The sequence below is a fragment of the Zingiber officinale genome, chromosome 9B, assembly GCF_018446385.1.
Source record: "Zingiber officinale cultivar Zhangliang chromosome 9B, Zo_v1.1, whole genome shotgun sequence".
Classification (NCBI taxonomy): domain Eukaryota; kingdom Viridiplantae; phylum Streptophyta; class Magnoliopsida; order Zingiberales; family Zingiberaceae; genus Zingiber; species Zingiber officinale.
In genome coordinates, this window is record NC_056003.1 from 102640877 (window position 1) to 102712965 (window position 72089).

The following is a 72089-nucleotide window of genomic DNA, read 5'->3' on the forward strand; positions in this document are numbered from 1 at the left end:
AACAACAATAATAATGTAAAATACAATGGTAAACCTAAACCTAGATTTACCGAGATCCGCTGGTCCGGTCGACCGCACGCGGTCGACCGGAAACCATCCGATCAACCTTGCTTGGAGTTCACTCCTCCAAGACTTCTCGTTACCTAAGGCTATCTTCCCCTAGGTTTCTCACCACTTGGCTTCACTCACCAAGACTCAGTATTCGGCTACCCAGGGATCAGGTCCTCCAAACCTATCCACCTGGCTTCCACGATATACCGAGATTTTCTTTACCTTAGTATTCGGCTACCCAGGGATTAGGTCCTTTAGACCTATTCACCTGACTTCCACGATCTACCGAAATTTATCTTGCATGCCTAGCCTCCAACTAGAACTTTTCTTGCCTATCTTACAACTAGGACTTCCCTAGATCAAGCTTCATACTTAAACATACTTAAACATATTTGTCGGATATTAAAATCTTAGAGGTCGATTGCATCAACATATAGTTATAGTAAATTATGTGTTAAAATAAGAAAAAAAGATTTTATTGCGTTTTTTGAAATCCAACACGAGCTTAGTTTTTAAAAACGAGTACCATTGTATGTATTAGTTTTTGAAATTCAGTTCGTACTGATTTTTGAAATCTAACACGATTGTGATGCACCTTCAGTTGGTTCAAATAGATTTATAATACTAGTTTATTCGGTGTAATCGAATTAGAAATTTTAAAATTAAAATAGAACGAATTATTAAAATAATTAATATTTAAAAAAAATAAAATTTATGAAATAAGAATTGAATTTTTAAATTTGATTAATTTGGTAGGTTAATTTGGTTTAATTAAATTTTTACTCATCCGTCACAACTGCGTCGCTTGCATCCTCTAGATAAGGTTCTCATTTCCTTCTAATGTGGTACAACATAACTTAGAATTTTGAGACCATTTTGATCGGCGATCACGGATAAGTAAATTTTGAAAGACCATAACTTTTGATTTAGATTGAATCTTGAGACCAGTAATCAAATTGAAATTCATTCATATATAGATCTATTATTTATTATTGAGGTTTACCTTGTAACAATCAAATTTTAGGTTTAAAAAAATATCATTTAAAATATTTTTATAGACTTGTATTTTATAATTGAGATTATTTTTGAGTAGAGTTAGAGTTTTGAGACTATTTAAAATATTTATTTAGTTGATGTAGGATTAGTTTTTTTATCATCAACAATATTGTGTCTACATCCCTTTTCCGAAAATTACTAGTTCTAATTGTTTAATTCATGGTTGCAAAAGGCGAATACGCTCGTCCCCAACGCTCCCACCAATCTGTCCCAGGGTCAACACGGAGGAGGTAAATTATGGGTGGCTACTAGCCTTTGGAATAGTGACTAGCACATAAGGGAGACATTTACTCGGCTTTGCCAAGATTCGAACCCCAGACCTCATGGTGGTAACACCTCATGTGCTAGCCACTATACTCATCCAAGGGGACCTGGTTGCTTAATTCATGGTATTATGCCAAATTAATAGGTCTGGAAAATCAACTTGTCCTTCCTTCTTCTAGCCGTGTTGAGAGGTGAGGTGACATCGCTCTTTACCTAAAATTTGATGTATTAAATTTTCAGTATGGTATAAATTATACATCATTCATATCAAAAATTTTAGTATGGTATCGGTATAATATTGTCTATGTGGAAATTATATAGAGAGAGAGATTTGATATGCTGCTCACCTTACACCGCACACCTTGTTTACACCTAAATTTTTTTTTCAATTTGATTTTTTTTGCTTAATATTATAACTCAACCTCTAACTAACAATCTAATTGGGATAACCGAGAGCTTAAAAATAATAAACAAAAAATAAAAAAAAATCAATTACACTATGTACTCATGAGGTGTGTGTTGGACCATTGGAAACCAGCTAGAGGGGATGAATAATCTTGCAAAGTAAGTTTACAACTTTCTCTTATTTCTATCTTTAGCAAGGATACGATATTAGATAACAAAAATTAATAACAAAAGAAAAACTAAGAGACTCTAGATTTTACTTGGTTACAGCCAGGGAAGTTGTTAATCCAAGATGATAAAAAAACTCTATTAAAAACATCTCTTTCGTGAATGCGGAGTAGCCTCTTACAGACTTTGAAAGCTCAGAAACTGATTAGGAAATAATTACAATGATTGATGTTTAACTCCTAACTACATGGTGTTATTTATAACCTTTTGGAGAAAGTTACTGTTTGCTGAGATAACACCGGAGGTGCCTCCAATCCATCCAAGGGGCCTCCAGGTGGATAAAAACGTATCCTTGTCGAAATGCTAACTTGTTGTTACTGTTCACTCGAGGTGCTTGGGTATTGTTTATCTGAAGCGCCTCTAGTCCCAAAGTTAGCAAATGCTTTACTAGTGCTTGAGGTGCCTCTAATGACATTTAAGATGCCTTGAGCATTGTTCATCTGAATAGTTAATTATAGTATTGACTATTATTTTTCACGCGCTCGCTTGGATGATACTTCGGTTGTTCAGAGTTAGAGCTCACCCAAACTCAATTTCAACCTTCTCCTCGGACAAACTCCCTTCTCGATTTCTGTTCCTTCGCATGCGCCGCACATATCCTTCTCGCTCCACTGGTATATTTTTCCGTAGCTTCTCGTCTCTCGGATGCACCGAGTCCGTCGGGTCACTGCCCATGCTAATATTCTCGTTTGTTATATCTTCTACTCGACTTATTATGTTCATAAGTCTCTATATAATTAGATATAAGACATCAAATATACAGAGTTTAACTTAACTTGGTTGACATGTATAATAAGAAAACAAAAAATAACAAAATAATGAGTATGGATAGTAGTTATCTTCTTAATAATAAAAAAAAAAATATCACTTTAGATTCTAATCTCTAAATATATATTATGAGTAATTTATAAGAGAATTTGTTTTATATATATTTAAATATTAAAAAAATATTAACTCTCCTATCAATATCAATATTTATTAGATTTTTTTATATACGGTAAATATTGATATATTTGATATATGCCAATATATGCATTATCTTTTAATTTTTGATATTTTTCAGATCCCTATCTCATGTTTTTTAATCTTATAAAAGTGTTTATATTATAATTTTATAAAAGTGCCACTTGTACAAAGAATAAGACAATATGATAAATTTAATAATTTACTTGGTATAAATACTACTAGATTTCTAAAATCCTACTAGAGTAACAGCTGATATCAACTATTAAGGCCATGCGCCCCCGGCTCAATTTTATTGTGCCCATAATTTTTAATATTATTTTTAATGAAAATATTATTTTTTATTTAAATTATTTTAATTTTATTTATTGATAATTTTTTTATTATATTATTTTTTTTAAAACCTAATCAACGATTCCCTTTTCCATATTAATTCCTCCCAACTAAAGATGTGAATTCGATAGATCGGATCAAATTGGTTTCATATCAAGTTAAATTTTTTCCTTTAAATCCAATCTAAACCCGACCAAAATTTGAATTCAACTCAAAATCTTTAAATCCGAATTTAAACCTGATCAATCCGACCAATCCGAATCTGACCCAGATAACTTAAAAATCCGATTTAAAACCACTTTTTCTTAACTATTTTCCCTATAATTTTTTTTTTTACTTTTATCTTAATATTCTATCATTATCATACTAACATTGATACTAATATATATAAAATCATCTTAATTTTCAAAATAAAATTTAATTTAACCCCAAAAAATTTACTAAACTCTATATTTGAATTAACCCGAACTAATCCAAAATCTTAATTTTCAAAATAAAATTTAATTTAACCTCAAAAAATAATTACTAAACCCTATATTTGAATCAACCCGAACTAATCCAAAAATTTTCAATCCAAAAATACTCCAATCTAAACCTGACCTGAACTCGAAAATATCCGACCTAAATCTAATTTTCTTACAATCGACTCAAATTATATGATTAGATCGGATTTATTTTTAATACAACTATAATATCTTATCTTGTTCTTCTGGTTACTTGGCAAATATTTTTCTCTTTCATCCATTATTCCCTTCGTTAATAATTTTGCTTGCTCCCTCTTTCTTTCTACGGTGAATCTGAATCGCTAAAATTTAACCATCCAGGAAATAAATGTACCTAAGTAAAAATTAATTAAGCTAAGTTAAAAAATTATTTAAATATTATTAATAAAAATTAATTAGGTATTATTTTAAAAAATTAAATATGAAAATAGATTAAAAAAATATATTTGACTTATAAAATATAATATTATCCTAAAAATTAGATTTAATGACCCTACAAATTTTTAAAAAACTTATTCTAACTAGTTAGAATCTAGTTATTTAATATTGCCCTCTTTTTAAAACCTCGATAAGAATATATAAAAAAAATAAGGGTTTCATTCAACATTAACCTCAAATTGATATTTTTTTTCAGTTTTTACATAAATAAAAAACTGACGACTTTCAAATTTTTCATATTTTTTTAAATGAAAATTTTAGATTTTATATCTGACATGTTAATTTTCATAGATTTTTATTAATCGAAATATTTAATCTAACGTGATTTATTACAATTTTATCAATCCAAAAAAATTATTATCAATATAAAAATTTAATTAGTAAAAAAAATAAAATTTTATATAAAAATATTTTTTTTAAAAAAAAATATTATTTTTTATTTTTTTTAAAAAAATTATAAATCGACCAGTGAGGATGGATATTTATTTTTTTTAAAAACAATATTGAAGATATAAAATTGTTTTGTCCTAGGGCCTCATGCATAATTAACCCTTAGGTCTTCGTGTTCCTTGCTGTCGCCGCTTATCTTCCAAAAAAGGAATACCTTGCTGTCGCTTCTTCTCCCACGAAACTAAAGCGTCGCCGGAAATGGAGTACGTGGATTCGCTCACCGGATTCCGCTTAGACGGCCGTCGTCCGAATGATGTGCATCTTTCTTCACTTATGCTACTCTTTCAATTTATTTATCTATTTTCTTGAAACTTCCATTGGTTTCTCCCTTTGCAGATGAGGCAAATACGTGGAGAGATTGGGGTTGTCGCAAAAGCTGACGGGTATACAATCTTATTTTTCTTCTTAATTTCTTTGTCGCCAGTTCTCTAAACAAAGAAAGGAACTCGTTTCCTTCTTCAATATGCTCACTAGCTTATTTGTTCCACTTAATATCTGTAGGAATAGGTTAGCAGTAAAGTAAATGAAAGGGAAGAAATCATAGTTATAATTCACTTGTAAAATGATATGATTCTTACATATGAATCAGAAATGAAAAATCCATTCTATTCAATACCATATGTATCTTATTTTATATAATCCTAAAAATTAGAAATAAAATAAATTAAAAGTCAAATATAACCAACTAAAAGTAAATATAACCCATTAAGAAATTGATTAAATCTAATATAGTAGAAATTAAATCTAAATCATTATTAAAAATGAAGAATTTTATATTATGCAATAGAGACATAAAGGAGGAAGAAAGCCAAATATCAAATCCGATGATGGAATGAATAGAATTTTTAATCTACCTTAACAATGAATGAGGAGAACAAGTGTTACTTAAAATATCAATGAGGGAAGCGATGGTGGCTTATAAATATTGTAATAGCAAAGTCATCTTCCATTCTAGATGATTTTTTTTTCAAAAGCATTTGGCAACAATTCTCTATTGATGTTTCATTTCTATGCAATGAAATAAATAACAATTTGTACAGTAGCATGAATTTAAGATGAGAATCTGCATATTTTGTTTTGATCAAATTCAGCTTCTGCCTGTATTATTATGCTATTTAAGGGAATATTCCATTATTTTACATATTTTTGGATGTCAAAACTATTCCAAACATATATTATTTTTAAAAACATATTTTTAGTTTTTTATCTGAACTTTATGATTCATAACTCATAAGTTGATGCACTTCATGATTTGCAAATTTGCCAAAATAATTCATGATACAAAGCTCATTTCAACAACCATGGAATTCCTTGACTAAAAAGATCCAGAAAGTTCAAACAATATCTTATTTTGATGTTTTGTAACAAAATAGATAATTCTTGCATTATGCTTAGTATGGTATTTACCTGCAAAATTTCATGTGCTGCTCTGCCATGCTGTCCATGAAGCTAGAGATTCATTTATTCCTTGTGCCTTATAGTAAACATTAGTGAAAAAGTTGGTGCTTATGAAGTGAGAATGAAGAGCATGGTGATTATGAGGAACCCAATGATGTTTATGCTTATGGGTGATATTAATCAGTTAACCACTAAATATTGTGCCTAATATCTAGTGAAGAAATTTAGCTCTGATTTTAATTATGACCTGTTATGCACTTGCATACCACAAATATACCTTGTGAAAACTTATGGCATATCACTTGAATACCGAATATGTTTTCTGCTATTTTTTATTTGATTTGTCTCAGATCTGCCCTTTTTGAGATGGGAAACACCAAAGTCATTGCTGCTGTTTATGGACCAAGAGAGGTTAGATATTTATGTTTACTTGTTCAGGCTGTTACTTTGAAGGGGAGCCTTGGCGCAACGGTAAAGTTGTTGCTTTGTGACCAAAACGTCACGGGTTCGAATCCTGGAAACAACCTCTGCTTTTAGCAGGGTAAGGCTGCGTACAATGGATCCTTCCCCGGGACCCCGCATAGCGGGAGCTTCGTGCATCGGGTTGACCTTTTTTTTTTGTTCAGGCTGTTACTATATTCTCTTTGTTAAAACAGTTTTTTGGGCTCCAGTGACATTTTAGCTTCTTTGCTGATATTATTTCCAATGTCAAGACTTAATTTTGTATTCTGTAACATGATTTAGGTCCAAAATAAGGGCCAACAGATTAATAACCAAGCATTAGTGAGTTTACTGTCTCTTTCTGTTTCTGTTGTTGCGGCAATGTTTTACTAGTATATTTTCTTACATATTATGTTTCCTTGGGATATTTTTAGGTGCGATGTGAGTATAGCATGGCTAATTTCAGCACTGGGGATCGTACAAGAAGACCAAAGGGGGACAGGTAATTTTACCAACTCACTCGAGTGTTCCTTGCCTTTTACATTGAAAAATTGCTTTAATTTGCATGGTTACAAGAAAGATATTTTGTGCCTTCCAAGGCTATGGAATAATGACCTTGTACAGTGCTCATGTTCAAAGTCTTTTTTGTTTAAGAATTTTAATTTGAGTTTCAGCATACCCAATTATGGACTTATCTCTTTTTTTCCCTTATTAAATTGGATGAGATGCCAATAATATCTTGCTTATTTTTAATTCTCATATTGAAACTTGTTGGAACTACCACAATTTTTTTAGCTTTGTGCTAACATAAACAAAAACATTGCAAATCTTTAATGACAGACGCTCTACAGAAATATCTTTAGTAATTCGCCAGACAATGGAAGCATGTATTCTAGTACACTTGATGCCACGCTCCCAGGTTAACATTTGGAGTTCCATTTGCATATTCTTGGTTTCTTTAATTAATGTTTCCTTCATTTTTCTTATTGCAGATTGACATTTTTGTACAAGTTCTTCAAGCAGATGGAGGTAACATCTCTTTCAATTCATGTACTTAAAATCTTAAATGCATTTATGAGTATTTTAAATTGTACCTTTCTAATGTGTATTCACCTTTTCATCTGTAACCTGCCCATTATTTCCAATGTTCCATGATACTTTAGGAACTCGATCAGCTTGTATCAATGCTGCAACTTTAGCACTTGCTGATGCTGGCATTCCTATGCGTGATATTGTCACCTCCTGCAGTGCTGGATATCTTTCTTCCACACCCTTACTTGGTGCCACAATTTTCTTTGCTTCTGAACAACTTCCCTTTCCTCTTTGAAGTTTTATATTCTAGTCTCACTATCAATTTATTATTGTTGGCAGATCTAAACTATGTAGAGGATAGTGCAGGAGGTCCAGATGTCACTGTAGGGATTCTAGGAAAGATGGATAAAGTAACTCTTCTTCAGGTATCGTAGCAAACAGAGCATATCTAGATATGAGTTGCTGAGCATGCCATATTATCTCTGTTGTTTCTCAATTATATTAATCTTAGGAATTATTTATTGAAAAATGATATGCTCAAGGAAAGAATCTCAATGAAATGCTCAAGATAGACACATAAAATGATGGGGCATACAAAAAGTGAAATGGTGAGCCATTAATTTATGTGTCTATCCTTGAGCATTTCATTGAGATTTTTCCTTGAGTGTATCATAGCTCTTATTTATTTCATCTATTGAACAATTTGTATTAGCATTTCATGTTGAAAAGTAAATAAAACCATAGGTAACACATATAAGGTCCCATGTGGACATTAGATTTGTGAACAATAGGAATAAAATTCAGATTCGGTAAGAAATGTTTAGGCCTCACTCAACACAATCTATTGGACATGTCAAAGAACTTGAAGAGTTTGAGCTTTTGTCCAGCTCTACAACTGAGCTCTAACATAATAACATCAACAGCAACAAGCCATGTTAGTTTCCGAATATTATTTTATCCCAGCATTTGACTTATGCAATGATTATCACTAATAATGTTTAGATCATTTAAGGTACTTTTGTTTATATGATAACTTGAGTTTTATTTTTCATCTCCTTGATTCCCTTGAACCCCCACATCCTTTAACACTAGATGTTTTAATTTGTGTGACTATAGCATCTATTATCATCTTTGAATATGCCTATATCTTCTGTCCCTTTATCATTTATTAGAGCATGTGTAGTTGCTTTTGATAGTAAACGGTGAGATGAGGAAGAGCTGGTATGCTGGGCAGTAGATGGAGGGCTTGCACACTGAGCAGGTCTGTGGTGGATGGATATTGACAACCATGTGGGGAGGGTTTCTATGTTAGTCAGGAGATGGAGGCTTGCATGCTGAGCAGTCTGGAGTGATATTTACACCTATGGAGGAAAGTTGTCGGGATCGGAAGTGAGGTAAATGATAAACAAGTTTGGTGATGAGCGTTGTGAGACAAAATTTGTGACCAGTCTTGATACTGAACACAAAACTCTTGCTAATCTTAACTATAGCTATGCTCATACCCGTAAATAGCTCAAAACGCGCCCAATACAATTAGGTCCTTGTACAAGTTTACTGAACAAATACCAATGATTTTAGGGGAAAAAAGATTTAAGAGCTGGTTATGAGTTTGCTTAGTATGTACTTATGCTATAATGCTCATAAAAATCCTTAAAGTGCATATTGAAGAAGCATAATTTTCTTTTTAATCTAACAAAGCCGAAACAAGCATATGCATTATTTACAAGGGAGTTATGTTCAAAGTTCCAACATTTTAAAGCAGTGTTCAAATTAATTATGAATAATGTTTACATTTTCTTTTGATGAGGTTCCTAGAAGGGTGGAACCTTAATGAGAATTTACCTATGATTTGTATTTGGCTTATTTGAGTTTAGTCATTCCCAGTTGTTTGATTGGTATGCCTATCCAAAATGAAGAGTAATGCTTTACATTTGTTCGATACATTTTTTTTTTCAGTTTTTATATTTGGCTAATTCTCATTTTGGGAAAATTTCAGATGGATTCAAAACTACCTATCGATATTTTTGAAAATGTTATGCAACTTGCAATAGAAGGATGCAAAGCGATAGCTCAGTACATACGGGAAGTAAGAAATAATTCAATCAATTAGATGATTTCATGCATTCAAGATTTTGCTTCAAGTTAATTACTCAATGTGCATGCAATTTTATGTTGTTTTTTTTTTTAATGTTTTTGAAGATTCCTCGTAGAGTTTATTCATCTGGGTATTATTAATGCTTTAGGTAATATATGTAGCTTGGTGAGTTTTAAATTCCCATAGCATGAGAATTGTTGGCTATGTCGTAAAATTTATGTTTGTTGTACCTCTCTTTAATATGTTTAACCCCGCCCCTTAAATTCTAGTTAATGTTGTATGTCAATTATTCCTTATGTTTTATTCAATTTATGTTTAATGTGTGCACCTTTTTTTATGGGTTGCTTGGTTGCAGGTTTTATTAGAGAATACAAAGCTATTGGAGAGTCGCAAAGGTCTATGAGGAGGTACCATCAGTCAAAAGATTAATTTCCCCCTCTTTTCTTTCTCAGTTACAATTAATTATAGGGATTTCTCACGAGGCACCTCTTTCAATTATTCTCATAGGACACCCACACTTTGTTTCTGAACAATGGGCACTCCTTTTTTTTATCCTTTCTTTTCTCCCCTAAATGATTTAATTTTTTGATGGACAAAATAAACTCCAAATGAGAAATTTGCTTTCTTGAAAGCACTAGTGTAGGATGACCTTTTTACTCTCCTTTTCTCCCAGTTTGTATGTAATTCACTTTACATTTTTTATTAGTTGTACATTGCAACAGCCTCCATTCATCATTCTAAACTTTTTATGCCGAGTAAGTACTGAAGTTGTTTGTTGGCAATTTCTATTACCAGATTATCATTGGCGGCTCTCCCTTCTACGACGTATGGTCAAGCTGCAATTTGATTTACTAGACACGCAATGTGCTTCCAATTGCAGAAGGGTTTTCCATCTCAAACACTAATTTTGAGCAAGAAACTGAATTTGTAGCAAGTCCCTCCCATTGTGAATTAGTTTATCCACATGATTTGAAAGGTGGGAAAAACTACAAAACTATGTTTTTCCATACTTGAAACCTTTGAAGTAACAGTCTTCTTGCTATCACTCCCCTCTCCCGAATTTATGTGCTGTGTTACCTGGTATATGCTGTGCCATACTTCATATGCTACTGTAAGCAATGCAGACCCTGCCAAACTTAACTAACATGAATACCCTCGGTTTCAATATGGATCCATTTGACTATTACAGAGCCATCGTTTAATCATAAAGGAAAAAACAAGTCGCTATAGGCAAAAGAAACTAGAAGACAAGCCATCATGTAATGAATTCAATAACAAGAAAATAAATGATCATCTTTAACTAAATACCATTTGCCTATAAGCATATAGCTCCAAACAAGAACAAAGGAAAAACTTCCTCAGAATTGTTGACAAATGAGCTACACTATTCTATTTTCCTTTTCCGCACCCACTACTATCCTTAGACATTGTAGATGATCAGCAATCCCATACATGGCCATCATCTCACTACGATGAAGCTTGTATCCATCCAATGTTTGTGACCCTTGCAGTCACCAAATTCATCGCTTCTTATATATGCAAGGTTTCAACTCAGGCCATTCAATGCTTTTGACTTTGATACTTCTTTCCTGTAAATCAATATTGGCAACTCCAATCAAACCTATTATGAAATATGTAAATTCTTGGATACCTGACTAAGGCAACCGCGAGATGAAATCTTACCGTTTTCTTGAAGTAGAACATAACAAACATCTTATTAGAAAAATCCTGGAAACCAATTAATTTAGCATTAGCAACATAGCGGAAGGCGGGTTTCTCCTACTCATGAGAGCATTGGCAAGGATAACCATTCAGTTTGTCTAGTTAGATTGTGCTCGCTGCAAATAGAGAGCTTTAGATGGATGAATGAACTAACCTTTGAAAGCAAAGACAAACCAAGTTGTTCAATGGCTTCGCAAAACTCATCAGGATTAGCTCCACCATTGTTAGGATCAAACCTACTCCGCACTTCAGCTATTAGAAGCCAGCCACTGCACCATGGCATTGGTAGCTAATCTATTAAAATACATTTAGCAAAGAACATGAACACTGAATTAAGAACAAAATTGCATGGCTAACCTGGGCTTTAGAACTCGTTTAGCTTCCAGCAAATAGTTATGGTAGTTGGTTCCCATCAAAGACAAACAGAAAACTGCTACATCTATGGAGATTGACTCCAGTGGTGTCTGCCAATAAAAATGCCCACAGTTACTTGTTAGCCATGTTAATATCAGGTATGAATATCTACTATGGGTCATAATTGTGATCAAGAGCATCTAGAAGTCCGGGTGTCAACACTAATATTGGGAGCGTGGACCAAAGGGTGCAACTGCATATCTAGCTATTACTCACAGAAGTTTGATGATGATCTTATGCATTAAATGAAAAAAATATAGTAGAATGCATTGCAACTCATCTATCTGACATTAAGAGGGGTGGCAGTTACAGTCAGTATTTTACATGTAAATTTCAGAGGAATTAATTAAATGATCAACTGTACAACTATCAATGCAGAATAAACAAAGCAACAGAAATGATCTTGTGTATCCTTTGTAAATTTGCTTTGTTATTTGAAAAAGGCATAAAATGCATATTTTGACTGTGTGATATCTACTCAGGTCATGTTATTCATTATTATGATGGTTGTGGATATTTTCTAACGAATTGTCACCATGTACACGGAAGATCGCCCTCGTGACATTTGTCCACGAACATATGAACATATTGAGTCATTGACCCCCACTGCAGACTGCCACCATCTTAAGAGTTTGGCATCAATGGAAAGTTGGAGACAATATTATAGATTGAAAATTTCATTACCTCTTCCCTATTCCTCATCCGAATAATCAAGGTTTTATCCCTTATTTCTCCTCCTCTCCCTCCTTTTCGCCTCTCCTTTCTCTTCAATCTCCCTCTCTCCAAGTAAACATAGCCTAAGTCACAATAACAGAAGCATAAATCTCAAATCACCATAACAGAACCATGAATCTCTAGTCTGAATTCAGCCAACATTTTCAATCCCTTATTAGTCAGTGCTTACTTCACCAAGGAAGAGGTTCACACCATTAACTGATACAAATGAAAATATAAACAAAAATAATTAGAAAATAGCAATCTGGGTGGGAGCTGGCAACTGATCCTCATGTATAGGCGGGCAGGTTTAAACAGTTAATGATAGAATTTTTTTTACCAAAATTCCTATTCTTTTGTTTTTTTTTAAATAAAGGCTGAACTAGATCTGACCTGGGACTCATTTTGGGTAGAAACAAAAGAAACTAGTGATTTGATTTTGAAATACTGATTGTCGCTACTTTCATTTGAATTTGGAGTACTAGGAAGTAATTAACATCAAGACAAGTCATTTTAACATTATGTAACAGAAGCCAGTAATATATGAATATAGTTAATTAGAACTTATCAAGAACAATGGATCCGGTGTTTAAAGGACATATCAGAAGAAGAATAGCTAGAAAGAAATCAAAGAGGTAGTGCATACGTGAGCCATATCACAGGCAATTACTGATGGGTCATTGGAAACAAGGTCAATGGAGAAGACCTTATTCTTCACATTTCTTGCTAGTGTTGCATTCCCTAGAGCATGATTTAAATGATTAATGCAAATAAGGTTAATGTTGTCACTTGAATATAAAAATAATATTCAACCCAAAGTGAATTTCAAAGTATCCTCACCACAACCAAAATCAGCAACTGTCAAAGAAGAACTATGACTCTTTAGCCATTTAATGATCGTGTTAACTGGTTGTTGTGGCCAATGCAACATTTGCTCTTGGTATCCTGCATGATACTAACGAATGAAGCATAAGTCACAACAGAATATGTGATACTTCATGTCATAATCTAGTCCTGAAACGAATTTTTTGCTTGCTGATGTAATATAAAAGGGTAAATTTGATATGGAAGGAAAATAAAGATAAAGGAGGTAAATCATGCTCTCAAATCAACTAGGTTTATACTAAGGCTTCTTCCATATTCTGCTCATTAGTTAACTTTCTATTTCAAAACATCCAGACAAATTTCCTCAACGTTACTGGTTATGATAATGGGCATCGAAAATGCAGCAGTTTATAAGCAGCCTCAGCAAGTCTAATCAGACTGTCTTGGAGAGAGAAAAAACAAGACGTACAAATGGAAAAGTAGAATTACCACATTAAATAGTTGCGGATCATCCTTGAATAAGTTGAATGCCTCGGTACCATTGCAAGTCTATAATTTCTCATTTAACATTCTGAAATGGCCTCCTGATAACCTCATTCTCATCTACAGATCAGTTAGAACATTGTGGCTGTGAGGAAAAAAAATATATAACGACTTGAAATATAGAAACGAGAAGGCAAAGAGTCCGAAGGTTAAGAAAAAAAGATGGCCAAAAAAAGAATCTTGTGAAAAGAAAACACAGACCACGAAAGGAAGAAAATGGATCAAGGAACAAAGGTGCGATTTTTTGAAACCCTACACAAAATTCCTCGGTGCCAGAGAGTGATGCGCCTAATTACCTTCTCAAGGAAACCAGGTTGCGACTTGGAGTTGGATGACGGTTCAACCTTTCTCCTCTTAGGATGGGGCGGCGGCGAGAAAGACTCCGCCTTGCCACGCTGCGCCTTTAGGGTTGGCAACTCCGAGCTCTTGCTGGTTTGGGACCTTCGCCCTTTTCGCTTCTTCCGGGATGCATGGGGTCTAGCATCCATCGTCTTCGGGGTGCAAATTCTTGACTACCAATAAAGACGACGGAAAATAGCCGCAAGACGAATCAGGATGACGAGCTGTTATCCATTGGTCATCGATCTAGACGGTATCTCACCATAAACTCTAATCGATGAACTTTGTGCAATTTAGCGAAGGAATTTCTTATTTTAATTTTAAAGTCCGTTGGACAAAAATACCCTAACCTCAGCACCCATGAAGACGACGATTCCTCAATCCTTAACTTTAATTCACGGTTTAAAACCGTCAGTTCATTCATGGTTCATGATTCAGAAATATTATATTTAAAAAAATAAAATTATAAATTCATATAATTATTTACGATTATTAAAAATAATCATATAGCCAAAAAAAAGTTATTTATTATTTATTAAATAATCAATTAAAAAATATGTATGATCTTTTTAATATTTAATTGTATTCTCACTAAAATATAATAAAATGGTAAAACGAAAATAATAATGTGTAAATTATTTATGCAATGATGGTCTCAAATGAACAATGCATATCAAGTGCGTAGAAATTTAGCGGAGAGTGTACATAGAGCTCATAACTCTGATATAGTTGAGTTGAGATGTAATTAACTTAAACATTAAATTGACTTAATGGAACGAGGTTTCTAATAATAATAGTAAAAGGTAAAATTGATTTACACAGTCAGTTTCATAATCATCTGTGAAGAGGTAAATTAGAAAGCTATAATTGACTAGTACGAAAGAAGATTTTTTTTCCCAACTATACCAAAGATAGAACAAGAGTTTCTAACAAGATGGACCAAAAGATGGTCGGTTAATAATGTCATGAAAGATCCAAGAATTTAGAAATTCTTAGCCTAGTATACTTTAGCGTTGTTGCAAACATTAAAATAAAAATCTTTTTGGTAAGAGTTTCAAAAGTTTAAGTTTGTTGACATTAGGACATTATTTTTTTTGATAAATTTTATTCAATTAAATCTAGAAAAAAAACTATGAAGTATGAACATTTGACATTTCTATTGTCTTCCTAAAATTCATTATTAAAATTAGGAATGTGAATTTCCGAACCCGAGGGATGATCTAATATTTAAAATTAAGAGTATACTAGATGTTTAATTTGATGGGTATGAGAATGTATATTCGATCCCCAATGGATATAAAAATGAAAGTTAAAATTCTGATAAAAATGAATATGAATATAATCATACGAAAAATATAAAATCTAACCCATTGATGTGCCTAATTAAAACTAGCTTACAAAATAATCTTTATTCTACTCTGCATCACAATTATAAGTTGGATGTAACATTGGAATGTGGACACAAGGGAAATTGTAGTATATCTAATACTATTATCGAATTATAGGAACATTGGGATTGTGTAGAACAAGAAAATACTTATGTGTTGGGAACCTTATCAATAAAAAAGAAGTGTTTTTTATCCTATTTCAAAGTGATTTTTTATCCTCATTAATACAGCTTAACTATTGGATTTTAGAGAGATGGGCTAATGATAATCTCTTGCACAACAAAATGCAAAACAAATATATAAATATTAGCTAGATAAAAAGAGTAATTACTAAGATATATAAAAAAAATAAATTTTCAATAGAGAAACAAAACTATTGGGTTGGATTTAATAAGAAGTTCGGATAGATTAATTATGATCGAACTTGTCTTCAACTATTATGAGTATTTTTATCAATCTCACACAACAATTAAAGCATGACCAAAATACTTTGAAATAGCTTCACAACTTGAATGTAAAGATTAAGGCCAAAAACATCAAAGGCAAGAAGCACCACCAAGCCACCTCTCAATAGCCACCAACGCCTCATGGGGCATGTACTCAGTCACAGTGTGACCGCCACCCTGTTCATGACAAGGATTAAAACATTATTCATTTTTCTTATTTATTTTAATTTGCATGTTCATGGAAAAATCTCAAAGAGATCAAGACTTGTCACCCTGAATGTGGCGAAGCAAAGGTTGTTTTCAAATTCTACAGCATACCTGTTCCAAGAACAAGATGAACAAGCTACTGAAACTGATTTTGATTTATTAAAGAAAACTAACTGACTTACCCAGCAATGTTGCCATCAACCGTCCAGGGATGCCATTTGTTGATAACTGAGTAGTTGAATGATTTCAACCATTGGAGTTGTCCAGTATATGGAAGCACCAGGTCATGATCCCCACTGAAAAGGATAAAAACAAAGAACGACCTCTTTAAATCACCAAAATTATTCATCTCAAGTGATTCAAGTTTATGATGTGATTACTTGTAGATGAACCCTTTGTATCCTTTCTTTGTTAGGTTCAAATGATACTCCATGGTACTCAACACTGTTCTCTCGTAGTTTATCTGTTTCGTGCATCTAATCCATTGCCCAGTCACTTCCCTCTGCAGAACATGAGTCAAAATTATTTTTTCGAGATGATGGTAACAAAGCAGCCCATTGTTCTACCAGTATAAGAACACCGCACTTACAGGAGCAGCGTTTACGATTCGTCTTGAATTTTCAGATTCAAACAGTCTTTCTGAGGCTAGTTCATAACCCTGTCAAGAACAATCTGTCAATGCTACCAAAGAGTTTTCCTGGAAAGCTACTGCAAACATTTGTTGTTCTCTGTAAATTGCTTACATGGCACTCTTCATTAAAGGGACTTGCACCATGAATGTCCTGGTACATCTTGAGAGAATCATGTTCATAGGAGTCCATGTTCACTGCCATGTCGAAATGGCACCGCAAGCAAAGGACATGGTAAGGGTTGATACTTTCAACGTGCTGCAGCAAAAGAGTAGTGCATATTGTGTTACATGTAACAGCGCAACAGACCTTATAGAACAACAAAAAAGGACCGAAACTTGACTCACCGACTGAAAAATTTCCATGTTCTTCAAGCAATCAGGATCGTCGTTGCCAACATATTTGCCTTGGCAAGAACTAGCCAAGTCCTGACAAGAATTGAGAATGAGTTGATTGGAATTGCATTAGCAGTACCATAAATTGCAACGAACAATAAAGGCACCTGGTAGTGTTCATCTGAGATTAGCCCTATTCTGTTAGCAAATGGCACCACAGCACTTCTTTCGGAGTCAACATCGTATGCTCCATTGCCTATTGAGTAGCCCTGTGAGATTTGTGAGAGGAAAAAGAGTGACTTATGTTTTAGTATCATAAGAATGCAAAAAGGTAAAGAATCAAAGAATTATAGTATAAAAAGTAATGTTAGTAACATAACCTTTAAGTTTATCCTTGGTTCTTTACCGGATTCTATTCCTGAAATTAGATAAATACACCTTTGTTAAAGACAAAGGAATGAGATTAAACAGCAAGCAACTGATTAATTACACAAAGCACTGGAAGAGCAAAAGGTCTTATTTGGCTAGATCATTTTCTTCAAATATACCTTTTGCAATTTCTTGGGCTAATGGTGGCACAATGACACCAGTATACGAGCAGGCTGCCAAAAAAAGAGGATTGGGAAGGAACTCAGGGTACTCAGAATACCACTGCATATATAGAATGTGTTAGTATGTAGAAACTATTTGGGATGAAATGATAATTAGATTATTTTTTTGGCCAAACCTTTATTAGAAAATCATACAAATCAGATACTGTTTTATCATCGTTGGTAATATAGTCATCGACGTTTTCAGCATATGAGTATCCAGTTCCTACTGGGGAATCCACGGAAAGAATGCTAGAAACCTGCGAAACATGTAGCAATATTAATTGATATTCTATGATTCCTGTGGTTTCTATGCTTCCAAATGTGCCCGAAACCAACAACTCAATGATAGAATTATGAAACCCCAACAAATTCATTATGTTTTGCAATGGAAACTTGAATGAAACATGACAATTGGTTGGGATTATATGATTTGTAGTGGCAACAAAGGCATGGATTATATGATTATATGTTTGTGGTGTTCTAAAAAGGAGTAATTGTCAATAAGATAGGAAGGATTACCGAACTTTAGTATCACTTTGCACACCCCAAATCGAGGAGTTTAAAAAACAAAAATCGAATAGTGGAAAACTAAATCAAATAGTATCAATTTTACAGTCTAAAGAAATAGAACGTGTCTAGTTGACGACATGATTTTTTTTTTTTTTACGAAAGTCACAAGAAAAAACATATTGGTACCTTAGTCCATGAGTAGGAACTTAGCCTAGTTTTCGGTTGCTTTGTATAGTGAAATGTATCAGGCACTACCTCAAAAGGACCTGAAACAAGTTAACATTCAAGTGAGTGAAGAAACCAACATATAGAGAGTAATCCAAAAATTCATAAATGCGAATGAAATGATTGGTATCGAAAAATTATTATCTATGGAATGTGATATAATATCACAAAATGAATGCAAATAAACTAAAGATGTCTTACCAACAAGATGTGCAAGTGCATCAAGTCCAGAACAACCAGGGCCACCTGTTATCCATAATGTTATTGGATCTTTTGAAGGATTTCTTTCTGAAGTTGCAAAATAATAATACATATGTCTCTTGTGTTCTTCATCTCCTAAACCTATGTACCTACTCAGTATATCATATAAAAAACAAACGAATGTGAATCGAATAGAAACAAATGAATAATGGAATCCAACAAAAGAACAAGCATTTTTTGAGGGATAATGATAGATGATAAGGCAAAATTGATTGCTTTTTGCGTCTTACCCGGCATAGTGTTTAGAAGGAAATTCACCATCGAATCCAGGAAATTGCTTCACCTCAGCATCAATTGGTGCTCCTCCAACAGAAATTAAAAATAACAATATCAGAATAAGAGTCACGAGAACATTTGACGCCATGATATCTTTTGATCTCTTCTATACTCTAATTCTTCATTTAAATGAAAATAGAACTCATCCGATGAAAGATGCAAGTGTTCTATAGTGAGAGGTGAGGAAAAAAAGGAAAGCATTTACATCTATCAAAACCTACCAAAACCAAATGTTTCGGTTTTTTGACAAGTTTGGATGGGAATAAAGGAAAGGAACAAACTTTCTTTTTCAGTTTTGGAACGGAACACTCTTTCCGTATGTTGGATAAATAAAATGAAAAGAGAAACAAACTTTCTTTTTCAGTATTGGAGTAACAAGAATATCATAAAAAAAAATATATTTGTTTCCAAAATAAGATGATTTAATAATAAACTATCTTTTGATTAGGAAAATTTAAAAAGTAAGTTATAAAGTGACTTGGCACAATTGGTGCAATAAGCAAGTTGCAATGAATATTTTACCAATTTATAATTTGTCATAGAAGCAATATATAAAGAACAATACGGAAAGAGAAAATTTTGCAATGCCAAGTAGGTCTATATTTTGTAAAATTTCTTAAGCATGTTTAAAGAAATGAAAGCTCAATCAATTTTGAACTTGATACTCATCTCCATTTAGCTTTCCTTTTTTGTGGGCTTTCTTTTATATATATATATATATATATTTCTCATTCCGTTTGGCTTTAATGACTTTTTCATTGATTAAGAATTTGACTTTTAAATTAAACGAACAAGAGAGTGAGAAGATTACTTTTTCTGTGGTTTGAGATGCTATTTGTTTGATATATGGCTAGAGTTAAAAATTACATGTGATTTACATGTAGCCCATCCATTATTCAAATTGGACTACTTTGCTATTGAAGAGTTTGCTGAGCTTAGCAACATTCAACATCAAACTCAACTTTCGAATTGTTTTGGCCTCTCCCTATCCATCTTCCTCAGTTGCCTCTACCCATCACTTCCATCCCCTTTATTGGTCGGCTCCAACCTTCACAAATCCATTGAATCTACCAGCTTACCACATAGACGAGAGCTAAATTGAACAAGCAAATTCTAGATCCTGTCCTCTTTTCTCACTATTGGCTTTGTTCATCTCTTAGCCGAGACACAACCCACTTACCACCTTCACACTCCCATTCAAACCATATCATCTTCCATTGTTGTCCCAAAGCAAAACTGATTTCTTGTAACATTTTGCAAGAAATCTAATAACAGAGGCAAAGTCAAATATAAGAAAACTGAGCTACAAATTCAAAATGAAAAACAAGTAAATGTTAATATAAATTTACTCACAAGATAGTTGAGTAATATTGTTACAAGACATAAATGATACATCCATCATTCCCCAAACATGATGACTGAGAGGATGATGAAATTCTTACATCCCCAAACAACAAAAATAAGAGACATATACTGAAAATTAAAAGAGCTGTACCACTCCAAATGAGTTTGTTTTTTTTACAGAAAAAGCTACTTTTATTGTTGTTGAAAACAACGTCGATACATTCATTGATGTAATTAATCAATTAATATTTAATTCCAATTGAAACATTGCATGCAATTTTTAATATAAATATTTTATTGATAAATCAACACAAAATTTTTGAAAGAAAAAAAATGATGCTGGACAGGAACAAATAAGTTGCTCTCTGGCGAAAATGTGATCAGTGACTATCAATAGCTTTTTTAAGCTGTAGAAGATGCATTGCAATTTTCAGGCATAGAAATCGGACTTCAACCAAAATCATTTCCAGCCAAAAGCTTAGCATCCCAAAAGCTGATCCTTCGCATGTTATTCTCTTGGAATCTGCCAATGCTTCCGATGCAACTTTGCCGATGATGAAATATGTTTCTAGGGAGGACCCTTGAAGCTGGCCAAAAAAAATATCCATGTAAAAGGATTGTTAATGAATCATGTGGGAAACAGAGAACAAAGAGGCATGGAAGCTATTGATGAAAACTATCAAGGGAAGTTGTCCATCAGATCTACTGACAACACTCAGCTATCATCAGAGCATCCTCACTGATACTCAGTGATATGCTTACAACATTTTCGGGGACCAATGTGAGAACAAGGAAAGAAGTAACAACTACGAGATATTCAACGTGATAATAGAAAAAATAAATTCAGCAGGTGAAAAATAAAGAGTACAAAAACAAAACATCAAGTGACATGCCTGATTGCTGAATATAATCTTAATACAACTTTTTTTTGAATGTGACTAAGCTTGAAACAAATGCATGATATACGATGAGGTCGGTATATAACCTACCAGGGTATGATTGACAGATCTTAAACAGTCATTAGTCTTCAACATTAGTAAAATTACACGTGGTAGTCTCCTAAGCAGCTCTGATATTTGAGGAAAATACTGAGCAGCATACATCTGGATAAGAAATAAAGAAAATAAGTTAGGGCACATATTTTGTAAAGCTTCTTGCATCATGTAACCAACAAAAATCCCATTTTTTTTTACGGTTATCAAAAAAAAAATAACACATAACCTTAATTCTGAAAGATACTTGAGCTTAGACAGAATAGAAACATTCTGAGACGAGAAACAGACTACACAACAATGATCAGAGATAACGTGTCTAAATATGGAACACAAGTTTAAATAACAACACACTAATTTCGAACACCACCACTAATCAATCTCTCACCACCACCTATCATGCTGCTAACACTAAACTACATGATTCAATTTCACCTAGGAAGTTGACACTACTACAACACCACTTGTCAAAAAAGTTGCTAGCAGTACTTGAAAAAGAGTTGATAATACCGTGCAATTGAATTAATTCACAAGTTCAAGAACTTCCATAAATAAATTTAAAAACAGACTTCTTCATATTAGACACCTCACTACCTCAGGTCACTAGCTCATGTTAAAACCACATCAGACTCGGGCAAGTAGAAAAGAAAATTAAATGTTTGTCTTATTTCTCCTCCAGTTCTAGTTACTTTCTCATTTTAAATTCCATTTCCTTTATTTGATTTTGTCGTTTTCCCTTCTCTCTTGTATGCTCATTTTACTAATTTTAGATGAAATTACAATCAAAGGTCTAAAGTCTAATTCTGAGTTGGGGTATCAGTATCCAGTTTGGAACTAGCCACATTGATGTCATGTTGGTCATGCCAATCCCAGTTTTGATCCCTATGCAGAGACTTAAGAACAGCAAGGGAGGTAAAAAAGAAAAGAATGGACCAAAGGTCTTGTTCGAAGCCCTAACAGAAGAGGAGGAAATATCAGCGGAAAAGAAGACTTGTTTCATCAATGGAGGAACTTGCAAGTGTCATGTTCATCATAACTGGAGGAAGTCCCCCCTTGTGTCGTTTCATCAAAGAAGGTCAACTCCTCGGGTTGCGAGGAGACTAGGTTCCATCAGCGCTAGAGAAGAAACACTTATGTTGCTTTTTATGGATGGTGAAGAAGGTCATTTCAAGCTGGAGAAAGAAGGTGCTTTTGTCACAATCTGGTGGAGAATTGGACTCAAAGAAGATGCATTGAGTAGAGAACAATTACAAGAAGATGCCAAGTGAATTCGCCTGTGCGCTCTCGTGCCACCAGCATGCAATGATTTTTGAAACATAATTACAGTGGTAGGTAGGACCCAAGAAGCAATTTACTTGTACATGGCATGCCACTCATGTGTAAACAAAAATACTGCAAAAAAAGACTAATTATCACACATCTATCATCTCTTTGCTTGCTTTTGACCATCTGCCTAGACACAGCAGCAACAAGAGCAATTTTGGGAATGCAATCCAAGGGGCTGCGGTTAACAGTTCTACCAATAGAAAGCATTTATAGCTTGATTTCGTCCAATCACTTTCTAGATAGTTCAGTGAAATTTTCACTTGGTCAACCAATTCAACACGTGTTAATTACATAGAGAATCCAAGAGTAAAATCCACCCAATCAATCCTATTTTCCTGATCACACAAAATGATTTTTTTTTTTTTTTAATTTCAGAGGCAGTATTGACTAATACAAATAGGCTCAATACCTGTAGTTCTGCACGGTCATCCTGATTTCCCTTGATAACTAAGTGGTCTGCTGATGGATCCACAACTTTTTGCCAAGGCCTCATAGTGAGTACTCCGGCAAATAGAACATAAAGATCCTCACCAGCACCAAGTTTTATACTATTGTCCTTGATGGCCTTAACATCAGCAAAAACTAGACCCTGGATGCACAAGATGAACCCAATGGAAATAAATCATAAGTGTAGATATCAAAGACTACGTAAACAAAGATTAGATGTACCTTCCAAAGTGCAGCATAGTTTATTCTAGTAGAAAAATTGAGCTCTCTGTAAAGACCATGATCAAGCAGTATCAATTGTGGTTTCTTTTTCCCTGTGTCAAAAAAGAAGCTGTTTGAGAAACATGTCTACATTTTTTTCTCCCAAATTTACTTTCTTCAGTGTCAAATAAAATACTCTTTATTACAATAATAAAAAAAAGGAATGATATGATATCATTTAAAGCAATATAGGAAGGTCATCAAATAATAAACAATAAAATTTATAATAGTAATAATAATAAAAAAAGGATAGTCCGGTGCACGAAGCTCCCGCCATGCGGGGTCCGGGAAAAGATCCATTGTAAGCAGCCTTACCCTGCTTTTTACAAGAGGCTGCTTCTAGTATTCGAACCCGTGACCTTTATTAAAAATATTTAGTTTGCTTATTATTGTTATTGTTATAGAAGCAATATGAGATTATTTTGTCCTACTTGCAGATATGCTACATTTGGGCTGCTGGTTAAGTTGTAGTTTGAGCTATTATATGGGAGCATGTATTTAAATTCGGCATAGTTTAGTCTATGGACTTGATCATCTCCTCTATAATATTAGTTGAAACATAGAGACATAAGATAGTCCCAATGTGACTGATATGGTAGAATCCCTCCATGTGTCCCATGTGGTCAAAGGTCGTGTTCAGTCGAAGTTAAGATGGGTCAGACGTAACTCAAAGGGTATCAGACAACCTAGAAGGGACTCGAGTCTAATCAAACCTATTCAATACACCCATCCCACATAATAGAGTTTACACAGGGATAAGTCAGCTATTGCGACTCGGCCTCAATTACCGACATTGCCCTAGCTCGGCCTCAGCCGCTGACATCATCCCTGTCACGGCCTTAATCGCCAATATCACCCCTGGTTCAACCTTAGTCGCCGACATCATCCCGCCTTGGCCTCAATCACCAATATCATCTCTGCCTCGGCCTCAGTCGCCGACATCTTTCATGACTCAGCCTCAGTCGCCGACTTCATCTACGCCTTGGCCTCAGTCGCTGACATCTTCCATAACTCGGTCTCAGTCACCGACTTCATCTATCCTCAAGTCCACTCAACATCAACCTTAGATCAAGCTCACACCTTATGTGGCCCTTTAAAAACACTAAGAGGTGTGTGGATAGGGGGCGACGTAACTGCCTCATTAATAAGACCGTTTCTCTCGAAAGATGTGGACAACAACGAGCATTTCGGAAGACGTGGACAATGACAGTGAGCATCCCCGAAGACATGGACAACGATGGCGAATATTCTGGAGAATGTGCACATTTACAGCTCTTTAAAAGATCGCCTACTCCTACAGGCGCAGGTATGCACACACAGAATCCAACTTGTCCTTACGGTAGTCTTCTCCCTTAAGCAAACCTTAACTTGAGCATCGGAGTGACTTGTCGAGACTCCTCCCTAGTGTCATTCTAACCCTCTTTTGGGGTGCCTTTTTGGTTCTTTCATCCCCTTCACCGACGATCTCTGAAGAGCATGCACATTAACCCGTTCGTTGACCGGTGGCTTGACCGTCCACTATATTTGGCCAGAACAATAACGGAGACAATTTTAAAAATTCAATGCACTGGCTTAACAAAGTTATAACTTCAGACTTCAAGATGATCATATAATATTAAACAAAATAAAAAAGAAAAAAAAAGAGCAGCCCGGTGCACGAAGCTCCCGCCATGCAAGGTCCCGGGGAAAGATCCATTGTACGCAACCTTACCCTGCTTTTTGTAAGAAGTTATTTCCAGGATTCGAACCCGTGACCTTTTGGTCACATAGCAACAACTTTACCGTTACGCCAAGGCTCCCCTTCATAATATTAAACAAAATGAACAAAGTAAATTCCAAGAGTGCAAGTAGATTTTTTTTTTTTTGCCTTTGTAAGAACAGTTGGTAGCTCATTAGAATAAAGTGTTAAGATCTCTCACGTAACTTGATAAGGACTAAGAAAGAATGGTGTAGTGGCATCATAGAGAGGAGCAGGAGATGAACTGGGTGAGATACAAAACCCATTGTTTCAAATGCCGATCAGTATCCAATTGATGATAGCGATCAGCATGACAGAAACCTATTAATATTGTGCCATCATAGATAGATAGTCACTGTGCAGCCCGTGCTGACACATTTTCAGCAACTGAGGTAGGAAGCTGATTCTTTGCTCGTAACTCATTCTTTGATTCTTTCAATTAATCATAGGGAGTAAATACACTATAAAATGAGAGGGCAAGAAAGGAAGCACCTATCCAGTAACAAAGAGGAATGATGTAGGAGTTTGAGAAACAAACTGAGATCCATTTATATCCTAATTGAGAAGGTGCAAAACTAACACCAGGTGTTATCTTAGGTATTTTGATCGACATGTAGAGAATCAATTCAATATCAAATGTCTTATGAACATTATATAGTTTATGAATCGGCAAATTAGGGTTAAGATTCTACAAGAATCAGTGCTTGCAAGTGATGCACAACACTCATTTTTGTATCAGTATAGTTAGTATACAAGATGCTTACTATATTGGTATCACTATGCCATGGTATCTGAACCATATAGTCCCAATCAGAGAACAAAACTCCAGTGAAATGATACTATAAACCTTTATAGTAACTACTAGTTAGTTTGACCAAATGCACAAATTGCAACTACTAGTGACTAGTTTTTCACGTCGAACATAAAGAAAGACCATCAGCCTGATATAAGAACATGTTCGTCACTTATAATTGTAGAAGAAGTAGAATGCATCATCAGAGTACTAGACAAAATTGGAAACATAGAGAGAGGAAGGCAAAAATCCACCCATGTATTATAGTAAAAGTATGTGTAGAAGATTTACAGAATCCCACGAGGGAGAATAACGATAATAAGTTAAAAAGGTTAATCTAAGGATAAACCCAAAAAAGCATAGGTAGCCATTCAGAATGTTGTAAAGCGAGGGAGTAGGTGATTATTAAGCTTGCAACACATTCCTAAGTCCAGCCAAGGATGATGGATTTGTTTGCTTATCTTGCGAAGGTCACAAACATAAGGGAGGTTTGAACATTCATCAATTGATGTAGGAAGATCATTACAGCCAAAAGGTTGTGATCCACCTCACTAGAGAAAAATCACAGGATAAAAAGAGGTGAGATGAATGGGTAGGAAAAACATGAGTAGGCCACTCATGCACAATCTTTCTCATGAACCACCCTCCAACCACATAATTTAACTTAATTTAACTTTGTGCAGTCACAAAATAATCCAAAGTAAAACATTTTATGCGGGTATGACAGAATAGGCACAGTCAGATGTAAGGCTCCATTCCACAGAATGGTTAGACGTTAGCAAGGGAGGTTCATGAGACTGAAATGTAGGTGATACAGACATAATTTGTTGTGGCGTTTTCGAAATGGAAGAATCAGGGAAAGAGTTTTTGGAAGGAAATTATTCTTAATCAATTGTGATGTTGAAAATAAATCTGGTCCCTACAGCAAAGCTGCAATCTGGTGAATCAAGGAAATGTCATAAAAATAAAAGGAAAATCAATAAGTAGATTGGTAGGACAATTAGGTATTTGCCCATACTTTGCAATCAAATCATCAGAAAACTCTCCAACGCATTAATTTAACCAACAAACCTGCCTACAAATGATAAGGCAGAGTAATCCACCAATTATTGTGCAATTCAAGCATATGGATGCTTGTAACACCTCTACCACTTGGTTAACTTACCATAAAGATCATATTGCCAGTATCATAACTGGTAATACTAATTTCTGGTGATGATCTAGCCATGGCTAGAGGTAGCAAACACATAGGTTAAATCCACCAACAAAAAATATTCTGTTTGAGTTAATGTGGTTCATAATCCTCCACAGTTCAATAAAGAAAGGAAGCAAAAAGGTGATTTCACTCACCCTAAGTGGTTCAGTATCACCGGCCCCACAACAAGATACCGGTAGGTAAATCAAGTACGCAACAATCCCCAGGAGGGAAGGTATTACGCAGCTGTCAACCCCGCGATTCGAACCGCCCACAGTTCAATAAAGTGGCAATTAGCAAAAGGCGAAGCGCTCGCTTCTAGCGCCCTCGCCAACCCATCATAGGACCAACACAGATGAGGTAAATCGCGGTGACTGAGGAGGCAAGTGGATGAAGGGTGAGTTATGCAGGGATTTATGCCTCGCCAGCCCCGAGGTTTGACCCCTCGACCTCAAGTGGCAAACCTCCATCCTCTTACCACCTTAGCTATACTCGTGAGGGCCCGCCACAGTTCAATAAAAAATGTGGAATCGCCACATCAACGGCCCCCCCCCCCCCCGTAGAGCCGTCAATTTGGGTTGGCCCGTCGAGTTGGCCCGCCCCGCCGAATAATTTAAATGGGTTGGGTTGAAAATTTATCAACCCATCATCTGGTGGGCCTAAATGGGTAAGCCCGCGCGGGTCGCGGGTCCGAGCGGGCCAACCCACGGCGGGCTAGGGTTGGCCCGCGGGCCTGTCGAAAATATCAATAAATAATAATATTTCTAAATACATTAGGACTTATAAATATTAATTATTTAATTAATGGTGATTGGTGAGAACTCAATTGCGTCTGTCATTGCCGAGGTGAGATAATACATATACATTCTCTTTATAACTCTCTTCTCCTTATTATTAATTTACTGTAGCAATAATTATAAAACATAAAAATTAAATAGTACTTAAAACTTAAAACCCTATTTCTATTTTCACGATTTCACATTTCACTTGATGCTTCGCCTTCGTTTGCCGCGACACAGTGTGACACCGCCTTCATTCGCCGCGACACTGACACCGCCTTCGTTCACCGTGACACCGACTGACCGACACCACCTTCTGCCTACCTCTCACTCCCAGAGTCATAGCCTCGCACCGTCACACGCACTTGCGGGCCTGCCTCATCAGCGATCGCTGGCCAGTGTCTCCTCGTGGCCGTGAAGCAGAACGACATTCCGCCTCACGCGTGTCTGCGTCAGTGTCTCCCCGAGTCCCCAATTCCCCATAGCCGTGTGAAACCTGCAGAGAGTCAAAGCCTCCAAGTTTTGTTTGCGGCTTTGCGGTAAGATTTTTTGTTTCCTTTTCTAATTTCGTTCTATTTCCCACTAGTTTCGTACTTTCGTACTTTCGTAGTCCCTACTCGGCTACTCCCTAATGGTTAGCATTTTATGCGATACTAGTCTTACCAGATTACCAATTTTCTCTTTTGATACTCAACATATCTTGTGTCATTGTGTGTTTTGACTTTGGATTGATTTATTCTGCATTTATTTTGCAATCAATAGGGCTAACATAAAAAATAAATTTAGGTTATTTTTCTATTGACATTTAGAGTTCTTGTTTGATTGATTTTATCAGAAACTAAATTTATTTATTGTATTTCAGATTGATTTTGAAATGGACTCTAGTTCTCAAAAGCAAACTATTATTTTAGGTGATGAATTGGAAAGTGCTAAGCATGATGACAATGGGTCAATTAAAAGGTCTAAAGAAACTTCTGATATTTGAGTGTATTTTAAGAAAATCAAAGGGATTGATAGTATAGATAAAGCCGAATGTATTGATGTAAAAAATAATATAAGTGCGGGGGTAAACAATATGGAACTTCTACATTGTGGCGTCATCTTAAAATTTGTGACAAATTAAAGTTCCATGATGTACGGCAAATGGTTCTTGATCAAGATGGGAAGATGCGGTCTAAGAAAAAAAATCAAAAGTTTTCACGTGAACTACTGGCTTGTGCAATCATTAGACATGATTTACCATTTTCATTTGTTGAGTATGATGGTATTAGAGCTTGGATGAAGTACATAAATCCTGATGTTGTTTGCATTTCAAGAAATACTCTTGTTTCTGATATTAACCGAATCTATTTTAAGGAAAACGAGAAGCTTAAGTGTATTTTGACTACGGTTCAGAATAGTTTGTTTAACTTCAGATTTGTGGACGGCGTGCACTAGTGAGGATTATATTTGCTTGACTGCCCATTTTGTTGATAATGACTGGAAATTGAATAGTAAAATACTTAGTTTTTCTCATATGCCCCCACCACACTCAGGAGTTGAATTAGCTACAAAATTGTTTGAATATTTGAAGGAATGGGGGATTGACAAAAAGATTTTCTCTTTGGCATTGGATAATGCATCTAGTAATGATAACATGCAAGTTCATTTGAAAGAGCAACTCTCTTTGCATGATAGTTTATTGTGTGATGGTGAATTTTTTCATGTTTGTGTTCTGCTCATATATTGAATCTCATTGTCCAAGAAGGTTTGAAAGTGGCTAATGTTGCTTTGAATAAAATTAGAGAGTCAGTCAAGTATGTTAAAGGTTCAGAGGCTAGGATGAAAAAGTTTGGAGAATGTGTACAAGCAGTTGGTAACATTGATACTAGTATTGGCTTGCGATTAGATGTGTCTACTCGTTGGAACTCAACATATTTAATGTTGGATAGTGCCATCAAATATAAAAAAGCTTTTGCTTCTCTTCAATTCAATGACAAGAATTATAAATATTGTCCTTCAAGTGAAGAGTGGAAAAGAGGAGAGAAAATATGTGAGTTCCTTGAGCCATTTTATGACACTACTAATTTGATCTCTGATTCTTCTTATCCTACATCAAATTTGTATTTTATGCAAGTTTGGAAGATTGAAGTTTTGTTAAAGGAAAACTTATCAAATGAAGATGAGGTGATAAGTTGTATGTGTAAAAGAATGATGGAGAAGTTTGACAAGTATTGGACTCAATATAGCATGGTGCTTGCATTTGGAGCTATTCTTGACCCACGAATAAAGCTTTCAATGTTGGAGTTTTTTTATTCAAAGGTTGAAAGTGATTCTCTTAAATGCAAAAAGAAAATGGATCTTGTGAAGACAAAATTGTATAAGCTTTTTGACCAATATTCTGATACTAACCAGACAAGTTCTTCATAACCACAATCTTCTACCACACATACACTTTCACAAAGTGTTGGAGTTAAAGGAAAGAACAAAAGAATCTTTGATGTAAGTACTCTAATATTTTTTTTCTTGTATTCTCTATTTTTTTTGTCACTACTATTCCAATTAATGTAGGAAATGATGGCATATGAGAGCCAAACAATTACAAGTGCTGGAAAATCTCAATTGGATCTCTATTTGGAGGAGCCAAAACTTGAATTTGCATATTATCAAGATTTGGATATTTTGGAGCATTGGAAGAATCAAAACCATCGGTATCCAACTCTTGCACTAATGGCATGTGATGTTTTAGCTATTCAACTACTGTTGCATCAAAATCAGCTTTTTCCATTGGTGCTCGTGTGCTTACCAAGTATAGAAGTTGCACCCTTCATGAAAAAGTACAAGCTCTTATTTGCACTCGCAATTGGTTACATGGTTATGCTATTGGTAATTTTGTTTATTTTAATTATGTTCTTGACTTAGTTGATATATTAGTTTATTGTTATTTTATTTTTTAAAATTATCTTCATCTTTGTTTATTTTATATACAGATAAAGATAATGAAGACAATGCAAGTATCAAAACATCATTATCTATGCAAGAATCAAATACTTTAGAAGAGGATATCGATGAAGAAAAAGGAGAAGATTTTGATCTGGATGATGTTATTGATGAAATTTAAAAAATATTATATTATTTGTTTAGGTTCCTCAATTTAGAGAGTATTAGAGATATTGAACTTTCCATTTTAATTTTATTTTATGTTTTTAATTACTGAGTAGTGACTGGTGTCATGGTGTGTTTGGTACTTGATTATTGCTATGTAATCTCTTAAGTCTTAACTTTTAATTATTATGTGTTAGTGTTATGATGTCTTTGGTACTTTGGTTATTGCTATGTAATCTCTTAAATCTTAACTTTTAATTATTACACGTTATAGTCTAAGTCTTGTAGTCATTAAAGAGTGAAGAATCTGGGTTCTTAATATGGAGTCTTATTTGGAAAATTGGAATTTGGAAACATGTGATTCGGTGTTTTTCATATTGATCAGGCTTTTTTTTTCATCTTTATCTTGATCGGTGGTTAGTATTTAGTATCAATCTAGTCCTTTTGTAATTCAATTTTCTAAATAAACTAAAAATAGAATGAAATATCAGTAAGAAGTAAAATTAAACAAAGTTACTAATAGTGTGTGGTGGGTGCTCACTGCTCAGACCACATACTAAGGAGTTATCGAATACCGAGTTAGGAGACTGCATTAAGTTCAAGAGAAATATGAATATCCCTCACTGCTGCTATGTTGCAACTTGCAAGTGAACTCCGACCATGGTGGACCTGCTGTAAGGGAAGAGTGGCTGCATCCTACGGCCAAGACCTTGCCGTCGCACTCAGACCACAGTTCAATAAAAAAAAAAATGATTAACCAGGCTGGATCGAACCCTGGACCTCGGCTATAGTTCAATAAAGATTGGCATTGTGGTGGTTAATTATCAGTTATTAAAGACTCATTATCTACCTGTGAACAGATCTTCATTTTATGCAGATGGAAGATCAGCAACAGATAGAGGAACTAAAGATTTGTTGTCTCTTTCCTTTCTAACAAAATATGAACTAGTGTCAACCAACCAAAATCTAATTTTAGTTCGTTAAATATGATACTATTCCTAAACTGTTCTTCTCCAACAATCTCATCTAAAACTTCTTGAATCTTAATAATGATCCTCAACGGTTGATTATGTTGATGCAATCATACCACAAGTGGACCAGCTTGACAAGGTTGTTTTGATATAGTTGTAGAGGTTTTGGTCTCTAATTATTTAAATTGAAATAGATAAAACTTTTCTTAAAAAAATAATTTGATATATTTAGTGCACACCTATTGTAATTATTTATGCATTTTCAATAAAATAAATTAAAAACAGTGAAAGAAAAATATATTTTTTTAGCTTAATAAAATAAATTTTATTTAATTAGAGTGTCGTGTTAAACTCTAATTGTTTCTCAATGCTTGACCTAAAGCAAAGGAGGAAAATAAGTTTGAAATGGTTTTGCTAAACCCTAGTTTTTCAATTGTTTGTTTGCACAATCTTTGTGTCATAAAAGATTCAGAACATGAAAAACTTTGTCAATGTTAAATATTAAATTTCAATCTATTTAAATTTTTTACATTTAAAATTTTTTTTTTTTTGTAGATACTAACCAAGTTAAGTTGAACTAATATTTTGAAATTTTATGACCAAGTGAAAGTCAAATTGGGATTAGGCAGCCCATCAAGTAGAAACGATGAGTAGAGTCAATTGGATTCAAATCGGGCTCAATTTGAATTTATGTTGACTAGTTTAAAGTTGAGCCAGTGGAATGTTGATCTGCCCGTGACGAACTAGTCATGGTCGGTCCGGATAAAGGAAAAGGGTTGCGTTAGGTTGCCAGCCAACATTAAAAATATGACAAATATTCAATGAATATATCCATTAAACTATTGTGCTAATGCTAAGTTGTTCCTCGGAAGGAACGCGTTGCAGGGTCCAACTGTAACATTTCAGCAAGGACCGCTACATCTCCAAAATTCGGGTGTAGTGCTAAATATGCAAGAGTTTGCGTTGTAGAGTCTGACTATAACATATCGACAAGGACTGCTACATCTTCATACGAATTTGGATATAGTGTTAAATAGATAAGAGTTCTCACACCATAGGTTGGATAAAAATAAATATAATAGGAAAACTAATAATCTAACATTTGGAATATGAAATACAGGAACCCTCACTAGTAAATCAATGGAGGTCATAGATAAGATGACTAGGAGAAGAATTAGTATTTTGTGTGTACAAGAGACAAAATGGATAGACAAGAAGGCAAAACTGATAGAGAATTCGAGTTTTAAGTTAGGTACACATGAAAGAGTACAGTAAGAAATAGAGTGGGTGTTGTTGTAAAAAATTCGTTAAAGGATGAAGCTGTTGGAGTAGTTAGAAAAGAGGATATAATTAAAGGCCTTAAGATAATAGTAGAAAAATAAACTATGAACATAATTAGCGTATATGCACCGCAAGTAGAATTAGATGAAACAACCAAATCAAAATTTTAGGACGACTTAGATGAAATATTACAAAATATTGTACTAAATGAAATGATTTGAATAAGAGATGATCTAATGGACATATCGGAGTAAAAAATCAAGAATACGAAAAGGTACATGGGGGTTATAGTTATTTAAAGCCCAAAGCATACTAAAGCGCCATGGTGCCCTGGAGCTTGAAGCGCAAGGCGAAGTACACGCTTTATTGGAGTAAAGTGCATTTGGCATAAATTTTGAGAATCCACATATATAAAGTGATTTACTATAATATCACATAAACTAATATATATTTCACAACAATGTGAATAGAAAATTCATCAATAAATAATGTAGCGTAAATCATAACTAAAGAAAAAACTATTCCATCATGCATCATCATCATCTCTAGAAAAAAGGTCTATATAGATCAAAAAAGCATTAGTAAGTGCATAGTATAAAAAAGGAATAAAACTTCAAAGTTCAAATATATAAATCATCAAATCCATCTTCATCCTCAACTATATCATCTTCATCATCTCTAGAATTTCCAGATTTGTATCCTTCTGAATCCTCATGATGGTTTCACCAAAATCGATTTCTTCCTCCTCTTCATCAATATGATGGGGCGCAGTAGCTGTAGATCTTCTCTTATACATGTTTGTAGTACATGTCCTTACTTCTTGTGTAGAAGATGAACCTCGACCTTGAGATCTAAAACCATAGGCATCTTCACCAACCCCAGAAGCTCGTGCAACTTCACTCCAAGTCAAATTATCATCATCAAACACGAGATCATTCTCGTCATCACTATTATTATTTAATCCCCCCATCAACCATTCATTACTATCATTTATCTTATCCAAAGAAAAAGGATCAATCCTATCACACATATCATATCGACGCCTCAAAGCGCTGTTATACTTGATATAAATCAAATCATTCAATCTTTTTTGCTACAATCTATTTCTTTTTTTTGGAATGAAGATGTTCAAATACACTCCAGTTTCGTTCACAACCCGATGAACTACAAGGCTCAGAACTTTCATGGCAAACGCTTGCAATTCGAGTGTTGAACACCCATAAGCTAACCACCATTCAATTGGTGATTTTGTGGTGCTCTGTCTAATGGCCATGGACATTGCAAAAAGTCCTTCAACCCTTTTGTACATTGGCAGCTGATCCATGATCTTATCTTGTAGTTGATCAGTTCCACACATCCTAGATATACACTTATACAAATCTATTACAACTTCCGTGTCATTTTCTATATCAGAATTGGAATAGAAGAACTCCGGGTTTAAGAAATGACTAGCTACGTGTAGAGATCGATGGAGTTGTATCGACCATCTTTTATCAATTATGTCAAAAATATCTTTATACTTATCCTCCCAGTCATCGAATGAGGCAGCAATAGCTTCTTTAGCCCGATCCATTGCCTCATAAATGTAGCCCATTCAAGGTTTTTTTTCCCCATCAACCAATCGAAGAACTTTTACTAGTGGATCACTTACTTTAATAGCATAAACAAGTATATTCCAAAATGAAGGCATTAATATAACCTCTGTTGCCCTTTTACATGGTGCCTCCTTTGCAAATCTATTGTTCGTCCATTTCTCATATGTAAACATTTTTCTCAAACTTGCCTTGTGTTTTTGAAACTGCTTTAAAGTAAAAAAAAAAAAAACAATTGCAAAATGAGTTTTTCCCGCTCTAACCATATCTTTATGTTTCGTGAATTCTCTAATCAAGTTTAAAGCTTGGGGCCTATATATATATATATATATATATATATATATATATATCCATTAACCATCATTGCCCTTTCATATACCTCCTTCAAGCGAGGAATTTTAAATAAATCTTCAACCATCAAATCATGGAGTCCAATATAAGTGACGATATTTTACTTCCAAACGTTCCTAGTTGCAACATTTACACTTGCATTATCAGTAACAACTTGAACAACATTTTTTCCCCAATCTGCTGCAAATATTTGTCAAGCAGCTCAAATATTTTCACACCCATGTGAGAATAGCTTGACCCATCCATAGATTCTATAAACACTCTCCCTCTTGGACCGTTTACCAAAAAATTAATCAAAGTCTTACATTTTCTATCTATCCAATCATCAGCCATTAAAGTGCAACCATATTTAACATGATCATCCTCGTAGTCTTTCAATAGTATTTTTGTATGCTCTAACTCCTTTTTTAAGTATGTAAATCTAACTTCATGGCAAGTAGGGATCTTCATTCCAGAACCGAATCGCCGAACAGCTTCAATAAATGGTCCAAAGCTATCATAATTCACTGCATTAAACGGAACACCTGCATCATACATCCATCTGGCAAACCTTTGCACTGCATCCTCCCTCAATTTCTTCTTATTTTCATCAAATAGCTTTGTATCTTTTTTCTTTCCTTGCTTCAGAATTTCATCAACATCTTGTCGGAAATACAAATCTATTGGGCCAGTTTGTTTTAGTTTCTTTTGAAAATTAGGTGCAAGATTAGAACACTGACCAAATGAAGCTGATATAGGTCGTTTTCCTTTTGTTGGGACATCTTCTTCAATTTCCCAATACTCTTGCTGTTCAGCAACTTCATCAAAGTGAGGCATCGCATCCATTTGATTTTTCAATTCTTTCTTTTTAGCCATATAAGAATTTATTTCTTCTTTCACGTGCTCCAGACATTTTGAGCAAGTTGTCGTATTTCTGTTGCCTCCAATAAGGTGTTGCTTATGTCAATAAATCCCTCCATTAATTATTTTCTCACAAAAATTGCACTTCACTTTATTGGTATTTTGTGGGTCTACTAATGTTGCATAATTCCATGCTGGATTTTTTCGAAAGCCTGATGATTCAGAATTTGACATTTTTATTGGCAAGAGCAGGCTTCAATGGAGACCGGAGATCAGGAGAATCAAGAATGGAATTGAGATAAAACTGAAAGTAAACGTAATTGCACAGTGAAAAGAAACCTATTATTCTACACTTATCGCTTGGTATTTTACGTGTAGCTTGGAGTTTGAAGTTCTAGGGAAATCAAAAGTCTGCCGATACATGCATGCAGAGTTTTTTAATTATTTATTAGTTATGGACTTTAATAATTGAGCTTCAAAAATGGTTAGGCTTGGGTTTATCGGCCGACACTTTAACAAGTCGCGCTTTTCTGCGCCTCACCATCGCCTTGCGCCTAGGAAAAGGCATGCGCTTGCACGCCTATTGCAAGGCATGCGCTTGGAGGGTTACCTAGGAGCATAGGATGCGCCTGTCGCCTAGGCGCAGTCAGGTGCACGCTTTTAACAACACTGATAGGGGTTATGGGTTTGGAATGAGAAATGAGGAAGGGAACTATATTAGATTTTGTGATAGCATATGATCTTATATTAGCTAATACGTTTTTTTTAAAAAAAGAAGAATGCTTAGTCACGTTCAAAAGTGAGAATACTAAATCGTAAATTGACTTTCTTATGTTTAGAAAGAATGATAGAAAGATTTATAAAGATTACTAGAGAAAGCTAAACAACCCAGCATAGGTTAGTAGTGTTGGATATACGCCTCAAACATACTATCAATAGAAAAAAAATATATACGACTCCTAGAATTAAGTGGTGGAAGTTACAGAATGAGAAGAAAAATATATTTACGAAGAAAGTAGGAGCCCAAGCATTAGGTTAAATATACGATTATTCTAATATGACATGGGATAAGATGGTATCAAAGTTAAAAATAGTAGCTAAGAGTGTACTCGGTGAGTCAAAGGAATATTTATATCAAGAGAGTAGTGAATGACGCAAAGAATAAAACTTCTAAACGATTATATCAAAAATTCAATACAAAAGAAGGGGAAAGAGACATTTATAGAATAGCTAAAGTGAGAAAAAGGAAGACGAGAGATCTTATCCAAATAAAATATATTAAAGATGAATGTAATAGGGTACTAGTAAACGATGGAATAAAAGAGTGGTGAAGAGATATTTTCATCAACTTTTTAATGAAAGTTTAGATGACCAACTTAACTTAGGTAATTTAAGTAGGTCAAATGAGAATAAAAATTTAAATTTTTATCGTATAATTCAAATTTCAGAAATAGAATAAGTTTTAAATGGAAGGCACAAAAATAAAAGTCGTTGGACCAAATGATATTTCAATAGAGGTATGAAAATGCCTAGGGAACAATGTATTAAATGACTTATAAAATTATTTAACATGATATTGAAAATAAAAAAAATGTCTGATCAATACAAAGATAAGTACTCTAGTTCCCTTATATAAGAACAAGGAAAACGTACAAAATTATGCAAACTATAGGGGTAATAAACTAATGAGTCATATCATGAAACTTTGGGAAAAAGTTTAAAAAAAAAAAAAAAAAAAAAAAAAGACAATCCGGTGCACGAAGCTCCCGTCATGCGAGGTCCCGGGGAAGGATCCATTGTACGCAGTCTTACTCTGTTTTTTGCAAGAGGCTATTTTCAGGATTCGAACCCGTGACCTTTTGGTCACATGGCAACAACTTTACCGTTGCGTCAAGGCTCCCCTTCTTTGGGAAAAAGTAATAGAAAAAAAAATTAAGGAGACTATTATGACTGAAAATCAATTTGGGTTCATGCCTAGAAGGTCGACAATAGAAGCTATACATCTTCTTAAACAATTAATTAAAAAATATCGAGAGTAAAAACAAAATTTATACATGATATTTACTGACTTAGGAAAAACTTATGATAGAGTTCCAAGAGAAATTATATGAAAAATTCTAGAAAAGGGATGTGTTAGCATAACATATATTGAACTAATTAAGGATATGTACGAGAATGTAACGACTAGAGTAAGACGTCAGGCGGAGTAACTGAAACATTTCCAATAAAGATAAGGCTACGTCAAGGATCAGCTCTAAGTCCCTATCTTTTTATACTAATTATAGACGAACTCGCTACACACATTCAAGGCACAATCGTGGTGCATGTTATTTGCATATGATATTATTTTGGTAGATGAAACACGTGAAGAAGTAAATGCTAAATTAGAATCTTGACGGGAAACACTAGAAGGGAATAATTTTGGGCTTAGTAAATAAAGACAGAATATATGAAATTTAAGTTTAGTAATATCAGACATAATGAGACAATTGTTAAGATAGGAGATGACGAATTGCCCGAAACCGAGAGCTTTAGATATTTAGGATCATTTTTGCAAAATAATGGAGAAATTGAGAGAAATATCTTACATAGAATACAAGCAAGATGGTTGAAATGGAGAAGAGCGTCGGGTGTTTTATGTAATCGTAAAGTACCTCTAAAACTTAAAAGAAAATTTTACAAAATCGCAGTTAGACCTGCTATGTTATATGAAGCTGAATGTCGGGTTATAAGTCGAGTACATGAGCAGAAGATGAGAGTTGCAAAGATGAGGATGTTAAGGTGGATGTGTGGACATACGAGAAGGAAAACTACGAGAGACATGTTTAAAATGGTACGAGCATGTACTTAGATGACCAATAAATGCGTAATGTGAAACTATGACAAACACGCATATCAAACGAGAAAGAGGAAGACCAAAAAAGTCTTGGTTAGTAACAATAAAATAAGATAAAATTTATTTAAGTATAGATAACGATATAATAAGAGATAGAGCTCAATGGTGTAAAAGGATCCATATAATCAACCTCACCTAGTGGGATAAAGCTTGGTTGTTGTTATAATAGTTCTTTAAGTTCATGCATATTTAATTAATTTAGTTGTACTTTTCGAAAATGTTAGGAATTATTTTCTCTCTGCCTACATTAGTTTTCCTCTCTCGATTCCTCTCGTACATCACGCTTGCTTGTCCACACGCACCCGCTCATTTGTTCACCGACCCGCTCATTTGGTCACCGACACCCGCTCGTCATGCTTTCCTCTATTAATCCTCATCCCTTCCCTTCTCTCCATAGATATGAGTTTTCCCAATTCTTTTATGCAGTGGACATCATCCAAACATTGCCTACTCGTTGCACACTAGCCACCCACCCACGACAGCCTATCTGTCGACACCCACCCCTTACCCTCTCTTTAGTTATCATCCTCTCCTTCTTCTCTTCCATCCCCTCCCCTCCCTTCTCTCCATCAATCTCTTCTCTATTCGCTGTGCGAAATCTGATTTTGTGATGGTCGGTGTCAGGAATGACAAATTTCATGTGTCGATTGGCACGACTAGCACAACTCAGACTTAATACCATAGTTCTTCAAAGTCCATCGTGTTATATCGTTGTTTCTGTGACTCAAATCACTGTAACCTAGATCACAGAAAAGCAATTTCTGCAACCTTCAGCACATCCACATAAACTGCTAAATTAGTTCTAATTTATGAGTACCAGAATGAGCTCCATCCATGGGGAAAAATACATGCAAATTTAGCAACTTACCAAAAATATTCCATTTACTTGATGGCAAAGGCCTAACCATCATATTAGCAGCATGTGGATCACAATGCACAAACCCATGCTTGAAAATCATCTCTGCAAAAGCATGACTGACCTGCATAATTTCAAACCCACATATAAAGTAAGACTATATATGCTACTACAGAAACAAAAGAAAAAAAATGAAGCATTTTAAAAGACTTACTAATTTTGAGACATCGATTGGCTCAAGTCCAAGCCTTCGTATAGCTCTGACATCAGTTATTTCCGGGGCATCCATAAATTCCATAGTCAGAATTCTAGATGTACTTAGGTTCCAAAAGACTTTGGGGGCATATATGTTACGTGCTAAATGAGGGGATAGCTTCCTAAAATTGTCCATACATTTCAAACTATTTCTAGCCTCAAACAAGAAATCTAATTCCTGAAAATCAAGATACCAAGCGCTCAAATTGTAGAACAAGGAACAGCATCATACATGGACAATATAAGAAACAGATATGACAATTATTTCAATGTGTTAGGATAAAAAAACATTGATAGATCAACAAACCTCAATGAAAAATGAACAAAAATTTATTGCTTAGCACTCCTGTCTGAATGACACATTTTACATAATTCTACAATGATTTTAGTGATCCACTCTAAATGTCAATTGTCATAGCAACAGCCTCATTCAATCCTGATAAATGAGGATTCATCATGTATCCTGTTGAGTGCAGTCCCCGAGTATGATTGAACTGGCATGGTCAATCATATCACTTCAAAGCTCCACGTTACCTTAAGAGCAAAGTTTAAGATTTCAAGTAATGAAGTTTCAGTCTTTGACCTGAACCATATGGTTTCATAACCATATCATGTTGGTATGGTTTTGATTCTTATTAATTTAATTAATAATTTTATAATTAATTGGTTAATAATTAATTAGATTGCTAATATATTCATGTCCTTATATTTATATTTGTACATTAATTTAATGACCTCACTCTTGTTAAAACCGAAGGAATTTAGACATCTCCACAATTGTTAATTGTTGTTTGCAACCTTGCAACCCCAATAACTTTTTTAGGCAAAATGCTAGAATGAGCAATCAAAGGATGAGACCTTAGTACTCTAGAGACTGGGGCAAATTTTGCTTATAAATTTTGAAATATTAGAGCAATTTTAGTTTTAAAGACCGAGAAACTTTCATTGTTAAGGATGTAATTTTATTTAAATGAATGTATATTTTTATTGCTTTATGTAATTATATTTAAAATTTTCATCGTAACATTTAATAAAAAAAGAGCATTAAATATCATTTTATTTCATGAATTTTGTTTGATACAACACAAGGATGAAGTGAAATAATTTAAAATTCCGTGGTCTCATTTTAATTTGGTTTTATTTCTTTCATCTAATTATAATTATATTGGAGTGAACCAAAAATAAAGAGAGACAAGATATTACAAAGTTAAAATATTATATTTTAACTTTCTCCACCTCATACATCTATGACTAGTTTGGACTGCTCATTAGCACAAACCCTATAAACCCCATTTTACTTGAAAGGTTGAGAGTGAAGCTATGTGGAGTGTCTATATCTCGAGCATCAAGATGAACCCAAAGATTTGTGTTGCATTCTTTAGGGTTTATTTTCTGTGAACCATTGCAGATGTAGGCTTTAGCTTCTAAGTATGTAGTGGTACCTAAGGAGCTTATTCTTATGGTCTAAGATGACCTATACAAGTTTTAGGAAGTCTGGTACTAGTGTCAAGATTTAACCGACCTTAAATTTATGTTGGTCAACCAAAAATGGTGTTCTGGACTCATAACATACAGAATTTCAGTTAGATCAACGTAAGTTGGCTGGAGATCAAAATTTTTGTCAGTTGACTAAGATTTGAACAATAACTTCAAGCAATTATAAACAGCTAGTTTTTCATCAACCAAAGCTTTTTTATTAGTTGTCCAAACAACAAAAAATATAATTGTAGAGTTGTTATATGTGCCTACCTCCCTAGCTGGAAAGAGGGAACAAATTCAAAGAGGCACACATAAGTGAGAAGACAAGCATTCAATAAGTTAAAATTGTAGTTTCAATTTGTGGTCTCAATAATTGTATTAATATACAAGCTTTATAAATAGTGTAAACATTTCATCAAACAACGTTATTAAGATTTATCTCTCTTCTACTACTTTCTCCTTTGTCAACATAAAAAAAAAGGGCCTTCTTAGCAGTCTTCTTTGGCCACAGAGTCTCCTTTAGTTTGTCTGCTTGAAAGGGTTCAACACAGATGTGATCTTGAACCAATGGTTCTAATATTTCTTATCTCAACCACAACAATCCATCAAATCCAGAGCAAGTATCACCAAGTCAAACGAATAAATAACAGGAAAACTCTTATGAAAGTTTATGCACAAATTAGGATCACCATAGCAATACATTTCTTGTCTTCAGTTTATGCATGAATTACGGTCAAATAACAAATTAATGCTTATCAAGTCAACAGAAATTGGAAATGCTGCACATTCTTGGAAGCAATGGTAAAATTAGAATTGTAATAAGCCTTCATTTAAGTCAGTGTCTTTTTCCATCTTAATCTCATCGTATGGTATTACAAGAAGAATGTATTTTCCATTACTAGTAAGAGATGCATATTCAAGCAGCATAAGCCATAGATTTCATGTAATTATGCTCAAATTATAGAGTGGAAGAAATAGCAGTCATGCAAAGGACACTTACCTTGGGTACACTCTCGCTGACTTCATGAACCAACCATCTGGAAGGGAGGGAAACTAAATCATTTAGTTGGTCAATGAATGACATGTCATGTTGAATCATATATCAAATACCTGTTTATCTACAACAAGCAGGCTATGACTTATATAATGTCTTTTTCCTTAAGACTTCTTTAATCAGATGCAAATGCAAGCAAACTTATCATTAGCAATGGTACACGGTTATCTACCATAGTATAGATATTCAGATGTCAAAAGTCAGTCCATTAACGTCACTAACCAAATGATTCAAAGAAGCTCATTCTTATGCAAGCATAGTGGTAAACTAGCTACAAAAGGCCAATAATATGAAGACATACATTGGGGCAAAATTCTCAGTTTCAGCTGTAGCAATACCAAGAAACGAGCTAGAAATGCCAAACATCTTACAAACTTATGCCATAGGTAACATTAACTAATCATGATATTCCTCTACAATATATTGAAAGGATGCCTGTCAACTATAGAATGAGAACATGTAACATCGAGTGGTTGGTGATCTTAAACACAGTCTCATTTGAAGATGAAGTAAATCGCTTAATCAAATATATACATCAAAGTTGTGGTCGTGGATAGTGTTGTCAAAATCGAGAGTTTAGGTAAAATCGTTAGAGCGGTCATAAAATCGGATCGTAAAATCGTAAGATTTTACATCATACTTTAAATCAATTTTAAAAGAAACCTGATATATTCTTTTTAATTGATCATTAAATATTTTAATCAAAATTATAACATAAATCTACATATAGAACATTTTAACTCATATAATCATAAACTAATCATAATTTTAAACTTTTAAACAACCAAATACTTACCATGAAAATACAACATAAATATAAATTCAAGTCTAAAGATAAATAAAACACAAGATAACAAATTAATATAAATCATTCATAGACAAATGCATATCTAACATCGTCCCAAAATGATATCATTTTGTCCAAAATAGTTTCCTTTTATTAAGGACACAAAATCGATAAAATTATCTCAAAAATCATGTTTTTACAAGTTTAAATGCAATTTTACGATTTTGATCCGATTTTACGATTTTGCTCTGATTTTACTTTAATATACAATTTTATCACGATTTCACTCGATTTTCATAAGTAAACTCGTGATTTTGTACGAGTTTACGAGTTCACTTGCGATTTTGATAACATTGGTCATGGATGTAGAGCAATCTCAACATAATTAAAATAACACTAACAAATGCGTCTACAAGCATGAACCAGTCCAACAACACCTAATCAGACTGGATATTTACATGGATTTATGCCTTGAGAAATGCAGGTGAGACGTACCACTCTGATGGGATATCATATAGAAACCCATACTCTGGAAGCATGGATGATATAACATTTTTGGTTTTCACATTACATGAGCTAAGGGTGCTTGAGACTGGCAATTTCTTTATAAAAACTAGATAAATGGTAATGATAACACCAATACGATAAACAGTTAAAAAAAAATCAATAATATAAGACAATGGAATGATTCCTATGATATGGTATTTAGAAAGAGATTCTTTAATTCTCAATTATATATAGCTTGTTGATATGATTTAAAAATAGGTTTTAAATTAACAAGTTTAAATTGAAAGTTCTAGCTTAGGAAGTTCAAATTTTATTTAAGTTTTAAAAATGGTAAAGATGCATGATAACTCAATAGCATTACCTCAAGACCTTAGTTCACAACCTCATGATATCTCAACCTTCAGCAAGTTCACAAATGGCATTTTAAAAGAGTTCCTTAATGATATTGCAGATGAATCCCTTAAAGATGCAACCTTTAATGAACCTCTTATAACATTTAAGAAAATCTTCTAATGGCATTTTAGATGATCCCCTACATGATTTAATTTTAGAAGAACACCATGTTGACTTGAGCACTTTAGAAAGTAATCATCTTGATCTAGATATAAGTTGTTTATGTTATCTAGAGAAGCCAAAAGAAGAAATTAGACAACATAAAAAATTACAAGCTAGTAATGCAAGATACCAACTTAAAAAGATAAAAATCACTTTTTAAAGCTCATCAATAGACTAAGTTTCTTTATTTACTTTGATCTACCAAAGTAAGAGCTCCAATATACTGAGTAATGATTATTATTAAGTATCTAGTGATAATCTTGATATTGCATTCATGAATCGAAATTTTTTCATAACAAATGCATTTATATCTACTTTATTAAGAAACTTGATCACAATGTGTGTTTATTTAAACACAAGTTTAATTGAAGGATATATTAATTTATTAAGAGAAAGTCGAGCTTCCGTCTTAGTATGTTTGACTTTGATACAAGATATGTGAATTACTAGACTTTGATACAAGATATGTGAATTACTATACTGTGTTACCACCTTTGTACCTATAAAAGAGAAAGAGACCATATATTTCTTCACCCAATAATTCGCTTATACGTAGATATTTATATACATAAGGGAAAGATGATCCTACAATTACGGTATATCTATCAATCATTAATTACAATCAATCACAATCTCTATAATTAAGCTAATCTAAATCAATCATAATCCCTACAAGTATGGGAGTCTTCGGAAGTATTCAGCACTCCCCCTCAAGCTGAGCATATATGTCAATCATATCCAACTTGTCACAAAGTTCCGAGAATCGTTTTCCTCCTAATGCTTTAATGAAGATATCGGCAATTTGATTGGATGGTGATGTGAATGGAGTGACAATTTTTTTAGCTCATTACACACTTGTGAATAAAGTGACAGACAATCTCAATATGCCTAGTCCTCTCATGAAAAACTGGGTTACTTGCAATGTGAATAGTTGTTTGATGATCACAGTACATTGGCAGTGGTTCTTTATAGGTGAACCCTAATTCTTCAAACAGATTCTTTAATCATAACATCTCAGTTATAGTATGAGTTATGACCCTGTACTGAGATTCGGCAATCGACTTAGCAATAACAGTTTGTTTCTTACTTCGTCATGTTACTATATTTCCCGTATATAAGTGCAATACCCAGAAGTGGATCGTCTGTCGGTCTTAGATCCAGTATAGTCGACATAAAAAAAAAGCTTCGATCTTTAGGTGTCCATTTCTCTTAAATGACAACCCTTTTCATGAAGATTTCTTAATATAATTAAGAATTGTGACTTGCTTCGCTTATCCATAAAACGACTAACTATTCCAACTACAAAGGAGATGTCAGATCTCAATACTGTTAAATAGATGAGTTTCCCAACAAGCTATCTATATTTTGCCTTATCCTTAAAGAACTCTCCAATATCATCCCAACACACTTGAATTGATATCCATAGGCATATCAGCCGACTTCATTCCAAGCAATTCAATTTCTTTGAGTAAATCTGTAACATACTTCCGTTGGCATAATGAAACTCTAGATTTGTTGTTAGCAATTTCAATTCCCAAGAAATACTTAGGACGTCCCATATCCCTCATCACAAAATATTGCTGCAAATACTTCTTAGTTTCGTCTATCCCATATATATTACTGTTGGATATTAGGATGTCATCAACATAAATAATAAGAATGATAATCTCATTTGTGCTATGTCGTACAAACACATAATGATCTGATTTACACTGTTTGAAGCCAACAACATTGATTATATTACTGAATTTATCAAACCAGACTCTGGGCCTTTGTTTAAGACTATAAATAGTCTTTTTAAATCTATAAACCATAGTAGCATTCTCCCCTTGAGCAACGTACCTGGTTGTTTGTCCATAAACATGGTCTCGTGCAAATCGCCATAAAGAAAAGCATTCTTCACATCTAGCTGATACATTGGCCAAGATTGATTGACAGCCAAAGGAAAGAAATCAACACCATAAGTTTATGTAAATCCTTTGGCCACCAAACGAGCTTTATATCGATCAATAGTACCGTCAGCTTTAAATTTTAGAGTAAATACCCAACGGCCGGCAACAATATCAATAGAAGGTGGTGCAACCACCAACTCCCAAGTATCATGGGAGATAAGGGCAGACATTTCTCATCCATTGTAGTTCGCTAAGCCGAGTGTTGATAAGCCTCGGTGTAGGAAGTTGAAACTTCCGTAGATGATAGAGAAGAAGCAAAAGCACGGAATGCAGGACCAAGGTAATCAAATGAAATATGATTAGACAAAGGATGAGCAGTGCAAGACCGAATACCTTTACAAAGAGCAATAGGCAGATCAATATCGGAGGGACGAGCATCAGGATTTGCAAGAAGAGGGGAGGGACATGAATCTGGTTCTAGCCTAGCACGCCTTGTGTACACCTTGTTTAGGAGATGGAGCATCTGTACTAGGAGACATAGATGATGGGATAGGTAATGGAGGAGATACTAATATATCATGTAGCTGAGCAACAGGGGGAAAAGTATGGTTGGGACTAAAAAAAGTAACATCAGCACAGGTATAACTGCATTTTGTGAGTGAGTCATGACAATGATATCCTTTTTGTGTGCAAGAATATCCAAATAGGAAGTATTTAATAAAGCGAGGAGACAATTTATCCAAGCCAGGAGTAAAATTATGAACAAAACAAACACAACCAAATATGCGAGGAAGCACAAAGAAAAGTGATTTGTCAAAATGAAGACAAGAGAAGGAGATGCCCCCATGTAACATAGAAAGCATCCTATATATGAGAAGTAAGCTGTGAGTATAACATTACCCCACAAAAACTTAGGAACGTGCATGTGACAAGGAAGAGTACGAGCTACATCTAAAATATGACAGTGTTTGCGTTCAACAACTATATTTTTTTTTGGGGGGGGGGGGGGGGTGTATGAACAAAATGTTTGATGAATTATGCCATGAGAATTACAGAATGTAGACACTATCTGAGTGAACTCAAGTGCATTATCGACACGAAGAATGCGCAAGGCAACAGAATATTGAGTTTTTATTTCGTTATAAAATGATGTTAACACCTCAGGAATCTCACTCCTATTTTTAAGTAAATATAATCAAGTCATGCGAGAATAATCATCAACAAAAATTATAAAATATTGAAAACCTTCTCTCAACTCAACTCTACTAGGTCCCCAAACATCACAATGAACAAGTTCAAAAGCAAAAGAAATACGTTTATCAACTCTAGACGAAAAAGAAGTATGATGATGTTTGCCGAACTCACAGGACTCGCACTGAAAATTAGTAGTCAGAATGAGAACTAAACTTTTAAGAGCGAAAGAATATGGGTGCCCTAGATGACAATGTCACTGATAAGACACAGTTGCTGAGAATGCCCGAGAACTTACCGGTATAACCGAATCCAGATAATATAGGTCATCACTCTCATGTCCTCCACCAATTATCCTCTTCGTGTGCAGGTCCTCTTCGTGTGCAGGTCCTAATTCGTGTACAGGTCCTGAATAATATAATAGGATGGATAAAAAGATATGGAACAGTTTTGAACTTTTGTTAGTTGGCTTATGGGTAAACTAACCAGAAATTTAGGTGCAAAGAGAATATTATCAAAAGTGATATCTAACAACACCTCTTCCCGTAATTGGAGAATAGGTACCATTCGCTAGATGGACAAGGATAAAGATAAGGAAGCAAAAGAGGAAGAGAAAACAGACTTGTTACCTCTAATATGAGCAAACGCCCTGGAATCCGGCATCTAAGACTTATCACGAGACAAAGCAAACACACCTGGAGAGGATGAGGCAACAATGGCAGAAGTAATGCTAGCATAAAAGCGAAGCAATTTCTCATAATCAGTACGAGAAAACAAAGACCATATCATCATGACCGCCATCATGACCGCCAGTGTCTGGTGATGGAGCTGATAGTTCGGTAGATGCATTATTAGGCTTACCAAACTTTGTCTAACACTTCTTGGAGGCATGGTTGAAGCGACCACAGTGAACACACGAATAACTACTCCTAGTGGTATCAATTCCACAACCACGATCGTGACTACACGACCCTGAAAGAACCCACAACCGCGAGCAGCCATAGCCGAAGTATAAGAAGATGAGGAAAAACTGGTAGGCCGGCACGTGGTCACACGAAAAATCCAAGGCAGAAAAAAACCTTGGCGTAGAAATCGGCAACACAGGGCGTCGGTGCCGAAATTGGTAGAAAAGGATGTCGGAGCTGAAATCGGCAACACAAGGCGTCGGCACCGAAATCGACAGAAAAGGATGTAGACGTCGAAATCGGCAGAAAAATTAGGTCAAGGAGAACCTGACTCTGATATCATGTAAAAGAGAAAGACCATATATTTCTCCACCCAATAATCCGCTTACATGTAGGTATTTATATACATAAGGAGAGAAAGAGGATCCTATAATTATGGTATGTCTATCAATCATTAATTACAATCAATCACAATCTCTAGAATTAAGCTAATCTAAATAAATCATAATCCCTACAATTAAGGGAATCTTCGGAAGTATTCAACAATATTTCATGATTTCAACGAAGAACTGATCAACATTTTTACCTTACAAATTAAATGTTTTCTCACTCAGGAAAGGGCAAGTAAATATAAGGATAATAAAGTCAACGCACAAATACAAAAGAAAAGTTCATTGATTCCTTGCTCGTTAGGAGGGACATTAAGGATACTGAAGAAGCATTGCCACACAAAGTTAGTGAAACAATTCTTCCCTATGCTTGGTAGCAATGAATAAAAAAGAGAAGTCGACAACTCGTCTAGAATAGAGTTCTTCTCAGTTGAGGAGAATACCACAATTGAGTAAATCTTATTTAAAATATTATTGAAAAGTTCAAAATTGTTTAAGTCATCAAATTATGATAATTTGTTATATTTCTTGAAAATAAAGGGAGATTTAAAAAAAAAGTTTAGTTTTTAGGAAAAAAATCAATTAAGACTATCATTGGATTAAAATAAATGTTTACTTTGTGAAAAATAAGTCTTATTGTCGATCTATAAAAAACATAAGAATCTCATGTATTAGACATTTTTTAAATTAATACAATCTCTTTTGATTCTCTTGAGGTTTTTATTTTGTGAGAGTTTTTCTTCTGGATGAAGTTTTATTTTCTCTTCGAGATATTCCTAGGTATATGATGTTTCAACTTGAGTGTTTTTGACAATATTTAATTAAGGCAAAATATGTTTTTGACAATCAAACTGTTGTCAATCTATATTGTACGTCGATATGAGTTGGCATCCACTCTATCGTTCAAATCTAGGACTGAGGCAAGCACTGAAAACTGGGATTTTGTATTTGTTAGATGATGTAGGGCGGATGAGATAACCTTGATAATATCTCAAAAAAAATGCATGGGTGAGAATAACGCCTCCAGTACCTGTAGTCCAATTCTGGAAAGCACCAGTGCAAGAAACTCACTATCAAATTCACAGTAGCAATGTCTGCAACAGCAGTATCTGTCAAATGAGTGTGCTGAACCTGTGGATATATTACAACAATTGGAAGTAGGGTGTTACATGATTATCTTATGAAAAGTTAAAAAATGTAGATCTGACTATGTAGAGAAGTCTGATAGCTCTGACCTTTATAGCAACTTTCTGGCCATCATGGGTTCTAGCAGCATGAACTTGTGCAAGAGAAGCACTAGCTAAAGGCTTTGAATCAAATTCTTGAAAAACCTAAAATCATGTTTATTTAGTGGATAATACTATGGGCACAGGCTACAATAAGATCATTCAGTATCACAGAGATGGAGAGAGTTCAGTAGGTTTAACAATAAGAAATCTAGCATCTAGTTCTGCAAACCTTCTCAGGTGGTCCTCCAAGTTCTTTAATGACTACATTTCGGATTTGATCATATGAGGAAACAGGACATCTTTTCAGCATTGAGGCCTTCATTATCCGAACATATTCTTCAGGAATTACATATTCCTATAACCAATGTACAAACAAACTGCCATGAACATAAAAGAATAATGTGGATTAAATTATGAGAAATGTTGCATGTCATATCAAAATCATGCATAGTGGGAAAATAACTATTAATTGGCATGCATTCCTAATAGCTTATCTTTTGGGGAAAATGGTTTTATCTCCTAAAGTTTTACTGTATTAGTCATATCTCGAGTCAATTTTTTTTCTATTATTATTTTTATTATTTTGACAATCTCTCTTGTGCTAGTTCTTCTATTTGCTCTCTTGTTTCAGGATCCAAAGGGATCAGTCATGGTTTGGGGAATCATAGATATATAAATTGTGTCACTTTCTTAGGGTGACATGGTACCATATCTAAGATGGTAGGCTGGCAGCTAACACTCAAATTGTGAATCTCAATGTCCACATTAGCCCAAAGCAACTGAAATCAGATTGAGCAATTCCTCAACTATATTCAGCCAGTTTTGCTTCAGTTCCTCTAGTGCTAATTCTTCTACCTGCTCTCTTGTTTCACAATCCAAAAGGGATCAATCATGGCTTGTAGTATCAAATAGATATAATTGTCACTTCCATTGTGCCATATCCAAAATCGTAGGTGGCAATTAATACTCAAATTATGAATTTCAATGTCCTGATGAGCTCAGGGCAACTGAAATCAGATTGAATGACTTCTCATGTATTCAGCAAATATTGCTTCAGTTCTACTAGAATATGGACCAATTAGTTGTTAATTAAGGAGACAACTCTTAATGTGATTAGGCTGTGAAATGGTGGGAACCTCTTACTGCTCTTCTAAGATGAGTCTACAAAGGGTGACATTCTGATGTTTCTACAAAGTTGGAGGTTTAGATTAAAATAAAACTTAAGTTAATCCGCTTTAATCCAAGCAATCCCAGCAGCCATGAATTGCTAAGAAACTAGGTCATAATAGTGAGACATTTTTGAAGTTATGTTGAGACTGCAATAGAGAGCATATATTCAAATTGTATTCAGAAAAATAAATAGGCTGCCCAAAGTATATGTTTGAGACTCTGAGTTCAGACATGTATTTCATAGTCATTCCAATGAATAAAGGACCTCGTGCTTCTAATAAAGTACGACTTCTGCAAAAACCTCCATCAATACACAATATTTAACCATCATATCTTAAAGCACAAGGATCAAGTGACCAGTAGCGTATAGCAGCAAAAAAAAGCAACATGGTACATGGCAGGGAAAGGCGAGTAGCAGATTGCCAAGATGATCTCATGGTCCAATAGCTAGTGGTTATTCTCCAACTCCTAATAAGAAGACCCCCAACAACCATCCAAGGTAATTGAGTTTGTCTTCAATAAGAATACAAGATTTGAGAATCCAATTCAAGGTTTAACATTTTGATGTAAATAACTATGAATTTTTTTTTCTCAGGGCCCAATACAAATCCTTGCCCCACTTTCTTCAAGCCTGGTTTTGCCAAATTTCCAAATAAACAACAACCACATCAAGCGAAATGCACAAATTTCAAAGCAAAAAATTAATAGGAGAAATCTTATATATTCCCTGATGGCCAGGTTTAATGCTTGAGTCAGCTTGGGCATGACTAGGTCTTTTTAAATAAATTAATATTAAAAATCAGAATAAAAATATGGAAAATTAATATATATATATAACTTATTAATTAAATGTGCAGGTCACATGAGGGCTAAGTCACCTCCGCCCAGCTCATCTAATGCACCACGGGTCAAGTCAACACAACCCAACCCTTATCAGGTCATGCTAGCACGACCCAAACCAAGGTCACGAGTGACATGGATCAATTGTCATCTCTATCTTCCACTTGTTTAATTTTAAAAATAAGAGTAGATTACAATCAATTGTATTAAAATTTTCGAGAAATCAATAAGTTCATTAGTTGAATTATCTCAAGATGCTTTATTGCGTGTCAAAGTGTTGCCATGATGCTCATGAGCATGGTCAACACATAATAGTTAAGTTATGTTGGTCAGTATAGGTTTATTAATATATTAGAATGGTAAGTTTAGAATGTACCATCCAAGCACAACACAAGCTTTCAAACTATGCATGGCATTTTATGTTGTATACGCTATTAGATAATGGGTAATCTCATACCTACAAAACTTAACAACAAGAAAAGCAATTTGCATGCTCATGTATGCCTAGTATAAGCACACAAGTAGCAAGAGAACTAACAATAAATTTCCATCTACTACATTTTGATTTACTGAACATGAAATTGATGCTTCTAGAACACAAACATTTTATCATGACCTTAATACAAAATGGACCACCATATGAAAGCTGGTAATGTTTTTTGTTATATGTTTGGATTCTACCTGAGCTTCATATCTTCACAAATGTGTGCAATATATAGCAATATGAAATTTTGAGAAATTATTTTCAAGGAGAATATTTATCAAAATATTATACTCATTTAGATATACCAGTTGACTAATATGTTGACCAAGCTTAATATATATCCCTCCATTGCGAAAACACAATTCCTGCAACTTATAAGCAGATCGCTCATGAGCTTCATGCTTTGCCTTCAACCACTCAGTACTTCCTTGCTTGAGACCCCAACATGAGTATTGATAGTCTGAAACAGGTGGGAGACAGAAAGAACACGGCGGAAACATAACAATTAAAATCCAGTCAAATTATATGTAAAGAAAAGCTACCTCAGTCTCAAAATAGAATTCCAATATAATTATTTGTTTATACCTGAATAATCAGATGGTATACGTAACAAAAAAAAGTTTGCATCTTTCATGAAACATAGTATGAACAAATCATCTTTGCTTCTACCTTAGTGTTCTAACAATAGCCGCCAATAACAATGGTCTAAGTAGTTTAGAATCTAGAGCCGTGCTGGAGTTTCAATCTTTGACTAAACAAACATAGTTTGGATACTTCGAAACTGGATTGTGTCATGCTAGTACGGTTTAGATACTCAGCTAATTGAATTATAAATAATAACATGATTAATTTTCTTTGACATAAGTTTTAATTTTAAATTAATTTTCTATTATACTTAATAATTTACTTAATAATGAATTAGATTGTTAATACATGTTTAGTCTTGAGTCGTACCAAAGTTTCAATCTCTGACTGATACAATACCATTTGTGCTACTATGGTTTCAATACTTAGCTAATTGTAATTTTTTTACTTAATATAAGTTGTAATTTTTTATTAACATTTTATTGTAATTAATTATTTTCTTAATAATTAATTAGATTGTTAATACATTATTAATCTCTTCTTTATTTTTGTTGATTAATTTGACCTCCTTAATTTTTAGAATTCAAAATATTTTAACTATTTAGTTTTAATTTTTAACTTTAATTATCTAACTTGTATACTTCTTTTGTTTTATAATAATTTACACTTATAATTTATTCGACTATAGAAGCCTAGAATAAACAACTTGTCCTCCATAAACTTAGGCATGCTTTATTTTTAAATTTTGTAAAACTAAAGCAATTTCATATTTGAAGGCCCAAGGATCTTCATTGTTTGATGCATATATGAAACTTGATTCAGTCTCAACTAAATTAAATTTGAAAAATTTAGATTTAAGATTTTTTTGATAAAATCACATTTAAATTTGAAAATAGAGCCCTCTTTAAAAAAGAAATCTTAGATATAAGATATTCCAATGAAACAAATTAAAATTAGTGAAGATAAATAAACACATCATTTTTAATTGAATTAAATAAATTATAATTTAATTCAAGTGACATGTGAACCATAGCTAGTTGTTAATGCTTGAGCCAAAACTGAAAAAAAAAAAAAAAAAAAAAAGGAGGACAAGAAGCTCGATACTATCTCATTGAACAATAATTTTTTGTGTTGCTTGCTCACGCAATCTCTCTTGGTCTCTTTTGACGTTACAAAAGTTAGATCATGAAAAAAAATTCACCAATGTTAGATACCAAAGTTTATCTAATTTAAAATTTTATATTTTAAATTATTTTTAAAAACTTTTTAGATAGATAATTAAGATAAAAATATTTTTAGTTTTGCATTTGAATGCAAATTGGTTTAGGGTTAAATAAAGCTCATTGTGTAGAGATGGTGATTAAGATCAAGTGGGCTCAAACCAAACTAGATTTGAATTTATTTTGACATACTTAAAACTAAACCAAGTTTATATATAGGATATTGTAGTTCAACCTATGTAATTATAATTGTTTATTTTTATATGGCTAAAAATTAATTAAGTTATTTAATTAGATTATTGTCTTTTCTCACTTCTTCCCTTCTTGATCTCGTCTTCCCTTCCCAAACTAGTTCACCTTGCAACTATCGTCCCACAGTCGCATGCTGCCCACAACCGTTCACTGTGCATGCCATTCATCCTCCCGCCGCCAAGACTGTGCCCTCTCTCCAATAACTTTTTTCTCTCCTCTTGTCAGTGCCAAGCATTTTTGTATGTTGATCGGCAAGCAAAACAATCAAGTTAACCTGCATGACTCGACACTTGACTCATTGATGGTTCACAAAATAAGTGTCTCATTTTGATTGAGCTTCACATGAAACAATAGGTGCATCATTGCTAAAACTTGGCTCCCCATTATAAAATATTATGCATCAATTTCATGTGGAAAAGCATGGGTTCAAAAGAAAAAATTATCAACTGGAGTTTGCTTTTGTCAGTCTAACTAGACACCAAACTATCCAATTTTGGGTAGTCTAGATATGCACAGAATTTATATAGCTATACATCCTGTTAACTTCCCTAGCCATTGGTCTTGTCCCCATTAGGGGTGCAAACGAATTTAATTGAGCCGAATAATATGAAAATATTGATATTCGAGTTCGAGCTCAAAAAATATAAATTGATATTCGAAGCTCAAAAATACAAATAATTTTGGCTCGAGCTCGATTCAAAATAAAATTCGAGCTCAAGTTCGATTCGAATTGTTCAAACCTTGATTTGAGCATATTCAAACTATAATTCGAAATGACTTAAATTTGAATTTAGTTCGAATTATTCGAACTTTAATTGTAAGTTAAAATTGTATAAAAATATTTAAAATTCAATTCGAGTTCGGCTTGCGAGCGGCTCGTGAACAATCGAACCAAATAGTATAGGTTTGAATTCGGCTCGAAAAAATATTCGAATATATTTGAGTTCAACTCAAATTCGATAATTTCGAATATGAATCAAATATTTTTTGAGCAGGCTCGAAAAGCTCGCAACTTCGTTTGCGCCCCTTGTACCCCATTGACGAAAAATTTATATGTTTAGCCTTTTTGTTGTTGTTGTTGTTCTTGGCAGGTACAAATGCATATAATCTACTTCAACTTTTGATCTCTATCTACTTGTTGGCTGATTATCTGAAACTACACTTCTTAAATTCTCTCTCCCTATTCTCTTGAAGTTCTGAGTCTCATGATTCCATGCTATCAAACTACATGCTATTGACATGTCTTCAAGATGCAGATGAAGATCAAAGTCTACTATAAAATAAACACAACTAAATGTTTTGTTTGGAAAAATTTATTAACAAAATACAAAAAAATCAGGTTATGTTTGTCTTTTCTTTAAATGAAACAATTATTTGCCATCACAGGAATCACAAAGCATAGTTTACTTGCATCAAAGAGGTGAGCAATATTTAATGTTAAACATTTTTTCCATGCTACAGCTACAAACCTATAATTAATTATTTTCCCCTCTTACTTTTTCAATTTGAAAGGTCTAGCTTGCTTGGAAATCCCTAATGCAGGACTAGATTGCATGAGGGCCCATAATCAAGCTAATGTGGGATGAATTTTGGAAGCTATTGCTGAACCTATTAATAACTCAAGAATTTCTATGCAATTCACTAATGGGATAAACTACAGGGGTTCAAAAAGATAGTAAACAGGACTGATTGACAGAGGCTAATGGGAAAGGAATTATGTATGTCCTATATCATTCACATTTTTCCCAATCTAGTGTAAAACTAATTAGGAAAAACTCTATTTTCCCTTCTGAAGTTTAACTCCTTTTGAAAATATCACCCATAATTTTAAATTGTCAAACAATCATCTGGAGTTCTCAAACTCGTCATTTCACCCCTAATCATACACGGTTAATTCACCTAACAGAACAATGATGTGACAGGTAAGCCATGTATGCGCCACATCATTTTCCTGCCAAATGGTTGTCAATGATTAGGGCGAAATAACAAAAGTATGAACATACTAGAGGTATTTTGATGATTTGAAACTCTGGATTGGCATTTTAAGGAAGAGAATCAACTCCAGGAAGTGAAATAAAATTTTCCCATATAATTAGTCTGTAATTTTTGTACATCAAACATACCAATTGAGAAGAAGAAGAGGCAATAAAATATCCAACACCAGACTGGCCGGGCCAACATGTACCAACCTATATGAGAGTGCTGTATTATACGAATTGTAACATGGAAGTAGCACTAAGTTTTAAACGTTACTTATAAAGATCTTAACCTTAAGGTCTCCTGTCCTAATATTCGATTCATCCGGATGTAAGCATGCGTTCAGCCTCCTATTTGGTTACAGACATCATGAAGACAGCTCTCATAACTGATATGATTCCAGCACAACTTAGTCCAATAAGAGGAATGCCAAAGCAAAAGGGGAAACTCAGAGAAGCAAGAGGTAGAAAAAACATCAAGAAATACGTCAAAGAGAAAGCAATATCTATAAAATATAATAATAAAATATATATATATAACACCGCCATGCATATTGATTAGTTATACCAATTGAACTGACTCTGTGTCTTGTCCCACATTTTAACTCATTTCAGAACCTGAAAAAGCCTATTAAGAACCTAATCTATCAAAAAAGAAAAAGTGAAACAATCGTGATTTTGAATTATATAGCGCAACTTCCGTCGGAGAAGAGACAATGCCACGCACAAAATCAAGAAACAACTAGAGTACCTGCGACGACAGATGCCACCGTGAAGGAATCGCGGAGGAGGCGGAGGGGAACAATGGTGCAAATCTTGAGGGTGGTCGAGGGATCGTCGGAGGTGGCAACGGCGGCGGCGGTGACACCGCCGCCGAGAATGGCGGTTCCAAATGCGAACTTAATGGCAGCCCGCCGCATTTACCCAACCGGGAGCCGCCCTCGATCCGAGGGGGCCGACGCGAAATCAGGGATTCTGATCGCCTCGAAGACCGAGAACGAATCTGGGAGAAGGTTTTGATCCGCAAGGACTAGAAGACTCGAGAGGAAAGCATTTCAAAGGCCCATATTTTAGGCCCGGTCTATTGTAAAATAATAGTATATAATCATTAATAAATTTCTATATATATGTTGTTTTAAAAATCATTTAGGTTTCTAAATTAAATTCTCTCTTATGGATTCGTGATGTAATATGTTCCCTGTTTATATTTTTAAAATGGTTATTTATCAACACTTTTAAATTGAATTCTCCTTCAAAATTTGTCATTTAACAGATTCCGATTTTATATTTTCCAAACAGTTATTCATTAACATTTTAAGAAATAATTATTTGTTTTTCCAGTTCAAGATTAATTTATTAAATCCTGCGTTTAATGTATTCCCATTTTATATTTTTAATTTAGTTATTTAGTAACACTTTAAAAATAAAGGTTAAATTTAAAACCTCATCTGGTTAAAAAAATATATTGTGTTTTTGTTATGGTGAAATTTTTTTACTGAGGTTTTTATTAAGTTCGCTAACAATATTTATATATTCACACTGATATATTATATATTTGTTACTATATTATCATTTATATTTAAATAAATTTATTTTATTTTATTATTACTAATCAATTTTTTTTATCTTTTTTTATTTGATGTGCACATTTATCATAGTTTTACAATATCTAACTGAAGTATTTATTGATCATTTAAGTATATATCCGTACCATTTTAAACACATCTCTCGGAGTTTTTCATCAATAGATGTGATCCGGCGGTAAGAACAGGGGACCCCTGTTCTGTGGAGTCAACGCCACGTGGGAGTCAAAAGGGCAGGCGGCCGGCCGGAGAGGGATGGGTCGACCGGCCGGCCGACCGGCCGACCGGCGTCTAGTTGATGGTTAAAGGCACCCTGGCGAAAGTCAGGGTTCTGGCGCTCAGTGGACAATATCGCAGGGCCGAGCGGAGGGCACGCTCGGCCGAAGACATGAGGTAGCATACTGCTAGCAGTATCCACAAAGCACATGACTGAGAATCTCCTAAGTAAACCACCATAAATGTCCGGCCGGACGAAGGGGAAGGCTGTCCGGCCGGATGTTCGGCAGGGGGTAAGGAGAAAAGGACAAGGGACATCTTTTTCTGACAGCAGGCATGTTCTACGTTCAGACCATACCCGAAATCCTGCAGCAGAAGGATCAGCTATCCCATCAAAGACGTGCTCAAACTGTAGCAGTATGGTGTCAGGTAAGCTCCTCTGACAAGCTCATACTACGGTATGGGAAAGGACACGTGTACACCTCGGTATGTGTGCACTCGCTTCTCCACAGCACTATATAAAGACCCTCACCCTTCACCAAAGGTACGCATTCTACAATTCTTGGAGCCACTTTCTTGTTGTTGAGTTTCGCCTGACTTAAGCGTCGGAGGGTCGTCGCCGGGAACCTCTTCCCGGCCCGACTTATGTGCAGGTTCACCGGAGGTCCGTGCGGGTAGTCAGGAGATCTACGTCAGCGACTCGGAGAGCGCCACGTGCCCAGCGTCCGTTGATTCAGCTTTCGGACAGGATCAATTTGGCGCCGTCTGTGGGAACGCTCCTGCATCCGAACGGAAACAATGGATAAGGTTGGACGACAGCACACAGTGACGCTTTCCACGGAGGAACTCGACGCTCTGATTGAATTGAGGGCTGCTAAGCTTATCGAACAAAAACAGAAGGCACCAGCCAAGCGGCCTGAGCAGCAAGCCACATCAGCATCTGGTGGCCGAGCGGAAGTACCCACAGCCACAGTTCCATTCCATCGAGCTCTCTTCCGCACTCCTCCTGAAGCTGCAACAGCTAATCGGGATAGAGGCTCTTCGTCAGACGAAGTACCAATGCGAGATAACAGAAAAGGCAAAGCCCCCCGATCGGATACTTCACCCGAGAAGGTCAATCGTCAATTCTCAGAGGCCATCTTGAAGGACCCTCTGTCAAAGCACTACGTGCCCCCGGCGATCGGTGAATACAATGGGACCACCGATCCGGATGATCATTTGGGTAAGTTCGACAATGCCGCTGCCCTTCATCAATACACAGACGGGGTTAAGTATCGAGTTTTTCTTACCACCCTCTCGGGATCGGCTCAATGGTGGTTTCGAAGGTTGCCGGACGGATCTATCACAAGCTTCAAAGACTTCCGAACGGCCTTCCTCCACCACTTCGCCAGCAGTCGGCGCTACCAGAAAACTAGCGTGAGCCTATTCGCCATCAAGCAAGAAGCCCGCGAATCGCTCCGAGCCTATATTCAGCGGTTCAACAGGGTGGCCATGGATATCCCTACGGCCACCTTGGAAACCATGATGAATGCCTTCACACAAGGCCTTGTGGACGGGGATTTCTTCCGATCGCTCATTCGGAAGCCGCCCCGAGACTACGACCATATGCTACACCGAGCCAATGAGTACATCAACGTGGAGGAAGCCCAAGCGGCTCGAAGAAAGGAAACTCCAATTGAGCGGGCTCTCCCTGCCGAGCGGAAGCCTCACACCGCTCATCAACCGCCAAGAGGACCAAGGGCCGAAGCAATCCGCTCCCCCCATGTGAGGTCCCACGTGCAAGAAGTAGCAGCCGAGCGGCCCAAGCCAAAGAAGAAATGGACTCCCATGTTCTTCTCATTCCACCGCACGGACACGCATAACACCAGAGATTGTCGGAGCCTTCCTTTGATTGCTCATCCTTTTCCTCGAAGTGGCGGCTGTAGATCACCATCGTCCGACAGGCGACAGAGGCCTCGTGTAGCCGAGCGGACAATACCTGATAGGCGGCAAAGGCAAACTCCCGAGCGGCAGCATACACCGAGGCGTGAAGATAATCCCTGGATGTCTAGGGAGCGGCCTAGATCGTCCGTCCGGGAGGAAGAGAATAGAAGCAACATTTCCAGGGCGAGATCAGCATTATAGCTGGCGGGCTGACCGGAGGTGACTCTAACCGAGCAAGGAAGGCGAGCGTCCGGCAGCTCCAAATCCATGCAGTCGGCTGCAGCCAAGAGCGGGCGAGCGGACCCAAAATCAGTTTCGGGCCCGGGGACTTGGAAGGAGTTGAAGTGCCCCACGACGACGCTCTGCTCATCAAAGCGGTAATAGCCAATTACACTATTCACCGCGTTTTTATTGACACAGGTAGCTCGGTCAATATCATCTTCAAAAAGGCGTTCGATCAACTACAAATTGATCGAGCCGAGCTGCTGCCCATGACAACCCCCCTCTACGGGTTCACGGACAATGAAGTCCTGCCGGTCCGACAAATCCGTCTGGCTATCTCGCTGGGAGAGGAGCCGCTCAGGAGGACGCGGACAGCAAACTTTGTGGTGGTCGACTCTCCCTCGTCATACAACGTCATTTTGGGACGACCGGCGTTCAGCAAATTCCGAGCGGCCGTCTCTACTTTTCACCAGAAGATCAAGTTCCCCGTCGAGGACAAAGTGGGAGAAGTACGGGGAGATCAATTAGCAGCTCGGCGATGCTATGTCGAGATGGTCCAATCAGAAGCCAATTCCGCTCGGAAGTCGCCACGGATCGAGGTGAACGCTATAACTGAAAAACCTCCCTCTTTAGTTTATGAAGAAAAAGAGGAAGTGCAGATTCATCCGACCCGATCGGAGGCCACGACCTATATTGCGTCCGATCTGGAGGCCAACCAGAAAGAGGAAATGATCAAATGCCTCCAGAGAAACTGTGATGTCTTCGTCTGGTCGACGCATGAGTTGCCCGGAATTTCGCCGAGCATAGAGCAGCACGAGCTACATGTCCGACCGGACGCCCGACCAGTGAAGCAGAGAAAAAGGGATTTCATCGCCGAGCAGAACGTCATCATCCGGGCGGAGGTTGAGAAGCTTTTGGAGGCCGACCATATACGCGAGGTTCAGTTCCCGAGCTGGCTGGCGAACGTAGTGTTAGTCTCCAAGCCGGGCAACAAGTGGAGAGTATGCATAGATTTTCGGGATCTCAACAAAGCCTGCCCGAAAGACTTTTATTCTTTGCCTCGGATCGATCAATTAGTGGACTCCACAGCCGGCTGCGAGCTGATATGTATGCTCGACGCTTACCAAGGTTATCATCAAGTGCCGCTCGCCCGTGAAGATCAAGAGAAAGTCAGCTTCGTTACAGCCGACGGCACCTATTGTTATAATGTGATGCCGTTCGGATTGAAGAAACGAAATCTAGAAGTATACGTGGACGACATTCTCATTAAATCCGTCCGAGCGGCCGACATATTTGAAGACATGGAGGATACTTTCCGAACACTGAGGAGGTACGGTGTTAAACTAAATCCCCAGAAGTGTCTGTTCGGAGCAAAAGGAGGACGTTTCTTGGGTTACATAGTTACCAAGCGGGGTATTGAAGCAAATCCCAGCAAGGTGAAAGCGTTACAAAATATGCCGCCCCCAAGAAATCTAAGGGAAGTGCAGCGTTTGACCGGTCGGATAACTGCTTTGTCCAGATTCATCTCCAAGACAGCCAACCGGAGCCTTCCTTTTTTCAAAATCTTGTGCAAAGCCACTAAGTTTCACTGGGACGAAGATTGTGACTGGGCGTTCGAAGATTTAAAGACATATTTGAACTCCCTACCTGTGCTAGCCAAGCCAGTTGTGGGTGAGCAGCTTTGTATATACCTATCTTCGACCGAGCAAGCAGTCGGCTCGGCATTAGTAAGGGCGAGTGGAGAGGAGCCTGTATATTTTCTGAGCCACATTTTAAAAGATGCTGAATCTCGCTACACCGGACTCGAGAAGTTGGCTTTTGCTCTGGTCCTCGCCGCTCGTCGCCTCCGTCCATACTTCCTGGCGCACACCATTATTGTCAAAACTAATAGCCCGCTCGGACGAGTATTGCTGAATCCAGAAGCCTCCGGACGGCTCATTAAGTGGACAACGGAGTTGAGTGAATTCGACATTCAATATCAATCCCGCTCGGCGATTAAAGCGCAGTCCTTAGCGGATTTTGTGACTGAGGTGCAGAATCCAGAGCCGGAAGCTATGTGGAGAATATATGTGGACAGATCATCCACTCGGCTCGGAAGCGGGATTGGAGTACTACTGCTCTCTCCCCAAGAAGAAAAGATGCACTTATCCGTCTGGCTGGATTATAGAGCTACAAACAATGAAGCGGAGTATGAAGCCCTCATAGCCGGCTTGCAAGCAGTTTGGCATGTTGGAGCCGGTCGGGTAACGCTTCATTCAGATTCGCAGTTGGCCGCTCAGCAGCTCTCTGGCACCTTTGAAATTAACAACGCTCGGCTCAAACTCTACGCTGAAGCCTTTGAGAAGCTTAAAGACAATTTTAGAGAAGTCATTGTCCACAAGATACCCAGAGCGGAAAATCAAGCGGCCGATGAGTTAGCCAAACTCGCAAGTTCAATAACGTCGGTCTCCATCCAGCAGCCAATTGAACAAGTATCTTTGGTGGCGCACGTCGACTGGATGGAGGGCCTCACGCTTCCTAGCGACTGGAGGACACCCATCATGGAGTTTCTCCGCTCGGGTGTGACACCGTCCGATCGGGAGGCCGCCCAACTGCTGAGGAGGAGAGCCGGCCAGTTCACACTCATCGGCGATCAACTATACAAGAAGGCTTTCTCCCACCCACTTTTGAAATGCATAAGTTCGGAAGACGCGGCGTACATCCTTCAAGAAGTGCACCAAGGATCATGCGGAGGGCATCCGGGCGGACGATCATTAGCTAAAAAGATCCTGTTAGCTGGATACTTTTGGCCGACCCTGCAAGCTGATGCCGCTCGGACCGTCGCGTCGTGCCTATCTTGCCAGAAGTACCACAACGTCTCTCACCGACCGACAGAGGAAATGAAGGCATCCACAGTCTCCTGCCCGTTCGATTAGTGGGGAATGGATATTGTTGGTCCATTTCCTATGGCGACCGGGCAACGGAAATTTCTATTGGTGGCAGTCGATTATTTTTCCAAGTGGGTGGAGGCCGAGCCGTTAGCCAAGATCACCGAGCAGATGGTCAAGAAGTTCATCTGGCAACACATCATCTGTCGGTTCGGCATCCCTCGCCGATTGGTTTCTGACAATGGGCGGCAATTCACAGGAAAGTTGCTCGAAGATTGGTGCAAAAGCTATGGCATCGAGCAACACTTCACGTCCGTAGTGTACCCCCAAAGCAATGATCAAGCTGAAGTGGCCAATCGGGAAATTCTACGCATTCTGCGTGCTCGGCTCGACCATTTGGGAGGAAGTTGGGTGGATGAAGTGCCGGGCGTCCTATGGGCCATCCGAACGACTCCAAAGGAAGGAACGGGCGTCACGCCTTTCCATCTGGTATACGACGGTGAAGTAGTGATTCCTGTCGAAGTCGGTGTCGAGTCCGTCCGGATCCAGAATTATGATGAGGGCAACGCCGAGCGGAGGAACATGGAGCTGGATTTGGTTGATGAGGAGCGAACCAAGGCGTCCGTCCGATTGTTGGTGTACCGTCAACGGATGAAGTAAAACTACAACAGGCGTGTAATCCCCAGATCATTCCAGGTCGGTGACCTTGTTTGGAAGAAAGTCAAGCCGGTCGGCGACGTTGGCAAGCTGGAAGCTCCTTGGGCGGGCCCCTTCAAGGTTATCGAAAAGCTCCGCTCGGGCTCTTATTATTTGGAGGATGAAGATGGGCGGCAGCTGGACCGACCGTGGAGCGCGAATCATCTCCAGCCTTATAGAGCTGGGTGAAAGGTGCACTGATGTAACTCATTTTTGTGTATATTTTGGTCGCCCATGTCCTTGTAATGCAGGAAGCAAAAATGATTTAAAGGATGGCTGGTAGTTTCGCCAAGCGGCAGTGTTAAAGTTAGCCTTAAAGGCCGTCGAGCTCCGACGTTAAAAATCGAGAGACGAGCCGGCGTCTATAAACTCCCGAGCGGAAGGCCGTCGAGCTCTGACGTTAAAAATCGAGGGACGAGCCGGCGTCTATAAACTCCCGAGCGGAAGACCGTCGAGCTCCGACGTTAAAAATCGAGAGACGAGCCGGCGTCTATAAACTCCCGAGCGGAAGGCCGTCGAGCTCCGACGTTAAAAATCGAGAGACGAGCCGGCGTCTATAAACCCTCCGAGCGGAAGACCGTCGAGCTCCGACGTTAAAAATCGAGAGACGAGCAGGCGTCTATAAACTCCGAATCGAGAGACGCCGGGTAAATCCCGAGAGACGAGCCGGCGTCTATAAACGTCTGAGCGGAAGACCGTCGAGCTCCGACGTTAAATATCGAGAGACGAGCCGGCGTCTATAAACCCTCCGCGGAAGACCGTCAAGCTCGACGTTAAAAATCGAGACGAGCCGGCGTCTATAAGCCCTCCGAGCGGAAGACCGTCGAGCTCCGACGTTAAAAATCGAGAGACGAGTCGACGTCTATAAACTCCCGAGCGGAAGATTGTCGAGCTCTGACGTTAAAAATCGAGAGACGCGCCATAAACTCCGAGAGGAAGACCGCCGAGCTCCGACGTTAAAATCGAGAGACGAGCGTGTATAAACCCTCCGAGCGGAAGACCGTCGAGCTCCGACGTTAAAAATCGAGAGACGAGCCGGCGTCTATAAACCCTCCGAGCGGAAGACCGTCGAGCTCCGACGTTAAAAATCGAGAGACGAGCCGGCGTCTATAAACCCTCCGAGCGAAAGACCGTCGAGCTCCGACGTTAAAAATCGAGAGACGAGCCGGCATCTATAAACTCCCGAGCGGAAGATCGTCGAGCTCCGACGTTAAAAATCGAGAGACGAGCCGACGTCTATAAACTCCCGAGCGGAAGACCGTCGAGCTCCGACGTTAAAAATCGAGAGACGAGCCGACTCCTATAAACCCGCCGAGCGGAAGACCGTCGAGCTCCGACGTTAAAAATCGAGAGACGAGCCGGCGTCTATAAACCCGCCGAGCTGAATAGGCCAACAAAAGGGGCCGTAAATGTCCGAGAAACTCGCCGTCAATATCGTTTAAACATCTCTACGTTCCGCTCGGCCCGATACCCAAAGGTACTTTATCGGTGTCTAGCGAGCGATCTCTGCTATCAAAACGGAGTGTTACGTATTTAGAATATTACATATTTAGCCGAGCGGAAGGATCACGCCAAATACTTCGTAGAAATCCCTTTCAAATACTAGAAATGTGATAATAGGCGAGTAGACAACACACCCATTGGCTGGCAAAAGGACAAAGTAAAAGGAAGGAAAGCATTGCATTAAAAATAAAACGTTAGGCCGAGTGGCCTAAGTACAAAAAGGATCATTTTTGGCCGAGCGGCCTAATTACATGTGGACTCCTACTCTAAATATTCATAAAGCGTCGTGGGGATGTTGTTGAGAAGAGTCGTCTAATCTGCGGCCGGAATGACAGCGGACTCGGAAAGATGCCCCTTTGACTTCAGATACGTGGTGGTGGCGGTCATAGCCAAGTCGAAGGCCGTGTATATCCGCTCGTAGACTTTCTCCGAGAATTCGGGCGAGCGGATGTAGCTCTGTCTTAAGGCAGCGACTCGACTCGGTTCGGCCTCTTGATATTCTTTGAAGGCCGCCTGGGAGGCAGTAAGAGCCTCCTTCAGATTTTGAAGTTCTGCCTTCTGCTTGTCCGCGTCGTCCGAGCGGCCCGCCTTCTCTCTATCAAGCTGTTCCATCAGCTCCTTTACCTTCAGCTCCAGGCCCCGAGCCTCCACGTTCTTCTTCTCTAAGTCAGAAATGGCCGTATTCTTCCGAGTGGTTGCCAGGGTAAATTTTTGGTCGAGCGACTTGACTTGCCGCTCGAGCTCGGCCAGATGGTGAGCCTGGTCGGCTGTTTTCTTCTGTTCGGCCGCCAACAAATCCCGAGCTTTCTTAAGCTCCTTTTGCAGCTCGGCATAGGATGGGCCTTGAGAGCCGGACGGACCGACTGCCGCCTTCAGTTGTCGTAGTTCTTCATCTACCGAGGTCAAGCGGTTGAAGACAGCAATCTCCTCCACCCATCTCTGACAGAAAAAAAAAGAAGTTGTTATTGGCCGATCGGGAGGAATGCATACAAAACTCGAAAAAAATAAACTTACTCCCGTGGCCTGCTGCATATGGCTATTGGCCAAATTGAGAAGGGGGATCAGCGCGACGCGGGCCCGAGCGTCGGCCCACATCTCAGCTAATGGGCCCTTCAAAGTGATGGTATGCTCGGGCGCTGTCGGCTGGTCGGCCTCCGGTAGCAGTTCTTCAGTTGGAAGATGAAGAGTGACTCGTATCGTGCGGCCATGACCTGGAGTCGTCCGACCGACATCCGGAAGAGGATCAGAGGCTGGCGCCGAAAATTGAGAGTGGATGGTTGAACGCCTGAGTGGTTGAGAGGGCGAAAGGGTGCTGACCGGAATAGCCTCAATAGGGGCCGCCGGCTCATCCCATTCCGACGGAGTCCGATCGGACGAAATGGCCTCGACCTCTGGAGCCTTGCCTCGAGCAGTTGCAGCGACCCGCTCGGATGGTTGGACGGCGGAGGTAGGCGATCGCAGGGGAGTCTCCACTCGGCGCCTCCTTTGTCGAGGTTGCTCCTCCTCCCGAGCGGAACCTTCCTCAGGGACAGTTGGTCCTCCGCTGGGGGTGGCTCCGCTGGCCACGTTCTGTTGAGAAGCCTGAGTGGTCGACTCCCCCTGAGTCCCGCTTTCTCCTTCATGCGATCCGATCGGTTGTATACCAAGCGCTTCCATTTCTTTGGCCGCCGCGGCTTCGAGCGCCGCCGCCTTTCTCTTCAAAATGTCGGCCATTACCGACTGCATGACGATGTCCGCTGCAAAGGAAAAAAGAGAAATCAGTTAGCAATTAAAGCATATACCCAAGTAAAATTCTTACCGAAGCCGGTCGGAAGAGGAGTCCGTATTGGACTCAGGCCGAAGATGTACATCACTCCTTCGTGAAGAAGCTTATTGATGTCAAGCCGTAGACCGGCTAGCATATTTGCAGCATGAAGGTAGTCCGGTCGGGTCTTGAACTTCTTCAGCTTAGGAGTGGGAGGTAGGTCGACCTGCCACTTGGTCCAGAAATTTGCCTGATCGGGCATACGAATATAGAAAAAATACTCCTTCCAATGTTTATTGGAAGAAGGCAATTTATTGAAGAAGACTAAGTCGGGCCGAGCTTGGAATATGAAGGTGCCCGGTTCGGACTGCTTGGGGTAATAGAAATAAAAAAAGACCTCCGGTCGGAGGGGGATGTTGTGGATCTTGAACAAAACAACTACACCACAGAGAAGAGGAAAGGTGTTGGGTACTAGACTGCCGAGCGGCACACCGAAAAAATTACAAACATCTATAATGAAGGGATGTACAGGGAAACGCAGACTGGCAGTAAACTGGTCGCGGAAGACACAGAAAGCTCCACGCGGCGGCCTGTGCGGCCGAGCGGAGGGACCGGCTAAAAGAAGTTCAAAATCATCGGGGATTTCAAAATTATCGGTCAGAATATCAAAGTCACGCTGGTCGAATCGTGACTGTCTGGTAGTGTACCATGGGCCGAGAGACTGGTCTTCGGGATGAGAAAAACTAGCCATGGTCTGAGCGGATGAAACCAAAAAAGATGACAGGGCAAAAACAAGAAGAGGGCACCGGAACAGTACCCCCGGGGGCGAAAACTGGGGAGAGAAATGTAAAGAAAGCACCGGAAACAAGAAAGAAAGGAGGAGAGCCTTACAAGAAAAAGGAGGATCGAAGGAAGAACACCGGGGATCGCCGGAAACAGGAGACACGATCGCCGGAGCTATAAAATGCGAGGGACAACCAGGAGCACGCGAAAGGAGAAGTGAGGCGACGGAGGAGAAAACGAAGACTTTATAGGGTAAAGGCCGAACGGCCTCCACCGTTGGATCCAGGTCACGGGAATCAAAGCGCGCATCGCGCCGTCCATTTCGAATCACCTCGATCCCGTCAAAGCACCACGTTGCCGCCGCCATACGATGGCGACAGTGTGCCACGTGGCATTCCGCCATTCGAAGCATTTAATGAGCGCATGCTCAACCTTAATGTCGAAGATTGGCGTAGATTACGAGGAGGTTAAAGGGGTGTTGTTGGGGAATAACCTTAAGGTCATCCATGCGGTCGGCCGAGCGGAGGATAAGGGCACGAAGGTGCCGCCCGGCTAGACTCGCAGTCCAGTCAGTCGGACTAATTGCCTCCTTCGACTAGACTTGAAGGGGAGGCAAGTGATCCGGCGGTAAGAACAGGGGACCCCCGTTCTGTGGAGTCAATGTCACGTGGGAGTCAAAAGGGCAGGTGGTCGGCCGGAGAGGGATGGGTCGACCGGCCGGCCGGCCGACCGACGTCTAGTTGATGATTAAAGGCACCCTGGCGAAAGTCAGGGTTCCGGCGCTCAGTGGACAAGATCGCAGGGCCGAGCGGAGGGCACGCTCGGCCGAAGACATGAGGTAGCATACTGCTAGCATTATCCACAAAGCACATGACTGAGAATCTCCTAAGTAAACCACCATAAATGTCTGGCTGGACGAAGGGGAAGGCTGTCCGGCCGGATGTTCGACAGGGGGTAAGGAGAAAAGGACAAGGGACATCTTTTTCTGACAGCAGGCATGTTCTACGTTCAGACCATACCCGAAATCCTGCAGCAGAAGGATCAGCTGTCCCATCAAAGACGTGCTTAAACTATAGCAGTATGGTGTCAGGTAAGCTCCTCTGACAAGCCCATACTACGGTATGGGAAAGGACACGTGTACACCTCGGTATGTGTGCACTCGCTTCTCCACAGCCCTATATAAAGGCCCTCACCCTTCACCGGAGGTACGCATTCTACAATTCTTGGAGCCACTTTCTTGTTGTTGAGCTTCGCCTGACTTGAGCGTCGGAGGGTCGTCGCCGGGAACCCCTTCCCGGCCCGACTTCTGTGCAGGTTCACCGGAGGTCCGTGCGGGTAGTCAGGAGATCTACGTTAGCGACTCGGAGAGCGCCACGTGCCCAGCGTCCGTTGATTCAGCTTTCGGACAGGATCAAGATGCAATCTGACTTTCTCTTTAATGTTTTTCATTCCTTATCATGCACATCCTTATATATTCGCGCATCCACTTTAATATACTCATCTTTAGAACTCTCACCTTCTACTTATGTGATTAAGTCATAATTCAATATTCGGCTTTATATAACACAACCGGTATAATCATTGTTTTATAAAACTTTCTTTTAAGTCTTAAAGATATTTTACAATCACAAATAATATCTAATATCTTCCTCCAATTGTTTCATTTCACTTATATTCTATATGAGACATTTCCCTCAATCATTTTATCATTTTATAAAAAATAATCCTAAATACTTAAACTCTCTAATCTTGTTAGCAAATGTTGATGAGTGAATCATCGGTGAGTTGACTTTGATGCCAACTTGATTGTTAATCACTAAATGTAAACGAAGATGGTAATGTGACTCTGTAAGCCTAGGTGAAGGTAGACAATAAGAACAAGGTTTGAATGACGGTCCAGGGTTCTTCGACGCAACTACTCTAACTTTCAAATTAGAAAATGAAGAAGAATAATAATATTAGGATTTAGATGTATGTGTGTGCATGTACCTTGGACGCTAGAAGTGACTATCTTTTATAAGGAGACAACAGACTTTTCCCTTATATTTTGATCTTCATATTATCATTATTTAATTCCTTAAATAATCCAAGACTTATTCATATCACTGTCTTTTTTTATAAAAAATCTGATATTTGCACGATTAGGGACGAAGCCAAGTGGGGGGGGCGATGGCGGCAGCCACTCCTCCTCAATTTTTAAGTATAAGAAGTATATGAGGTTTAGGAATAGGGGTTGAAAGAAAGGCAAATGGGAGGTAACGACATGGTCACCTCCCCTCAACATAAACATATATATTTCGCCCCCTCGATATGAAATTTCTGACTTCAACTCTATGCGCGATGAATCCTATTTCTGAAATAATCCTAGATTGTATGATTGTTGTCTTTTTTCCTTAAATATTCCTAAATTCCACGTAAGTGTCAAGAAGACAAGCGCCTAAAAAGATAAAGTGCCAATGAGTCGGGGGCACCCTAATAATCAAAGTGCCAAGGAGTCAAGCGCCCAATAAGTCAAGGGTGCTAAGGAAGATGAGGTCAACTTAGTTTTCCCTTTGCTTGAACCGTTATCTCAACAGAATCACCAACCTCCCTTATGGCCTTTTCCATGTGGCTCGTTTTAATTATCCTCTCGATCAATATCAATAACAAATAACTTATCATCTCATATCTTAATAATTATCTCATCATGTCTAATATTATTAAATTTAAATTTCATATATTCTATCTATACTCTACCAAATCTATATATTCATCGACATTTTTAAAAATAGGTTAGACAAGTGTTTTTAACTTGGTATAGATAATTTTTAGTAATTTTGGACTCATAAACACTTTTTAAAAATAGTTCTTGATCTCGTCGGGAAATTGTGAGGATGGACTATTGGTGAGGTGGTTGGAAATAAAGAGAAAGGGGGGGATGAGATGTCCCTATCATCGAAAGAGCTGGCGAGGTGGTTAGGAAACCAAGAGGAAGGGGGAAGGGGGAAGGGGGGGGGGGGGGAGCTGTTCCCATTGTCAACCTACGAAAAGTAAAGGAGCAAGGGAGGGGGTTAGAATGGAGATCGGGTAGCCTCAGCCTTCCACTTCAATGCTTAAATCAGTCTCCAACAATGTCAATGTAAGAGAATAATGAAACATGAGTATATGTAGTAAAGAGTATCTAACATACTAAGACCCACTGGGGTGGAACTTTTTATAGCACAAAGGAGGAATGTGTCACATCCATGGTTGTCAGAGGAGGTGGTGCATTTTACAAAATGTCATGTTCACATTAAAAAATATGTCATGTCAAAGGCGTCAAAGAGTCATATCGCTCATATCTTGTATTGTGGAGATCTTTGGAGATCACACTGTTGGATCGTTAAGACGCTAGAGGGGGTGAATAGCGTTCGTCGCTTTTTAGAAAATCGAGAATACACAGCGGAAAGGAAACACAAAAGTATAAATGCTAACACAAGTAATTTTTTTACTTGGTTCAGAGCCATCGACGACTCCTGCTCTAAACTCCACACTCGTTGAGTGCTTTCGTTGGGCAATCACTATTAGTTCAAAAATACGTTACAAAGATTTGAGTACAAGAATTGAAATATAAATGTTGTTGGTGCAATTGACCTCTAGGGTTTCGATGTTTGATAATGCACTCAAGTCTAGTTAGTTTGACCAAGGATTAATCCAAACATCACTAGATGACTAGTAAGGAGAAGTCCTAACTGGAGGTTAGGCAAAGTGGAAGTCTTGGTGAGTGAAGTTAGACTCTAATGAGTGAAGCTAGGTAGTGGATGGAAGCCCTGGTGAGTGAAGCCAGATCCTACTGGGTGAATATAGGTAGTGGAACTCCTGGTGAGTGAAGCAAGACTCTTAGTGAGTGAAGTTAGGTGGTGAAAATCCTGGTGAGTGAAGTCAGATCCTAGTGAGTGAAGCTAGGCCCTAGTGAGTGAAATTAGGTGGTAGA

General features: G+C 37.2%; 3 protein-coding genes and 1 pseudogene across 4 annotated transcripts; 1 reads left to right on the top strand and 3 right to left on the bottom strand.

Annotated features, from left to right (window-relative positions):
• The first annotated feature begins 4777 nt into the window (after positions 1 to 4777).
• LOC122022666 (exosome complex component RRP41 homolog) lies at positions 4778 to 10702 on the top strand. The gene is made up of 12 exons (XM_042580718.1): positions 4778 to 4946; positions 5028 to 5074; positions 6440 to 6500; positions 6834 to 6872; positions 6965 to 7032; positions 7371 to 7449; positions 7523 to 7559; positions 7694 to 7810; positions 7902 to 7987; positions 9559 to 9648; positions 10013 to 10064; positions 10453 to 10702. The coding sequence occupies exons 1-11, from the start codon at positions 4890 to 4892 to the stop codon at positions 10058 to 10060; spliced, it is 729 nt and encodes a 242-aa protein (XP_042436652.1). The 5' UTR covers positions 4778 to 4889; the 3' UTR covers positions 10061 to 10064; positions 10453 to 10702.
• A 232-nt stretch (positions 10703 to 10934) lies between these two features.
• LOC122022665 lies at positions 10935 to 14495 on the bottom strand (annotated as a pseudogene).
• A 1643-nt stretch (positions 14496 to 16138) lies between these two features.
• LOC122023241 (serine carboxypeptidase 1-like) lies at positions 16139 to 19172 on the bottom strand. Its single transcript, XM_042581314.1, has 14 exons — positions 19039 to 19172; positions 18749 to 18897; positions 18509 to 18588; positions 17947 to 18069; positions 17768 to 17870; positions 17600 to 17637; positions 17387 to 17488; positions 17232 to 17312; positions 16999 to 17142; positions 16845 to 16913; positions 16636 to 16757; positions 16438 to 16551; positions 16321 to 16366; positions 16139 to 16225 (listed from the first exon to the last, which is right to left on the bottom strand). The coding sequence occupies exons 1-14, from the start codon at positions 19170 to 19172 to the stop codon at positions 16139 to 16141; spliced, it is 1392 nt and encodes a 463-aa protein (XP_042437248.1).
• Positions 19173 to 20596: 1424 nt separating this feature from the next.
• LOC122023958 (putative ABC1 protein At2g40090) lies at positions 20597 to 57635 on the bottom strand. 2 transcript variants are annotated; one of them, XM_042582411.1, is made up of 14 exons: positions 57352 to 57619; positions 56894 to 56989; positions 56748 to 56813; positions 52873 to 53027; positions 50303 to 50428; positions 50080 to 50175; positions 49875 to 49975; positions 42565 to 42601; positions 40045 to 40263; positions 39843 to 39954; positions 23416 to 23507; positions 23156 to 23335; positions 21418 to 21531; positions 20597 to 21015 (listed from the first exon to the last, which is right to left on the bottom strand). In XM_042582411.1, the coding sequence occupies exons 3-14, from the start codon at positions 56803 to 56805 to the stop codon at positions 20809 to 20811; spliced, it is 1497 nt and encodes a 498-aa protein (XP_042438345.1). In that variant the 5' UTR covers positions 56806 to 56813; positions 56894 to 56989; positions 57352 to 57619; the 3' UTR covers positions 20597 to 20808. The 2 variants fall into 2 exon arrangements, with proteins under 2 accessions (XP_042438345.1, XP_042438344.1); XM_042582410.1 differs by lacking the exons at positions 56748 to 56813; positions 56894 to 56989 and having other exon boundaries at positions 57352 to 57635.
• Between the last annotated feature and the right edge of the window lie 14454 nt (positions 57636 to 72089).

Coding starts and splice junctions, on each gene's coding strand:
- LOC122022666 (XM_042580718.1), top strand. CDS start 4,890: ATGGAGTACGTGGATTCGCTCACCGGATTCCGCTTAGACGGCCGTCGT. Junction 6,873..6,964: donor AGATTAATAACCAAGCATTA/GTGAGTTTACTG, acceptor GGATATTTTTAG/GTGCGATGTGAGTATAGCAT. Junction 7,988..9,558: donor ATAAAGTAACTCTTCTTCAG/GTATCGTAGCAA, acceptor GGAAAATTTCAG/ATGGATTCAAAACTACCTAT.
- LOC122023241 (XM_042581314.1), bottom strand. CDS start 19,172: ATGGCGTCAAATGTTCTCGTGACTCTTATTCTGATATTGTTATTTTTA. Junction 18,898..19,038: donor CCTTCTAAACACTATGCCGG/GTAAGACGCAAA, acceptor TATACTGAGTAG/GTACATAGGTTTAGGAGATG. Junction 17,489..17,599: donor AACCAAGGATAAACTTAAAG/GTTATGTTACTA, acceptor CAAATCTCACAG/GGCTACTCAATAGGCAATGG.
- LOC122023958 (XM_042582410.1), bottom strand. CDS start 57,520: ATGCGGCGGGCTGCCATTAAGTTCGCATTTGGAACCGCCATTCTCGGC. Junction 49,976..50,079: donor GCCAGAAAGTTGCTATAAAG/GTCAGAGCTATC, acceptor ATATATCCACAG/GTTCAGCACACTCATTTGAC. Junction 21,016..21,417: donor GATCTGTCAATCATACCCTG/GTAGGTTATATA, acceptor TTTTTTGGCCAG/CTTCAAGGGTCCTCCCTAGA.